A 61,701-nucleotide genomic window follows, 5' to 3' on the forward strand; every position below is an offset into this window, starting at 1 on the left:
AGGGCTACCTGAAAAAAAGGTCAGAGTGATAGTCACCACAAAGTGGACCGTCAAGGACAGCGGATGCGCGAGCATGGTGGAATGTTACAGTCCTAAGTGGGGGCCTGCCTAGATATGTGACTAGGTGGAACCCAGCCTGGTATGGGACAGGTTTAAAGGGCTTAGCCTAAAGCCTGGTATGGGACAGGTTTAAAGGGCTTAGCCTAATGTGTTCCATCAGTTCTGGGTCTTTTGGCAAATTGGTTAGGTACCTAACAGGATGCTAGAGGCCATCAACAAAATAGACTCATTGCTGGTTGTCAAGTTGCCAATTTTCTAATCGAACTATCAAGTCCCAAATCACAAAACCTATATGTTGGAGGTTTCAGCTCAAGAAATTCCTGAATGCATAATACTGCTTCTCAGTTCAGATTGGTACTATATTTATTGGACTGCAGATCCAAAGCCTCAACTCTATCCGTGAGATCTCATTTAATTTTTTAGTTAGTTATAGACTTTGTTATATAAATTACTAATTGAAGGTTCTTCACGGATACTTGGCCAGGGGTTAATCAATTTGTGAAAAACTACACCATGCATTGTTGGGAAGTGCATGCACACACCACGAAGCTAACACCCACCTAATGCTTGTACCACCAACACTATCATGAAGCAATAATTCAACATTGTTGACATTCTAAAGCTATAAGACTGGTCAACCAGACCAACAGTTTCATGACTTCATGTTTCCTCAAAGAGCTTCAAATTAAAATAACCAAACATGTTAATTCTAATTATAACAAAACTCATCGTGTTGACACTAGCAAGACAAAGTGAATAAACTCTAAATCTTTAGAGTCCGTAATATTCTTTCATTTGGAAGCACTATAAATTCCGAAAACAAAAACAATAATCATCAAAGATCATTGACGAACCTTGATGAAGTATCCAGTGCCAATGTTCACGAAGACTTTAGGCATCGTCGAGAGTGCAAGAAACGTAGATAAATAGACACCGTTGGAGGCACCAGCATTTCTACCCTAAGAATACAAATAGAGAAATCAAATGTGAAACCCTATAAAATCCAAAGAATCAAGTAAACGGAGTAAGAAAAAGCAATTAGAAGAATAAAAAAAAGACCTCGATGTCGGAAGGAGTGATCGTCCAGTGCATATGGAGAGATCTGGAGATAGATAGTGACGGCTTTAATCTTGTTTAAGCTGTCCTGGAGAAGATTCACGCTCGCTAAGCTGTCTCGGAGCATATTCTCCCCTTGTAAGTGATAGTGGGTATGAGGTTGCAACTTAAGGGGAGCATAATCAAGTTTGTGTATAAGACCTATCTCTAGTTGCCTTGCATTCTAGGATTATTTTTTGGATAAATTATATCCCCGAAGTCACTTTATTTCCAACAAAAAAAAAAAAAAAAAACAAGAGTAACCGCAATTCCACCTTTTGGTTGGTATTATAATTTATATTACCTTTTAAAGATATTATTGTGCAAAGGCCATTAAAAAAATCACCATTGAAAGATAGGTTGCTTTGGATAAGTTCTATCCATATGATTTTTATCTCTGGAAAACATCCATCAAAAAGCAAAGAGCAATTCCACCTTTTGGTAGGAATTATACTTATCCTCAATTTTTAAAATAAAGTGCTTCCTTGAGATATATCTAATAGATGGTTGTCAGACAACAATAGATAATTATCATCTTGAATATATCTAATCCAGGACAATCTATCCTACAATCAAACAGCCTCACTTTTCAGGGACAGATCTTATCCCAGACATTTGAGCATCAAACAAAAGATAAATGTAAATAAATCTGATATAGGACAATCTATCCTGCAATCAAACAAAAAGTTTGCCAGCAATTAAGGTCACTTACAAAAAATAACTCCTTCCCTGAAAAAGAAATCCACAGAGTTCATTCATTTATCAAAGATAATTCTCAGCCACCATATTGAAGAATATTTATCATTTAATGAAAAACAGAAACATGTTCTCACGATTGAATAAAAATCCAGCAGCAAAACCTGCCTGCTGGAGAATTACAATAAACACACCTCCCAGTACCTTGATAAATTTTGGATATATACTCTCATATATTGACGGATACAAAACAAGCTATCATGAGGGGAAAGAAAGAAGATACCTTCACGAAATGAGATGCACGAATGGTGATCTAGTCTTCTGATTTAGTAAGATTTTGCAAATATTGCAATTTCATTTGCTGGATTGCCTGTCATTAAACAAGTTTTCTGCCCAGGTGGTTGTTCGAAAGGGAAACACCTAATAGTTGCACCAGTCTCTTCCTTCACCTTTAACTCCTCTGCATCACTAAGTCAAAAAGACAGTGCACCACATAATACTTGATAAATAATCAAAATGATGTAAAATGCATAGGAACATGGATGAAATTAATACCTTGCTGACCATGGACCTCTTGCCCATTTGCCTTGAATGATTGCTGCCTTGAGCTCATCATATGAGTTCACATCCAAGATGTTACTGTACGGATAATTTCTTTATTTCAACATAAAAAGAAGACCGTATTGTCTATGCAAACACGTATGAAGATATGAAACAATTCAAGATTTGAAACTTCATAAGGTTGACCTATCACACCAGGAGTGTATTAATATGCCGGGCACTACATAAAACAGCATTGAAATGAAGTGAAGACTGTGTTCAATATATTTGGTGACTGTTAACTCCAAGGTTCTACTAGCTTCTTGTTTAGTGCATTGGGAAGTTCAGCCCATTTATGCACAAGACATCTTAATCTTCATTGGCAATAATGGATGAATGGTTTCTGGATCTTGCCACACATGGGATTGTAGAACCTGCAGGGATAGAGAGGTTGACTGTTTTCTGAGAATAGGGACCAGTAACTCTTGCTATTGGTTATCTGGACCAGTCAGCAAGGTTGATGATTTGCACCTTTGAGTGATGGAAGGGAATTGGGAGGCTGGTTTTGGGTTGTTTGTGGTTAGTTGTGTATATGAGGTCAAGGTTTTAAATTTCAGTTTCAGTTTCCGTCGGTACAGAAACAGAAACATTTCGGTTTCGAAGGAAATCTAGTAAAATCACGGGAATGTATGGAAACATATGTAAATGATGAAATTCAAGATGAAACTTTGGAAAATGCTAGAATAAGCACAAATACATATTTAGAAATTATTACATAATCAAGAAAATCATCCATAATGGCTTAATCACATCGAACACCAAGTGACTTGCGTTGTCGCACATGTCTTGAATAGTAAAGTCAATAAAGAAGTCCAATGTAATGAAGTATAATTACAATGACCAGTCTCCCCTCTACGGACCCCAACTCTATGTCAATACCACATAAAGTTACAAGGTATTATTGGTCTCGTGCCGATCTAACATCCCAAGCATAAGATACCGTTACTTTGCTATGTAGTTCAATGATGTTGCCTACCAAATATCATTCTCTTCATTAATGAAATGATATGAAATACAAGTCATAACATCTTTCCATTTTTTTGTCGCTCCATTCATTTCAGTCGAATTTCAGGAATTTCGGTTGAATTTTTGAGAATTTCGATCGAATTTAGGGAATTTTGGTCGAAATTTCGAAGAAATAATGACGTGGCAAGAATTCATGTAGATTTCATTTCAGTGGGGATGGAAATGGAACATTTCAATCGTTTCGGGGAAATTAAAAAACATGTGCAGGGGTTTAGCGGCCGTATACGGTTTGGGTGACACCGTGTCCCGATACATGTATTATGCTTGGTAACTCATTAATAAAATATCTTACCATCAAGAAAAAAAAATGCCCAGCCTGAGAAAATATTAGTATGATGTCTTATTACTTTTACAAAAATATCACTCAATTTTTTATTTGCAAAGCGTATACCTTTCAGCTAAGAAAGTTTTTGAAAATCAAGAGATAACATCTATGGTTTTAAAATTCCACTGAAAATCATTTCAAAAAAAAAAAAAAAAATTCACCGACACCAGCACAAAACGAGTGAAATGTTTCCATTTCCATTCCCCACCAAAATGATACTGAAATCGAAACCAAAATCGTTATTGCATTAGTGGTACACTATATCGGTATGTAATATATAATTATATTTATGTGAATTGAATATTAAATGTGGTGTCCATATTATCTATAAGTATTTATATGAATAACATGTGAAATGTGGTATGTACTGAATTATGAAACATGTGTGACATCGCATGTCATAGGTATTCAATGTTATCAAACTACTATGGATGGCTATCGTGCTTATGTGATGGGTTCTAAGTGTGTATTTGTGCTTGTTCTGGTATTTCCTAAAGTTTCATCTTAAAATTCTATCATTTGTATGTGTTATTATACGTTTCTGAGATTTTACAAAATTTCCAACCAAAATTGAAATATTTCTATTTCTGCGGCAACCAAAACATCTTTTGCTTAAGTGTAGAAATGACGATAACGTTGAGAAGTATAAATTGGCTAGAAAAGAAGCTAAGAAGGTAGTACGGAAAGCTAGAGGCAAGGCCTATGAGGATTTGTACCATAGGTTAGGGACGAAAGAAGGTCAAAAAGATGTTTACAAGCTTGCTAAGATGAGAGAAAAGAAGAGCAGGGACTTGAATCATATGAAGTGCATCAAAGACGAGAATCAAAGATTGTTAGTAAAAGAAAACGAGGTTAAAGAGAGGTAGAGAAGTTACTTCGATAAGTTGTTTAATGGAGAACCCGTAGCGAATTTGATAACACTTTTGATGATACAAAACGGAGGTTTGTTCGTAGAATCCGAACATCAGAGGTAAGAGTAGCTATGAAAAATATGAAATTAGGTAAAGCTATGGGGCCTGACGTATTCCAATTGAGACTTGGAGATGCTTGGGTGATGTGGGTTTGGTTTGGTTAATTAGATTATTTAACAATATTTTGAAGACTAAGAAGATGCCTGATGAGTGGAGGAAGAGTACATTAGTACCTATTTATAAGAATAAAGGCGCTATTTAGAGTTGCACCAATTACCGGGGAATTAAGCTAATGAGTCACACCATGAAGCTTTGGGAGAGCGTAATTGAGCATAGGCTACGAAAAGAGACTAAGGTGTAAGAGAATCAGTTTGGCTTCATGCCCGGACGATCGACTATGGAAGCTATCTTCTTGATTAGGCAGTTAATGGAGAGATTTAGAGAAAATAAAAAGGACCTTCATATGGTTTTCATTGATTTGGATAAAGCATATGATAGGATTCCCAAGAGTGTTATGTGGTGGGTCCTTGAAAGTAAAAAAAGTACATACTAAATATGTTGATGTGATTAAATATATGTACGATGCAGCAATAACTAGTGTCAGAACTACGGATAGCACGTCTAGTGAGTTTATAATTACAAAAGGATTGCACCAAGGATCAGCTCTAAGCCCTTATCTTCTTACGCTAGTTATGGATGAACTTACGGAGGGTATCTAGGATGAGGTGTCGTGGTGTATGTTGTTTGCAGATGACATGGTTAATTGACAAAACCAAAGCAGGAGTTAATGATAAGTTAGAGTTATGGAGAACTACTTTGGAATCCAAAGGTTTTAGAATGAGTAGGACTAAGACATAGTATATGAAGTACAACTTTAGAAATGTGAGGAGGCGGGACCAAGGAGAGATTGAGGAGGATGTAAACCACAGAATAAGAGCAGGTTAGTTGAAGTGGAAGTATGCTTCAGTAGTTCTGTGCAACCGTAAAATACCTACCAAGTTGAAGGGAAAGTTTTATAAGACAGTTGTGAAGCCAGCCATGTTCTACGACTCAAAACGTTGGGCCACCAAGAAACAACATGTGCATAAGGTGAGTGTAGCGGAGATGCGAATGCTTAGATGGATGTGCAGACACACAAGGTTAGATAGAATTAAAAATGAAGACATCAGTAAAAAGGTGGGAATGGCACCAATTGAGGAGAAGATGAGAGAGCACCACTTAAGATGGTTTGGGCATATCCAACGTAGGCCTTTGGATGTTTCAGTGAGAAGAAGTAACTCATGCCAAGTTGTTGGAGTAAAAAAAGGGGCACACCGAAAACAACTTGGGTAGAAACAGTGATGAAAGACTTGATAGCTAGGAACATAACAGAGACCATGACCTTGGATAGGAAGGAATGCAAGAAATTGATCCATGTAGACGAATCCAACTAGTGTCGGGTTTAGACTTAGTCAATTTGAGCCAGGTAGATTCTTTCACCTTCTTCATAAAAATTTTCTTAAGGATTCATTAGCCGAACCCAACTAGTTTGGGACAAAGGCTTAGTTGAGTTGAGTTGAGTTGAGTTGCGGCGACCAAAATCGAAACTGCAATCGAAATTTAAAACCTTGCCCAAAAATGTAATGAAATAAAGAGAATAACATGAATGAAAGAACTTGATGGAGCATAGTTTTAAAACTCCCCTGCTTCATGGTGGACTCCCCCGAATCGACTCCTTTTTCATTGACTGTGTTCAGCGTTTTGCCCCACCGCGTTCCATGTTTTGCCCTACAGAGTCGATAAAAACTTCTGACTCTCCCAAGTTATGACGGCGTCAACTGAGTACTCAACTGCATTCTTGGCCGTGTCCGCGCTAAGTCGACAATTATTTTTCTTGGCTGCATTTTGACCTGCATCCGCGTTTTTAAACACTATGATGGAGGATCGAAGTCAATGAAAGTTTGTAGCCGCAAACCTAAACCTGCTGGGTTAAAACCTGATAGCTAGTGAAGCCACAATTCATTTAAAATAAGAGTTGTTTTTCTTAACCCAGGCCACACGGGACCAACAGTCAGCATAATACCACTACAGCGTCTTTCTTTTAGTGTGGAAAGGTTTATTGTCAGTAGGACTTCTTATTAGATAGGAAGTTTATTTTTAGTTGGAGTCTAATTAGAAAGGGAACTACCTTTCAAAAAAAATAAAGGGAACTGAAGTTCCTTTAGAAAGGCATATTAGTTACTTTTTTAAAAAAAAACGAGAGCAATTGGAATGAAAAAAGCTCTGTTGAAAAATAAAATTTCTCTTTGAAAAGTTTGACTCCTTTCTTCTTTGGTGGTAAGGGTGTCAGTTTGGGCTCGGGCTCAGAAGCTCGCTTGAGCTCAGCTCGGTAAGGGCTCGGCTCAAATCCTTAATGAGCCGGGTCGTTAAGCTTAATGAGCCGAGCCCGAGCTAAATCGGGCTCGGCTCGGCTCGTTAAGAATTTAATATATTTAAATATATATATTATATATTAATAAATACACTAAAAGGGTCGTCCAGGGAGTGAAAGGGGGAGGCAAAATATGTCACTTCTTTTTTGGAACCCTATTTGTTGCTTCGACCACCCCCCATGGTGTAAAGAGAGTAGTCAAATTACACTAGATAGGGCTGTCCAGGGAAGATGAGGGGGTGTGAATATATCATTGCCCTTTATATAACCCGAGCTTGGTAAGGCTCGCGAGCCACTCGCAAGCCGAGCCAAGCCCGAGCCGAGCTCTTGAGCTTAACGAGCCGAGCCGATCTGGACCAAGCTCGGCTCGTTTACACCCCTATTTGATGGTGAGTCTACTCCAAGAACACCTTCTAGAACTAGGAGATGCTTTTCTAGTTGGACTTTTACGTGGTGAGACTCTTATGTTTAACTCTGTTTGCTTCTTATTCCATCTCATTATGTTGAATCTAGATATAATTTATATGCTATTCTAGTAGATTCTTATGTTGTGTTGGCCATCATGCGTCAATTTAGAATCAAAGATTAGGTTAACCATAATGTCTACACTAAGTGGAAAATCTTACACTCTGAAGATGTCGGAAAGCCAAAGTAATGAGTTGATGTTGGATCAAGTGAATGCTAGGGAGAGAAATGACACAAAAAGATGTTGAACAATGATTCTCATGAACTGGATGATAGAATGAAAGGGTTATCTAAAGAAAACCATGAAGAAGAATGTGTTGTAGAAGGAATTAGTAATCTGGAGCCGCCAAAATAGATGGGATCCATTTTGAGGGGACCGTGCCTGATAATCCTACTTATGGGCAAAACTTGCAGAAGGCTGAAGCGTTTTGTTAAGAAGATTGTGGGGATTGTGTGCCCATACTCAACTTGTAAAGACATCGTCCTCGAGTTCAAATCTTTCGAAAACCTTAACAGGTTTGATGTATGGTTTAGATCGGGAAATGAAACCGATGAGAGGAAGATCCAGAACTAGATGTAGCATTTTTATTTTTATTTTAATGGTAGAACTAGATGTAGCATGAATGGTACGAGAAACATCGTTGGGGAAAAGGTCGATGGATCTCACAAAGGGAGAGGAGGTTGTGTAGCGGAGTATGACTGGAAGGAACTGTGCCTAGGACTAGAAGTGTGGTTGACACCAAAGTTCTAAATTTCAGTTTCGTTTTCAATCGTCACGGAAACGGAAATTGTTAGAAGTGTATATGTGCCTAAGGGCAGTTTAGTCTTTGTACTCATTTCTCTCTTTATATAAATAGAGAAGTGAGGGGAGCAATACCCAACTCTCACACCATTTCTCATTCCTTCTCCAACCTGCTTTTCAAGAGACATGGCCATGAGAAGTTAGAAGGTTTTTGTGATGTAGGCTGGGCAGGGTCACCAGGCAAGGGTCACCAGCAGATAGAAGATCCACTATGGTATATTGTACATTCGTTGGGGGTAACTTAGTGTCATGACGAAGTAAGAAGCAAGATGTAGTAGCCAAATCAAGTGCAGAAGCCGAATACCGAGCCATGTCACATACTAGTGGAGAGCTTATCTAGTTGCGTACTCTTCTATCTTGGCTTCTCCTCCTCATCCCCAGCTCACTTGTATTGCGACAATAAGGCTGCTATTCACATTTCCACCAATCTTTTCTTTCAAGAGTGAACCAAGCACATAAAGGTGGACAATCATTTCATTCGCCAGAGAAAAAGGGGGGAGATATCCACTACTTTCACTCGATCAGCAGATCAGCTAGTTGATGTTTTTACCTAGTCTTTGAGTAAAGCTAAGCTACATGATATTTGTAACAGCTAGAAATGCATGATATATACATTCCAGCTTGAGGGGGAGTGTTAGAAGTGTATATGTTCCTAAGGGCAGTTTAGTCTTTATACTCATTTCTCTCTTTATATAAATACACAAGTGAGGGGGAGCAATACCCAACTCTCACACACTTTGTCATTCTCTTCTCTTACCTCTTCTCATCTCTCAACAGAAATGTTTCGGTTTGAGCTGGAAATTTCGAAATCCTCTAAAATCATGGAAACTTATGGAAACATATGCAAATGATAGAATTTTAAGATTAACTTCAGGAAATACCAAAACGAGCTCAAATAAATACTTAGAAATTATCACATAAGCAAGTAAATCATCCATAATGGTTTAATAACATCAAACTCCTAGTGACATAAGATGGCGCATGTCTGATAATTCAGTGCATATTACATTTCACATGTACCACATTTCACATTAAATCATATAAATATTTATATATAATGCATACACCACATTTCACATGCAATTCATAAACACATAATTATATTTCTTTTTTTGAAATGGAAAACATATAATTAAATAATACATGATACTGTAGCATACCACTAATGCACTTACGATTTTGGTTTCTTTTTCAGTATCGCTCTGGTGACGATGAAATGGAAACATTTAGGTCATTTCGTGTCAGTTTACATGGAAATTTAAAACCATGGTTGAGGGAAGCAGTCTTGACTAGATACCATAATTGAGAAAGTGGTGAAGAGGAAAAGAGGGCACTGGGGGGGATTGGATTCGCAATATGTGCAAATTTTCAAATTTCATGCGTCGAGTCACCTGATGGGAGTGCAGCAAATATTGGAATGATCTGTACGGAGATGGTTTTCCGTCAGAATGTGGTGATGGAGGGTGAGGGCCGGACTTGGGAGCATCTAATTCAATGGAGTGGGGTCCAGGAGGGTTCCCGTTGTCGATAGGTATGACTGATGACAATTTCAGGCTAAAGACACCCCCGGTGGGGTGGGGTCTTCACTTCATGTGGTGAAGTGAAAAAGTGGTTCAACAGTCGAGGATTTGGTTTGGTGGCTAACGGGTGTCCTAGGTGTGTGCAGCATAGTGAAGGTAGAGATGGTTAGCCAGTCCTAGACTTTGATCTCTGCACAGGGGATTGTGGAAACGGAGGAGCATGCTCTTAATACAGGACAGATACTATATTATGTATACTCTAATACTAATTGATGTAAATCTGATTCTGGTATGGATGTTTTAATACCAAATAATGCAAGAGGGATCTTATTATGGATGTTACAATGTCTATTGATATAAATTTTATCCAAGTATGGATGCTCTGATACAAAATGATGTGAAACAATCTGATACTAATCGATGTTAAACAATCAAATCCAAAACCCTGAAGATCGAGAAGATTTTAGACCGTGTTGAGGGGCATTCGTGGTGTTTCAACATGTTTGGCGCCCTGCTATTAATGAGGCAGATCACTAGACCTGCTGAGGAGTGGAGAATCTGGAGACTTTTGATATCGTACCTCCTTGAGGTTTTTCCTTTCTGTTGTTTCCTTTTTTTATTTGGCTTGTTATTGACCATCTTGGTCCCCAAACCCCAGACTTTGCCCTTTTCTTTTTAATAACATTGTTGTCATTCAAAAATAAAAATCCTATTACCATTCCAAAAATAAATAAATAAATAAATCCTAGTGATGGGAAGCAAACATATCCTCGTATGGCATATAACCAAATGGACACTTTTTAGAGGAATATTGATCATGGAAGAAAATACTATGTAGGCCCAGTTCATGACATTACCAACTGAATAACGAATATGAATTGAAGTGACAGAATTTCATGGGAAGATAGATCCACATGCTCCATTCAAAGAAAAAAGGACAGATCCACATGCTTTCCCAGATTGGGTGACATCTTTAGACAATTATTCGATCAGTAGAACATGTCGAAAGATTGAACGGTCCATTATTTTAAACTGGAGTTGCAAAGGACAACCCCGAATTCCGGGGTGTAGAAGAGCAATCATCCCGGAACGGTCCATTATTTTAAACTGGAGTTGCAAAGGACAACCCCGAATTCGGGGGAGTGTGGAAGAGCAATCATCCCAGATTAGCTTACCTCAAACCATGAGTTGGGAAAAGCTGTTTTTACTTCAACAAGGAACAATGTCAGTGGAAGAATATGTGGAGAGATTTAATGATCTTAGTATTTGAAGATGAATCACTAAATATGGGACATCAATGGTCTCTTGTAACAAAATAGGTTTGAGCACCGAAATTTGAAGGGATTTGTTGGCGGTTAAATTATGTGGACTTGATGAGGCTCATCAATTAGCTCTTAATATTGAATACTTGGAGTTTTGACGGCTTGTTTCCCAAGCTAGGGAGTCTACTAACTGAAAGTGTTACCAATATCATGCGTACTACACGGAATAATCCAGTAAGTGTGACGATTTATCTAGGTAATAAGTAACCAGAACGCAGTTTCTCCAAACTCTAATTCAAAGGGGAAGGTTGTTACAAACTCATCTTGGTTTGATGGGAAAGATCAAGAATGTTTTAGATGTGGTGGTCGAGGACACTTTGCAGTCGTTTTCCCATCGAGGAATATTAGTTTTCGTGAAAGAGAATGGGCGGAAGAGGAGGAGCTAGATGAAAGGCAGACAAAAGAGTAGGAAGAAACCCAAGAAGATATTGGTTGTGAACCAACATCTTCCATACAACATGAACGTGGCATCTTAGGAGAAGTTGACAAACTAAAGCCGAATAGTTGCCGAACAAATAGCCACCCATTAGGGATATCCAACACACAATTGACTTAGTGTCGGGGATCAGTTTCGTCCTTTAAGCATGGCCATGTCTTTTGAATGAAATTGTTTCTTCCACACGTAAACCTTCCTCTCTCGCCATTTTTCTTTTACCTGTTCGATCAAATCTTCTTTCTCCAGCAGAGGAACTGGAATTCACGTCCATGTTAAAGGACTCTAAGAGATCAAGGAGGGTAAAGACGAGTTTCCTTTTTTTTTTAATTCGTGTCTGTCAAAACCCTTACCCTCCCTCCTTTTATATAAGAGAGGACCGACTCTTTGAGTGCCTTGAGAAATTATTTTTCTCGTTTCCATAACTACGATGCATTAGGATGCGGGATTAGTACGAAATCCTTTCGTATACCTCTCTGCGTATTTTCCTCGATTTCTAGGATCAGGACGCGAAGTGACGAATATGAATCTGTGGCTACCTTTTCGAAGATCCAAATGAGGGTGAAATGACATCCTTCTCCTGCCTCGGGACTCGGCGAAATTTTAAACCTTGTTTAGTCTCTCCTCTTTTTTGGCTCTCCATTCTCTCCACGCCACGAGTAGGGTCATTTAATGCCCTACTCTTAGTCTTAGTCATTTCCAGGGGCCGACCTTCTTCTGCCGCTTGGTGCCGTGTTCTCAGCATCCCGGCCAGTGAGGATTCAACCTCATTAGAGCCTAATTTAAATTTGAATCTAGGGTGCAACAGTCCTTTGTCCTTGCCCTTGGGGAGATAATTTTTATCTGTTGACCTCGGCAAAAGTAGCCCTCTCCTCTAGTGCCGGAGTACCGGTGATTGGCACCACGCTTTCAACTGGATTCTGATCCTCCCCCTGATAACGTTCATCGTTTTCATGCACATGACGTCCATTAATGACTTCTACGAAAGGCATGGTGATGGGGACATCAACAATGGGCGTGAATTCAAGGTTTACAAGTGTAGACGTGGACGAGACTGATGGTGGAGACTCTAGCATGGGCCACAGACATTGGCGTCTTTTTTTATTATTTAACTTCTATTTTCGTTATTTTATTTGTAGCCTACTCTTTAGGCATCAAATCTCATCCGTTTGGTGTTTTTTGGTATTATTAGAAAGGTTTGCCAATTACCTATCTAATGAGCCCAAGATCATAAGGTTTGGATGTGATTTGAGCAATTTATGGCGTTTTTAGGAAGTGGTATAGGTCTATTACGGGATTACTATTTTAGGTAAGTTTTTAACTTTTATTTAGTTTGCTTTGGATTAGATGAATGGTTGAGATTAGTTTCTTAGGTCTTAAGTTATCTTCTAGGGGTTCTTTTCTTATAAATATAACTTATGAAAGCAATGTAAGGGACTTTTGAATATTGAATAAAATTGATGATTTTTTTTTTTGTGAGCCATTGAAGTTTGGAACTTTTCTTCTCTCTCCTTGGTGGCTTGGAGCCATTCTTCTCTAAGAAGCACGGGTACGGGTGCGGGGTACGGGTACGACACGACACGGGTACGCGGGTACGTGATTTTCCAAAAAACCCGGGTGCGGGTACGTTCAGGTACGTTAAATATAATAATATTTTTTATTATTTTATTATATATTTATAAAAATTTAAAACAATTAAAGAACAATCAAATTACAATTAACATCACCAAAATAGCAAAATCTAATATTACTCCATATTTCATAAGTTCCAACTTTAAGTACAAGATGTTACGATCGCATCATTCATTAGATACAATGTCAGTCGCCTCATCTCCAATATCATCATCTACATCATCGGTAAAAACAACGGCTTCCAAATCCGGCTCATCGAGTGAAAGGCTAGCAACTTCAAGCACCCCAACATCCTCAAAAGAGTCAAATGAATCTCCACCTATGTCCCACATCCTCGTCTCTCCCTGTGCATACTATGGAGATCGTCTTGATAGAAGACGAAGATTACTATGAACAAAAACCAAGTCCTGAGCCCGTTGTGGAGTTATCTTGTTCCTTCTCAAATAATGCACAAAGGAGTAAGTGCTCCAATTCCTCTCGGCACAAGATGAAGACGAAGGCTGCATAAGAAGCTTCAAAGCTTAGCTTTGAAGCATAGGAGCACACGTACCGTGGACAGCCCACCAATCATGAGGCTCTAAAGTAGCTCGGTCAATGATGGAATCAACGTCATTGAATAATCCAGACTTCATAGAGAAGTGGGCAAACTCCACATTAGCCTTCGTGCGATCTGCTGAATTGGGAAAGTACCTTTTGAGGCACTTTACCCTCTCTGCATAAATCTCTGTATCCTTATGTGGAGGAACACGATTTGAACCGGCACTAAGCCATTCTTCGCTGTAATACCTTCAAGAATAGAAAAAATAATTTAGTTTCATGTTAAAAGTAGGAAATAAAGTTCACAATGAACATAACTATTAATCTAAATAAAATTTGAAGTCACCTAACCTTGGATTCAATGAATGAGCCAAGCAATGAAGCGAAGTGTTGCTCTTGTTCCAACGATCAAAAAGAATTTCTTGCACCACTTCATAAAAGCTAGACTCTTCTTCTTTTCTCTTTGCTTCCTTCCTATAGATTGCTGTCTTCACTTTCTCAATCATCGTGTCCTACATATCATAAACCAAATGAAGACAAGGCTTATCCGTGTCACACTCTCTTAGCATGTCATACATAGGAGATGTAAAAGAGAGTATGTAATCGATAGAATCCCACCAAATGTCATCCAACACCTTCTCTTTCACAAACTTTGCTTTTCCTACATCATCATCTCGATAGCAATTCCATTTGTCACTAATCACCATCGATTGTAGACCTTGCTTTAAGAGTTTAAATCGCTTAAGCATCACAATAACACTAGCAAAGCGAGTCTCGGCAACGGAAAGCAACTTCAAACTATTGAAGTCGTTGAATATGGCCAATCTCATCGAATGATTCATGATGAAATTCTTCACTAGCATGACATCTCCCGCAATATCCGAGATCCAACTACATTCTCCATAGACAATTTGATTTACTTCGACATTCTTTGCCGCACAAATGTTCTTCAAAGCAAGATTGAGTGTGTGCACCACACACGGGGTCCAAAATATGGAAGGAAATTGAGCTTCAACAAGTTGTCCGGCCGCCTTGCAATTTGGAGCATTATCGGTAACTACCTGGACAACCTTATTATGTCCAACCTCATTAATGACTTCCTTCAATAAATTAGCAATGAAATGCTTGTCTTTTGTCTCCCCCGAACAATCTATCGCCTTAAGAAACATAGCTCTACCTTCCGATACCGCCATGAAGTTAATGAGAGGCCTCCTTTGTGAGTCGCTCCATCCATCACTAACAATGCTCATGCCTTTCTCCCTCCACGTGTCTCTAATAGGTTGCAACAACCTATCAATATTAGCCCTCTCTCTTTGAAGTAGAGTTGTCCTAAGCAAGTTGTACCCCGGAGGCAAATACCCCGAAAGTGCATTGTTGGCGGCAAAAGTGTAGGAACTAGCATAGTATGGGTTTCTTGCTAGGTGAAAGGGCAAGCCACCGGAGTAAAACATTCTAGCAATCTCGGCATGTAGTTGATCACGGGCCGCCATGTTGAAAGCTTTTTCAAGTGCACTCACATTTCCACTTGTCTTTCTCTTCTTCAAATCATAACTTGGAGCCACAAACATACTTGTGCAACCCAATGATCCAGTACTCGACGATGGCAGCAATGGCACTTTCTTGGGAGCATTTTGCTTCATAATCTCTTTGCATTCTTCCTCAAACCTTTGCATTGCAAGTAGATCACTTGCTTTCACTTTAGGACATGGTCCGATTCCTTGTCCCGCTATCTTCAACAAGTGCGCCCTAACCCTTGTGTAGGAGCTACTGAAACTCTTACTGCAAAAATTGCATTGTCACCTCACATTCCCTCCACCCTTAGGATCTTTATCAAATCTAGAGACATGCTTCCATAAAGGCTTCGACAAATCTTCATCAGTAAAAGACGTATGTGTGGTTTGGGCGGCGCTACTAGCACCGGATGAAGACATTCTAAAATCTATTAAACAACAAAAACAATTTTAGTACGCAACGTTGCAACCCAACAAAACAAGGGACTCTAATTCTCAATTACACAAATTGAAACAAACAAGGTTACAAGGCAACACCAATTGTAAATTTGTATACACAACCAAACATACCCATGTAAATTAAACAATTGTATACACAACCAAACATACCCATGTAAATTCAAAAGGCAAGTGGCAAATGGCAAATGGCAAATGGCAAATGGCAAATGGCAAATGGCAATCCAATGCAATGCAATTATAAATTTATAATGAAGCAATTTTAGACTCTCAAGTCTCAAGTCTCAACAGGTATTGGCGTATTGCATCCAAAAATCAGTTTTGGACTCTCAACAGAGTAACAGACAACAAGTATTTGCACCCAAAAATAAGTTTTGAACTCTCAACAGCCAACAGGTATTGCACCCAAAAATCTGTTTTGGACTCTCAACAGCCAACAGGTATTGCACCCAAAAATCAGTTTTGGACTCCCAACAGCCAATAGGTATTGCACCCAAAAATCAGTTTTGGACTCTCAACAGCCAACAGGTATTGCACCCAAAACTCAATTTTGGACTCTCAACAGCCAACATGTATTGCACCCAAAAATCAGATGAGAACAGATTGCGAGTCCGAAGCTGATTCTTGGACTCAAAATTAGATTCAACAGATTGTGAGTCCAAAAATCTGCTTTGGACTCACAATCTGTCCTCAAAATCCAAAAGAAAGAGGGCCCAATAATCTGTTTTTGGACTCAAAATCGATTCACAAAATCCCCAAAAAAACAGATTCACAAAATCCCCAAAAAAAGAGAGAGACAGAGATACACAGATTTAAGGCCCTGTTCGTTTCAGATTTTGACAACCGATTGTGCTCCCAAAAGGGAAAAAGCCCAAAACCTATTTGGAGATTATGACAACTGATTGTCAGCCCTAAATAGGTTTGATTAAAATTTAAAAACAATCAGTTGCCAAAATCTCAAACGAAAAGGGCCTAAGTTTGGAGATTATGACAACTGATTGTCAGCCCTAAACCTATTAATCTGAGGAAATAGGTTTGGGGAACACAATCAGTTGCCATAATCTGAGGAAGGAAAAAGAAAAAAAAAATGGGAGGAATAGACAGAGAGAGAGAGCAGTAGAGAGGGAGAGAGAGAGAGAGAGAGAGCGAAATACCGGAGGTTCCGTCAGAGGGAGAGCCGGAGGGAGACGGAGCCGGAGGGAGAGCCGGAGGGAGAGAGAGCCGGAGGGAGAGGGAGCCGGAGGGAGAGGGAGAGAGAGAGAGAGATATATGTTAGGGTTTTAAAAAAACCCAAATCGTGTATTTATACTTTTATTAAAGTTTTAAACCCCCCCCCCCTTTTACTCCACACACACCCCTTAACTTAAGGTTTTTTTTTTAAACGTGTCAGGTGTGTCGGGTGCGCACCCCCAACGCACCCGACACGCACCCGAATCACAAAAGTTTCTTTTTTAAAAAAAAATTTCTGGGGTGCGTACCCGGGACGTACCCGAGCGTACCCGCACCCCATACGTGTGGGGTACGGGTACGGGACCCCCGAGAGAGTACCCGTGCTTCGTAGATTCTTCTCAATCCCCTCTCTTCTTCTCACTTCTATTCTCCTCTCAACTCAGCCATAAACTAGTCATTAGTTCTTCAATTTTTTTTGTGTTTTTGAACTTTAAAATCCAAAAACCCAAAATCCAAATATCTCCTACATCATTTAAGATCTCACCTTGAAATGTTGAAGGAGTTTATTTGGGACTAAACCTCAGCCAAAGCATCCAAGACCCATAGCTTTAAACCCCTTTTGCAGCCAATTGAAAATTTGCCCCTTGTCAACCCGAGAACACATTTTCTTGGAAATTGATGGTGCAACGGCCATCAAAACTGAACCCTAGGCCTGGAATTGGTTTTCTTTTCATCTTCTAGATCATACCCTATGAACCACCAGCCCTAAATCCCGAAATTACAGATCTGTCCAAATTACCAACACGCCCTTTTGGCCTAAATTGAGCCGATTTGATCCCATTTTGCTGCTGCAGAAATTTAATATTGTTTTTTATTGGATTACTACTGATTTTTCATCCTAAATAAGGTTTAATTCATAGGTTTTGGTACTGTTTTAATTATTCTACTTGGTCGCATGTTTAAAACCCCGTTTTGGGCTAATTTTACCGTTAACTAGTTACCCGAAGGACCCCTTAACTGTCGACTAATTTATTTAAGGTGTATTTCATGCTAATTGTGTTCTTTCTCATTATTTAATGCAAATTTAAGCCTCGATATTGCTGTTGTTCGCCAATTAATTCTGCCTTAAATCAACCCTAGTTAACCCGTAGGTGTCTTTAGTCTCTTAAGAGTTGGCCCTAAACTTTCCTAGAACCCATTATCCCATTAGGAGTGTAGGATTTTCCCTCGTTTAGGTATTGTCCTGCATCACATGGTTCTTACTCGAATTAAATAGCTTTGTCTTCCACTTTCATCTTAATAAATGGTGACACGTACTTCCAATGTGAGGTAAGAACCTTAACAGAAGCAAACTCTAAACAATTATCATGATTCCCCGATAGTTGGACTTGGAGAACCTACCTGTAGATATTCCCAACTACTTCTACCGTAGATATCCCACGTAGATATCCCACTCATGGACAGAGATGTCATAGAATCTCAAGCAAATCGCTTTTGCTCCATTTTGAAGGGCCGGGTTCTGGGTTTGTAAGCTTTCTATGTAAGCTCCCATCGCATCACCACCTTGCCTATGGACCCAAATGGCTTGTTTTTTCTAATCGAAACAAAAAACGGTTCACCGATGAGTTAATAACGTATGGTTTGGTAAGATGGGGAAGATCCCATGTTCTTCTCGCCCAATGCCCACGAAGCTCCTTTCATTCGATCCACTAAGCATTTTTTAAGGATCTTCTTCCGTTCTTCCACATCTTTCCCAGGAACAGTAATTTCTGGGTGTCTCCCAACAGGCTCCGGATCTGGATTACCCCTTTCCACATCCTTCCCCCTCCTTCCACGATTAGGTTTTCTACCTGTTGTTCCGTCCTCTTTAGGTAGCAAGCATTTTCTACAGCAGCTTCGACTACCAAAATTATAGTATTCGCATTCTGTACACGTCCAATCGCCATCCAAAAGATTATTTGAGCTTGGACTTACTCTCTCAATCCATCCTCCTGACTTTCTTCGGTGTTCAGATAGTTTCCTCCTATCAGGGATAGAGTATTCCCCATCATTGCTCAATTCGAAAACAGAGTCGTGGAAACTCCTTGGTGACAATCGGGGTGAAGAGTTTAGACTCTTTCCATTATTTAGGGGAATAAGGTTTTTTCTACAACAGTCTCTATGGATCTCCAGCGATTGGAGAGCTTCAGATACGGAGTAGCCAGCCGCGATGATGTCTAGGTAGACATCTTTTAAAGTCTCTATTCTATATCCGCAGCTACACAGTCCTTTGGCTATGGTACTACCCAGTAGGAGTACCCCCGGAGAGTTCTCCCGTCAGCGGCCAAAGAACTCCCACACCCCCATCTACATCCTGAGTGTTATCAAAAAATGACAATCTTTACATAGATATTAATCATCTATCTAAAAAAAGGGCAGCCCGGTGCACGAGGCTCCCGCCATTGCGGGGTCTGAGGAGGGCTAGATATACACAGTCTTACCCCTACTTTGGAGAGAGGCTGTTTCCGTGACTCGAACCCGTGACCACTAGGTCACAATGGAGCAACCATACTGTTGCGCCAAGGCTCGCCCTCTATTAATCATCTATCTAACCAACAAAAATTTAGAATCTTGGAAGTTAGAGATTTGGTACGCAAAATCTGCCCTAAAATTGAACACAAAAGAAGACCGGCTAATGAAGTGGCAGATTGTCTAGCCAAGGATGGCGTCCTCTTGGAATCTATCTCGATTACTATTCCTTCAAATGAGGAACAGATGGGGTAGTCTGCTTCCGTTTGCCATACATTACTTTTTGTAATCTTTTTTCATTTTTGATGTAAACCGAGTGGTTTGTCTTTTAGGCTTATTTGGGGAAATCTTGTCCCTTGGTTTGTATTCATCTTTTAGTAATATAAGTCATCTTTAAGATATACTTAAAGGTTCAATGAATTGGCAAGGTACACATTCCACTCTAGACCTTACCATTGGAACAAAATGGGTATTTAAAATAAAGAGGGGAGATATGATCATTATGATATCATCTCTTACATGAGTAAGATTTCAAGCAAGCAATGTGTAACATAGAATGAAAAGCTTCAAAGAAGATGGAGGCATACCTATCTCGGAATGATGTAGCCCTTTCTAAGAGAGATGACTGGATATCATCCAACATTTCCTTCACTCGGGAAGCCAAAATCGAAGGTTCCATAGATACCCCAAAAACCTTCCCTCGCTTTCCAGGAACATCTCTCCTAGATATGACCAAAGTCCCATTTGCAACATCACGCGGCCCAATTTCAATCCTTAAAGGAACACCCTGAAGAATAATAGTAGTGAGTGTTAGAGTAGCAACATATGACAAACCAACAATCAGAAAATATTTAGGTTTCGGTTTGGACCGAAACCGAAAGTACATTGAATCGATTTTTTACAGGATTCCAGCAGAATTTAAGGCCGAAATCCGAAATTTACAAGATTTCCACCGAAATTGCCAAAATTTCGGCCAAAATTTTCACCGAAATTTTTTCACCAAATTTTACATGATTTCGGCTGAAACCGACATTTAAAACCTTGATTAATATTTGGTACAAAGGACAGCATGAGTTGATTCATTTACAACATCAAACACCGATGTGAGACTGTGAGAGCAGGCGGAAACTCAACAATAGAATCAATTCACTAACAGTTCAAATTTAACAGTGAATACATTACTTTCATCTCCCAGAAATTGAATTTCCATCCTGGGGTCCTCTGTTCTGAGTCGTCCACTTTAACTTTGAACCCTCCTGTTTTCAGTACTTCCTCTACGGATGATGCAGCATTTAGAACTCCTGTTTTCTCATTAGCTGTCTTCCAGATTGGCACTATTACCACCTGATAATATGTAATTAGACACATAAGGCATCACCTCAAACCAAATGCAATGTTTATCTATTTTGCCAATAAGCCAGCTTTACTGAAAAAGTCCAAGCTTACTCAAAAAGAAAAGAAAAAAAAAAAACTGTACTGAAAAGCAATATATAGAAATATTAAGACCTGCCTGTATTGGCGCTATCCTTGGTGGGAGCATTAGTCCAGCGTCATCTCCATGAGACATGATGATGCCACCGACAAAGCGGGTGCTAACAGCCCATGATGTCTGCCATATATGTTGTCTTTGTCCATTTTCATCAGTGAACTGCCCAGTCATAAATATTTTGGGTGAGAATAATGCTAATTGAGGGTAAATATATTAATAAACCCTGCCAGATCAAGACACTATTGGATCATTGAAAAACACGTCAGCAATACTCTTGGAAAAACAATTTGCATACAATCCAGAGAGCACTATATAACAGACACACCAACCAAGGACTTCTGTCAATAGTATTGGGCCCTGTTCGTTTGGGATTAGGACAACCGATTGCCACCCCCAATCCGATTATTGGACCCAAAATTATATTAATTTTGGGTCCAATAATCAGATTGTGGTGTGGGGGGGGGGGGGGGGGGGGGGGTGTGAGACAATCGGTCGCCACAACCTCAAATAAACAGGGCCTTAGCCATAGGCCCATAATCCAGATTTTGCCTAGGACCTCCATAAATGGGCAGTGGTCCGACTGTTGGTAATCCACGAAAAGTGACAAAATGAAACCATAACATCTGTTTAATATGTCTATTATACAATTAAAATCATATAGTTTTGAAGATTTACGGGATGTCATCTAATCCTGTTGTGTCTCAGAGGTATATGAAGTTATGAACAGGCAACCCAATTTAATGTCACTGACCTCATTGGCAATTATTAGAACCAAAATACAAGCATGTATAAGAAGTTCAGTGAGTTTAAAGTTTAAAGGTGCTGGTAAGTGTAAGTTTCAGATCAATGAGGGATAGAAAATCAGAATTTGTAAGTTTACAATTGCTTCATTCAGGTGATGACTTTGTATTTTTATACAGTTTAAGCATTCTTTAAGCATAAGATACTTAAAGAAAGTCACCATTCAAAAAAAAGATACTTAAAGAAAGTAAAGACACATATTCCACCCAAATAAATTCTCGAACTGCAACTAGGGTTAGAAGCTTCAAAGTTGCTACTTCTAATTTCAAATCAGTATGAAATAAGGAAATCAAAATTGTATGACCTGTGTCCCAAAGGCACGAGAGAAATTTTGCCCTAGGTTGTGACTAGTTCCGGCTTGCAAAGCCTTTCGATCACCCATCATGGCTTCAATTGTATAGGTTGTAGAAGCGCCAGCAAATGTCTCAGCCCTTGATTTTCGACCTGCAATAACAGGTATTGCAGCTTGCTCATAAGCAAATTTTTTATAGACATCAATCATCTGCAATGCCTGCAGTACAGTAAAACCAAAAAGTTAGACAACAAAATATTATATATATATATATATATGGTGCAAGGCCTTACAACAATACAGTAGGGTTACCGCCCTTGATATTTGATCCAACAGCAGCTCACTTTTTGAGGAGCTGCTGTTGGATCAAATGTCAAGAGTGGTACTTCCACCGTACAAAGGCCTTATTGTTGTAAGGCCTTACACCATATAATTTCTCATATATATATATATATATATATATATATATATATATATATATATGAGAAATTATATGGTGTAAGGCCTTACAACAATAAGGCCTTTGTACGGTGGAAGTACCACTCTTGACATTTGATCCCACAACAAAATATTATATATATATATATATATGGTGCAAGGCCTTACAACAATACAGTAGGGTTACCGCCCTTGATATTTGATCCAACAGCAGCTCACTTTTTGAGGAGCTGCTGTTGGATCAAATGTCAAGAGTGGTACTTCCACCGTACAAAGGCCTTATTGTTGTAAGGCCTTACACCATATAATTTCTCATATATATATATATATATATATATATATATATATATATATATATATATATATATATATATACGAAAAAGTGTTTCCGGTCGACTGACCATATAACTTATCTGGTCCGTCAACCAGAAACACAGTGAGACCCATGTTATTTGGGTATTCCAAACTATTCATTTGATGGGCCCTGACATAGATTGGGTGTGCCCAAAAAAATCATCTCCATAGGATCATCCTAACCCATGATATGTGTACAAGTACAAACCTCTTTTTCTGCCTCTTCTGCAGTTGCATGAGCTGTATGACCCTCCTGCCACAAAAACTCAAGAGTCCTCACAAATGGCTTTGTACGCATCTCCCATCTTGTAACGTTTGCCCACTAAAAATGCAAATTACACAGAAAAAAAAATAAGTATTTATGTTCCATATAAGAAGGGAGAAAAAGTAAGAAAATGACGCAATAAAGCTGCACCTGATTAACTAAGAGAGGAAGATCACGATAACTATGAATCCACTGAGTAAACATATGATTCACGATCGTTTCACTGGTTGGTCGAACCTGTCAGGCACTCAAAAGTACAAGCCAAAGGAATCAAAGCCTGACTCAGGCCAATGCTTTTTCATGGCCTCACTAAGCAACTACTTCAGTTCAACTTGATGGTTATAAGCAAGGTTTAAAATTTCGGGTTCGGTTTTGAAGATATCCGAAACCGAAATTTCGGCCAAATACCGAAATTTCAGCCGAAATTCGGTTAAAAAAAACAGCAAATTTCATTATTGTGCATAAATTTCGCCGAAATTTTGGATTCTGGCAGAAATTTAGGATTTAGCTGGTTTCGGTGTCGGTACCAACCGAAATTCAAAATTTTGGTATTTCAGCTGAAATTTAAAACCATGATTATAAGAAATAAACTTGACTAAAAATATAGTCAGAAATCCATTCAATATATATATATATATATAGTCAGAAAAACTTTTAAAAAATGTTACTTGATGCCCAAAGGAAGAATACCACGAGTTTCTCTTCAAGTTCCTTTCCTCCTCCAATAGTCACAAGTGCAAGTTCTGGACTGAAACCTGCAACATGGCTAGCTTCTTTCTCTATGAAGGAATATGGTATAAACTGCAGTCAATATTGACATGTGGAATCAGACTAACAAAATGCAACCAAAACAGCATTCTTGAAATTATTGGCTTTCTTTGTATCATAGCTGCACTAATTATATATTTTTATATAAATGGGGCTGATATCTGCACTACGTGGTTTGATAATGGCACTACTCATTTTATTTTGCAGTTCACTGATTGGATGTTGTATTGTAGCAACTGTGAAAAGCTAATTAAAAAGTGTAAAACAAAGTGAGTAGTGCCATTATCAAAATAAGGTATTACAGATATCAGTAATAAATATATATTAATATATTTATTTCTTTATACTGTGATAAAATTGCAGATCATTCCTACAGTAGTAAGGGCCCTTGACAGAGAGCAAAACGGGCAATGACCTTCGATTCATACTGTGCAAAGACATGAACTTTGCATTTGCATATATATATATATATATATATATATGAAAAATAAATACAATGGAAAGAGAATACAGGTGTTAAGAGAAGAACCATTGAAACTTACAAGCAAACCAGTGCAAAAGTAGCATTAAAAGGTTGGAAAATGCAACCAAAACTAACCGATAAAAATAATATGAAATTGCATTTCTTGATAGTCGATCATGCTTTCTCCAGAATGAGACTTGGCTTAAAACATTGCGGTTAAGAAGTGTACTTTTTTTCAGGAACAGACTGACTAGAAAATATTTAATGACAATGGGGTACGCATGAGAATCATTCAAAGAAAGGAGTCAAGGTTAAGTAGAATAATCATACTCTGGGAAACATTCCACACTGTAATGTTAAGGAAACTGATGAAATAATTGAGTGGTATGTATGACATGAATAGGAATTAAAAACGGAAGGAACAAGCGGAAGAACATTACAATGATTTAAAAACATGTAAAAAGGCATGGTAAAACTTGTTTTCTTTCCAAATTAGCTTCACACAGAAGCTACTCTTCAAGATTAGAGAAAAAGATTAAGCTCATCAGTTTTCCTCCGCAGTTCATGCGTTCATGATGGTTGCAGAGAAGTAAATGGAAGGAGCAAATAGCTGAGTGGACAAAGACAGTATGTGTCAACTGTGTACTGAGTAATTAGTGACACAAGCTAATGGAGGTAGCTTTATTACAGTATTGCAATCATCTTAGAGCATACTGGAAGGGTGGGGATCTAGCATTTTTCCTCATGGACGAGAAAGGATTGTCTGGCACTGACCACCACACCCACTCATAGTCATTGCAAGGGTATGAGAACTGTCATGAAGGCTGTCATTGAAAGGGTTTGAGTTGCCGAAGGCTATTGTCCAACTCAAATTTTGTAATATATCATCATCGAACAATTGTACATTATTGCATCTCAGTTCTCCTTTGTTCACTCGCATACTATCAGGTTTTAGACTTTAGTAATGTAAGGAGGGAGGATATAGTAAATATTATTTTTTTTTAAGATAACGAAAGTTTTATTGCCAATAGAAAGCCAACCATATAGTAAATATGACTGAACAGGAGGTTAACCACATAAGGAAGGATATCTTTCACTATCTTCGTTCAATCCTACATAAGGAAGGAGAGATTGAAGAGGATGTTAACCACAAAATAAGAGCAGGTTGGTTGAAGTGGAAGCATGCTTCAAAAGTTCTGTGTGACCGTAAAATACATATCAAGTTGAAGGGAAAGTTTTATAAGACAGTTGTGAGGGCAGCCATGTTGTACGGCTCAGAATGTTTGGCCACCAAGAAGCAGCATGTGCATAAGATGAGTGTAGTGAAGATGCGAATGCTTAGATGGATGTGTGTCCACACAAGGTTAGATAGAATTAAAAATGAAGACATCCGTAAAAAGGTGGGGGTGGCACCAATTGAGGAGAAGATGAGAGAGCACTGCTTAAGATGGTTTGGGCATATCCAACGTAGGCCTTTGGATGCTCCAATGAGAAGAAGTGACTCGTGCCAAGTTGATGGAGTAAAAAGAAGTAGGGGCAGACCGAAAACAACTTGGGTGGAAATAGTGAGGAAAGACTTGATGGCTAGGAACATAGCAGAGAACATGATCTTGGATAGGAGAGAATGGAAGAAAATGATCCATGTAAACGAACCCAACTAGTGTCGGGATTAGACTTAGTCAATTTGAGCTGGATAGATTCTTTCACCTTCTTCATGAAAATTTTCTAAAGGATTCATTAGCCGACCCCAACTAGTTTGGGGCAAAGGCTTAGTTGAGTTGAGTTGAGTTGAGTTAAGTATACTATTAGCATGAGGTCTTTCTTTCCATTGGACAAGGTACCGACAAAAGGTCTTACGCACAAGATCGTGTAATCTTCTTGCCAAGAATATGAATGTTTCTCTTCTGAATTCTTTGTAAGAAGGAAGATGTACTTCCATATTGCCCGTGATATCATCACTTTGAAATCTAAGATATCGGAAAAATTTAACATAGGCAAGATGTCATATCCTTCTGATAGCTCAACCCTACAGGAATTGACATTGATTCACTGGAGAATCTTACAAGGACCAATCTTCCTTTGCTTGAGCTTGTTAAATGTTCTTACCAGAAATCTTTCCCCTTGAAGATATACCATAAAGAAATCTCCTTCGTTGAAAACTTGTGTTCTTGGATGTTGATTAGCAACCTGTTGATATTTGTTGCATGCCTTTTATCACAAACCTAGTGACTATCAAACTCGACATGACCCATTTCATTCTCTAGGAGCTCCAAATTCCTCTGGTTCCCCTACTATAAGGGCAAAAACCGCTTGGTTTTCTTGATGGAATTACTGCTGCTCCAGAAAAGTGGATAGAGTACTCCACATCTTCTTAGGTTAGTATGCTAAAAAGCATAGTCATCGCGCCACTATCCCCTTGTAAGACCATAATAATAAGGGCTAATAGGGCATGGCTTACTAATAGGGGAACTTGACTTAACTAATAGGGGCTTGAAAAGAAGGCATATAAGCTTGAGCCCACTTACGTGACAGGAGGTCTTTTGAAGCACTTGGATATGGATTTCATGGAGGTGCTCAGCAAGAGCATTGGCATCCTCACTATGAGTGGCTTGCAATGGTTGAGACTAGGTCCAAAACTTGGTTTGGGGTTTTTCCATTAACAACCTCAAATGCAAACTGTGATATATTCGTAGTCCGATTTACCAAAGCACTATACCTGTCTTTTTTTTCTTTTTTTTTGGGGGGGGTTTCACAACCATTGTTTGAAAATTAGTTTGTTTGTGGATGTTAGGCACTCAAATATTGGATATGATTTGGCCGACACTTTGAATTTCTTGTTGACACGTGTCGTGTCGTGTCCGACACGACACCCGTGTCCACACGTGTCGACACTCCTTTAGACACTTTTAAATATACTGCTTAAGTGTTAGTAACTTTACATGCAAGTACATGTATGAGTGTGCCACTATTTCTAGATTTTTAAGGGTTTCCATGTCAGATACCTCTTATCCATGTCTAAACTCAGGCACACGAATCAGTATCCACAAATCATGATTATATGTACTTTCTATTTTAGCCGTGTCTCCGTTTCTAAATTTTGGGAGTTTGCCGTGTCCGTGTCAACACGCGACACTCGTGTCCGTGTCCACAAATCATAGATATATTGGAGCTCGGTTCCCATCTTCCATAGAGTCCCCCAAAAATGACTCATAAACTTCACATCACAATTTGAAGTGATAGTTTTTGAAAGCCCATGAAGGAGTACAGCGTCTTTGAAGAAGAGTTGAGCAATGTGTGAAGCATCTTGATTATTCGGCACAGTAGAAAATGTGTCATTTTGAAAATCGATCTAAATAGCAAATACAAAATACATACCCCCATTTAGTTTGCATCAAACCCAACACAAAGTCCATGCTTAGATCTTTTCATGGAACACATGAACATAGTAATGGAGTGTCTAAAACAATATTCTAGGGGTGGCCTTAAAACTTGGAAAATATGGCAACAGTCCATGTTCCATGCAACATCTCTACGCATAAGTGGACAATAATGCTTCTCTTTGAATAGTGCTAATCTTATCGTGGTCAAAATATCCTCCCAAACCTCCATCATGAAGCTCGGCAATGATCATTCTTAATGAATAGTCAGGAACATAAAGTTGAGGGCCTTAAAAGTTGAAAGAGAAATCCATCCTGGAGTACAAACTTTCCCTTAGGATAATTTCCCTCGAAGCAACATTGTAGTATGACTCCAAACGTGGGGTCATCTTTGTATAGGTCTTTGGTGAAGTCAGACCCCACAACTTCCATTGATACAGTACCCAACAGAGTTACCCATTGCGATCATTTCCCTCGAAGCAATATTGTAGTATGACTCCAAACATGGGGTCATCTCTGTAGAGGTCTTTGGTGAAGTCAGACCCCACAACTTCCATTGATAGTGTACCCAACAAAGTTACCCATCGCATCAATGCATCAGCAACACGATTTTGGCTCCCAGGTTGATGCCAGAGCAAAACTTTGTAGTCCTATAGGAAGGCAACCCACTTCGCCTGACACGAGTTGAGTTTCTTCAAAGAATTAAGGCACTTGAGGGACTTATTGTCTAAGTATAGAATGAAATCATGATGGATGTAATAGTGCCTCCAATACCTTAAGGCTTGAACAACGGTGAAAAGTTCAACTTCATAAGTCGAATATCGACAGCATACGCCATTCACCTTCTCGGTAAAGTACGCAATTGGGCGTCCCATCCAACTTAGCACTGCTCGGAAGCCCACATATGAGGCATCGCATTCAACCTGGAACACCTTGTTGAAATATGGTAAAACGAGAACAGGCTAAAAATCAAATTTTCATTAGTTAAATCGTATTATTCATTCCAATTTCCTTAACATTTGGAAATCTATGACGTCTCCTCGGGTGATTGCATTCTTATGGTATTTAATGCATGGTAAAATAATTACAGTTAACTAACTTCACAAAAGAAAATTTGTGACATGTTGGATTGTTGTTTGTCTCTTTTTCTTTTCTTTTTTCTGAATGGCAAGGAATTTTATTTATGGAAAAAGGAAGCAAAACAACAGAGGTGGTCAATACAGAAAAGAGAGAGAAAATAATAGGAAGTAAATGAAAGAAAAACTATCAAGGAGGGGCAAAGAAAAACAAAAGAAATCTTATCAGAGGAAGATACTCAAAAGTGAATCAATATTTAAAAAAAAAAATAATCCAGACCTGTGGAAAATACATGTTACTATGACCAGTTTCCTTGAACTTGACATTCAAATAGTCCTACAAAAACAAGGACAAGTATAAATAACAAAAGTGAAAAAAAAAAAAAATTGAATTGTATTGATTGAGGAATCAAATGGAAAGTAAGTACCTGGATGGCTTCCCAAATGGCGTAGCCATAAGGGCGGATTACCATAGTGCCCCGGACGGGGCCATAATCGGCGAGCTCGGCTGCAGCTATGATGTCAAGATACCAGGCACTGAAGTCCTGAGAGCGAGGGGTAATGAATCCTTCCTTGTTGTTATTGTTATCCTGCTGATTCTGCTGGTGATTATGATTCTGATTATCTTTCTTGGAAAGGTTTTGGGTTGAGAAATCGCTTGCCACGGATGAGGAGGAGGCTGAGAACTTGCGAGGGAAATGGAGTGGAGAACGGAAAAATAGTGATGATGAAGAAGAAGAATAAAAAGAAATGGTGGTAAAAGAAGACAGAAGAGAACGCGTAGAAGAAGAAGAGAGGAAGGGGGTGAGAGAGGGGCGTCCAAGAGCCCCCATAAGGTGTGAATGAGCAAGTGGCATCTTCTTCCACTCTCCTCCTACTCTAAAAAATACGGATTTTTTGGTAGGGGGATGAGGAATGGTTGGGCCGGGAAGATCAGGAATGATACAGCAGGGTGTTTAAAGGCGTTTGGTTTTATGTAAAAAATATTCCAATTCTATGTAAAATATTGGGTTTCCAGCGTTTGATGAACTTATTTTACGGGAAAATGTTTTTTGAAATTGAAATTTTTTTTCTGTTTTCAATTGCAAACCTACTTAGACCCCAGATACATATATTTTTTTCCATGGAATGTGATTTTTTATGGAATGATACAGCAGGGTGTTTGGAAGGCTAGGAGTAGTGGCGTAGGACCTGAAGTGGCGTTTGGATGTATGTAAAAATATTCCAATTCTATTTAAAATATTGGGTTTCCAGCGTTTGGTATTTGATCCAATAGGTACCCACTTTTTAAGAGGCTGCTGTTGGATCAAATATCAAGACTGGTACTTTTGAAGTACCACCATCACGTGACTTGACGGTCGGGCGTCATATAATTTCTCAGTAAAACAACCTTGAGTCTTCTTGATTTCTCATCTTCTAGGAAATTGCATGAACGTTCTTCGACTTGGAATAGTCTTCTATATTGCACTTGTACTTGTGGTTTCTTTCATTCTTCAATGAACTTCAAGGATCATAGGAAGACCACCAATAATTGACTGTCTCCAAGTTGTGCCCTTCTTCTTCTTGCTTCAAGTGTGGTTTTGATGAATCCTTTCTAAATCACAACATAGAGAAGTCATTATCAATCTACCATAAATTTGGGTTTGTTAATTATCAAAACATCAATGGGTTCTACCCTTGGGCTTACACCTCCTTTCTTGTTTTCATAAGTTATATAAGGGCGATGTTTAGTTAAGCACGGTACAAATCTATCAAAGAGAAAAAACGGGGGTTTCTGAAAAACCAACAAGTCTCCAGCAATACGTTTTAGAAATCCCATCTTTTTCGATTTCTTGTAGACAATGTTATCCTAGGGTTTTGAGCTATCTTGGATTTCTTGTAGAGAAGTCATAATTTCTTGGATTTCTAGGGTTTGGTTTTTCTCTAATTTGAGTTTTGTGTTATTGGGGTGAGAGAGAGAGAGAGAGGTGTTCCGGAATCAAGAATACCACCATTTGGGTGGGTTTCGAAGTCCGCTCGAATTTCCAAGTATAATTCCACATGAGCCCATATTTCTGACTCAACTAAACGACGCTTAGTAATAGTTTATAGAATGAAAAAGGTGCGAAGAAGGGGGAAACGAAGAGAGAAGGAACTGGTAGAAAGAAGAGGAAGGAAGAATTTAGATTCACGATTTTCTACGCCTCTTCAAAGGTTTGTTTCCTCCTTTCTTGTTTCCTTAATTTCTATAAGGGCGAGGTTTAGTTAAACACGGTATCATACCTATCAAAGAGAAAAAAACGGGGGTTTCTGCAAATCCAACGAGTCTCTAACAATGCGTTTTAGGAATCCCATCTTTTTTATTTCTTGTAGACAATATTATCCTAGGGTTTTGAGCTATCTTGGATTTCTTGTAGAGAAGTCATAATTTCTTGGATTTATAGAGTTTGGTTTTCCTCTTATTTGAGTTATGTGTTATTGGGATGAGAGAGAGAGAGAGAGAGAGAGAGAGAGAGGCGTTCCGGAATCAAGAATACCACCATTTTGGTGGGTTTCGAACTTCGGTCGAATTTTCGGGCATAATTCCACATGAGCCCAAAGTTCCGACTCAACTAAACGGCGCTTAGTAATAGTTTATCAAATGGAAAAGGCGCGAAGAAGGGGGAAACGGGAAGAGAAGGAACTGCTAGAAAAAAGAGGAAGGAAGAAATTAGATTCACGATTTTCTACGCCTTTTCAAAGGTTTGTTTCCTCCTTTCTTGTTTCCCTAATTTCTACAAGGGCGATGTTTAGTTAAGCATGGTACCATACATATCAAAGAGAAAAAACGGGGGTTTCTGCAAATCCAGTGAGTCTCGAGCAATGCATTTTATAAATCCCATCTTTTCGATTTCTTGTAGAGAAGTCGTAATTTCTTGGATTTCTAGGGTTCGGTTTTTCTCTTATTCGAGTTATGTGTTATTGGGATGAGAGAGAGAGAGAGAGAGAGAGAGAGAGAGAGAGAGAGAGAGAGAGAGAGAGAGAGATGTTTCAGAATGAAGAATACTACCATTTTGGTGGGTTTCGAACTCCATGTGGAATTACTGGGCATAATTCCACATGGGCCCACAGTTCCGACTCAGCTAAATGACTCTTAAGAATAGTTTATAGTGATAATAACTAATAAATAATAATACTTGTACCAGTTAGTAGTAGTGCTAGTTTAGACACTTAATTGCATTGGAATGTATTAGTAGCTGATGAAGTACCAGTAATAGGTTTGTTGTTACTCTCAATTATTTGATTTCAAATGATAGTAATGGTAAAGGATGTAGTAGTAAGTTGTTGTTACTCTCAATTATTTGACTTCATAGCTGTGTAGTAGTGGCGGCGGGGTATCGAAGGCACTGCCCAGACAAAAGGGGGTAGAAATATCATTTCCCTTGTAATTAAGGTTGGGCTTTGTGGGATTGGGTTAATCTCATTGTAATCTTATTTTGTTTCTCTGATAGTCGAAAGATTGCAATCTTATTTTGTTTCTCTCATTTTTGGCCCATCCAAATTTCTACGGACCATAAAAAAGTGGAAACACGCCTAGGACTTTTGCAATTTGCACATAGTGTAATTCCTTGTTGGCTTCATTTAGCGTAGCTTCCTTTGGAAGTGAACCATGAAAATCCACATGATTTCTCTTTATTTTTGCCTCATCTTGGCATCATAGATAAGTTGTATGATTGTTTGGATAATACTATGTAACTGGATTTTTGTAATTAGTGATTTACCATCCAAGATTTGGATATATCGTATGATTGTTTGGATAATACTATCTAACTGGGGTTTTTGTAGTTAAGTGATTTATGATCTTAGGGTTTTGTTTTTTTTTCCATCTTAGGGTTTTGTTTTTTTTTCTCCATATTTTGGCTCCACATTTTATTTGTTCCCATCTTAGGGTTTTGTTTTTTTCTCCATATCTAACTCCCGTATTTGCTCAAGTTATTCTTCCTCGTGATAGATTGGTTGATTTGTTCACAATTGTTTTTTTAAATGGCATTCTTTTTTATTTGTTCACAATTATATTCTAGCAATTTTAAAACTCATGACATGTTAGAAAGTTCTGCAGCACTAATGGACATCCAAATTCAAGAAAAATGCCTTGAAAGTAAAATACTTCCACCACCAATTAGACACTTTCAAAGTCGAGAAGAGCTTCTTGAACATGTTAGTAGCTTTCCAAGGTCCCAAGGATACATAATAACTATTAAGAATTCAGAAAGAGATAGGAAAGTTATCCTTAAGTGTGATAGGGGAGTTGTTTACAAGGATACTCGTAAGGCCACCACCAATCACGGTAAGAAGAAAACATGATCACGTCTTATAAATTGTCCATTTAGAATTGATGGTAAAAGGAAATGTAGTGGTTCATGGATATTGAAGACAAAAAATCTGGAACAAAATCACAAATCTTCGAAAGACATATCCAATCATCCCTCTAGTCGTCGTCTTTCAAAGGAAGAGGTCTTGCGATTTAAAGAAATGGCTGTTTCTGGTATACAACCGCATCAAGTGCTTACTTCTCTTAAGCAAAGCGACTCACAAATTTTAGCCATATCAAGAGATGTCTACAATTACATAGGAAAGATTTGTAGAGAGATCCTTGCATATCGCACCCCAATAAAGGCTTTATTAAATGAACTTGTTGATGGGGGATTCTATTTTAATGTTAAAGATGATGGAGAAGACCATTTGACACATCTATTCTTTGCTCACCCTAAGTCAATAGCATTAAGCACTAGCGTCAGTAATTAGCCTCACGAGGAGAAATTGCACAGGCTTATCTAAAGCACCAGTGGAAGAAACTCGTACAGGAAGAAAATGGTAAGGAAGCGGAGATTGAAGCACTTACAAGCAAGAAAACAATGGAAGAGATCTGTATTCCTCTCCATGAGCTTCCCCATTTCAAAAAAGTGTTAGCGGAAGAGAAGAAAGCCTTGGAAGAGGAAACAAATTTGGAGGAGGATTGGAAGGATGTAGTCAGTAAGGGGCCTTCTCAAGAGACTGCTCAATCTAGAGACTCCATGGATGCAGATCTAAGTGGAAAGATTAAAGGTTGTCTAGAAAGGGCTGAACAGGATTCGGTGGAAGAAAATGTGGAGATGTTGGACAAGGAGAGCAGGCATTCCCAAAAGAATTTGACAAGATGTCAAATATGGGTAAGACGCTGGGCATTGGTTTTGAGGAAAATGTGGAGAAAAAGAAGGAGATGCTTCTGAATATAGAGAAGTGAGATGCAGTGGAGAAGGGGAAGATGAAGGAGCAGCAGGGAGCTTAAGGCTCTAAAAAAGTGAGGGGTTTTTTATTTTCTACCGGTGTAAATATTTTTTTTGGTGGATTTCTGTGGGTTGTCTTGGAGCTTTTTGTTTTGGAAAGGTTAAGAAGGTTGTGTTTGGTTTGGATGTTGGTGAAAGATGGAAGGGGGAAAGATGCTAATGGTCTGGTTACGGAACCCTTTACCCTAATTGAGGAAGGGGATGGTAAATGAGATTACTTGAGTGTGCTTGAGAGACTTTGGTCGCTGCTAGAGGAATTATCCTCTGTTAATCTGAAATCCTAGTTGGGCAACCAAGAGGGGGGTGAATTGGTTGGCTATTTAAAAAATTATCCTTTTAAGAACTTTTAATCTTTTTATTAAAAATACTTGGTGGATGATTGAAGATCACAAACAAAATGCAAGTCCCACAACAAGAAAAAAGAATAAGATGAATAGTTTTTTTTAGGCCTTTTATCAAACACTTGGTGGAACCCTAGTTGATTTACTCTCTTTAGTTATTTTGACAAACACTTTATAGATGATTCATGCAAGTAAAAAATAAAGAACAAACACCACAGCAAGATAAAGTAGAGAGAGAGCACATACGCATAAGAATTTTAAGTGGTTCGGTCTTAAAACCCCAAGACCTACTCCACTCTTCTCAAGTTTGTGTCCTTGAGGAAACCCACTATAAGTATGATTCTTGATACAACAAAGAAGACTCTGCGTCTTCAACACTCGCCCACGAAGATGGCTCCGCCTGTCCGAGCACTCGCCAATTCCAAGGGATTTAATATTGGTGCCCTTTCAACTTTTACAATGTTGTTCAAATTAATTAGAATGTGTGAATGCCTTCTCTTAAAGCTAAAACACCACTTCAATACAAGGAATCTTCTCCAAATAGGTTTGTAAATAAGCTTGGGGAGAACTTCTCCAATGATGAGATTGCAGGTGAGCTTGGGAGATCTTGAAGAGTGTGATGGCAAGTGAGCTTGAGTGATTCTTCTTCAAATAGATTGCAAGTAGGCTTAATGAGATCTTCTTAAAAGTAGGTTGCACGATTCAAAGCAAAGAAGATGAACTTTTATAAAAAAATGCTTTAAAAATCTTAAATCACAAGTATGGTTCTTTTTTAAGCTTGCAAAAGTTGATTAAATGATGTTTTTAAACTCATATATATAGCCCCTTAGAAGATATAACTGTTGGAGGGTGAAATGAGTGTTTTCGGGTCTTAAAACTCAAAATAAAAACAATCCGCAGGTCCCAACGGTAATATTTTCCCGATATCAGATGTCTGGTTGCTTCCAGAAGCCAGCCAGATGACTGACCAATCTTCTGCAGCAAGGTCTGGTTTGCCGAAACCTATCTTCCCAAATGAGTTTCTTTACCAACTTTTTTATGATCATTAAGATATATTATTAGAAGAAGTTTGTACCAATTTTAGCTCATTTGGACATTGTTTGATTGTCCAACCAATGAAATAAATGAATAAGTCAGCAATCTGTTCCAAGATCTATATGGGCAAAACATCGACTTTCCGGATGAGTTTTCTTGACATTTCAGATTTATATAGTAGCTTTTGGTGGTGAAATTGACATTTGAGATTTATTTATGATGTTTCCAACTACCACAATCGTGTTAATATTGAAAGGTAAGAATACACTATCATGAACTTTTAATGAGTTCTTTATTTTCTATTCTTCACAAGACATTGATTTGTTTCTCTTGAATTATTTTGGAGGAACCTCATTATTTTTTGGTATTAGTTAATGATACTTAATTTGAGCTTCTTGGAAGTCTTTTTTATGGAATAGCAAGCAAGTACTTCAACATTCCTGCTAGAAAATTTGAAGCATCATGGGAATGGATGGTAAGGATGGTGCATTAGGCTTCGATTTTGGGTTTCTTGTCCATTTATACTTGAACAAAGCATCAATAGAATTGTAATGGTTCTTTTTGTTTGAAATATGGATGTTGCTTGTGCAATTGAAATTTCTTTCCTTTTAGAGGCCATGATATGATTATCTCAGATACATTTGCTAAAAGTTATCACAAACAAACAAGCTCAAGTAGAGAGTTGTTTCCAATTCTATAGAAAATGTTTTGCTCTATTTTTGCTTGTGCTTCAAGGAATGAATTACTGGACATGAGTAAGTAGGCTAAAGAATACAAGGCAATCCCAAGGTTTAAAATAGCCAATGCCAATCCATAAAGCCAAGTCCTTTAGAACAAGGATTAGTAGTAGTCAAATACTATTTGAATGCAGCTTGCCTTATCATCTCTACTTTATATGTCTTGAATTAATCACAGATAAAGCTTGTGATTGTCACATTTCTTTAAAAATTCTGTCAATCCAACATAAATGAAATGAGGTATCCAAGTTGTAAGGAGTTGCAATATTATTTATTAATGACTAGCTATTTTAGGTGAAATTTCCTTGGAAATGCTTTGTAACTATTTGGCAGGTCATGCTTTGTAGAGCCTGATTGTGAAAAAGTTTGGAGATATGGGTGGAATGATTCTTCAGTGTCTCATCTTCCTCCTCGGCTTGTTCCTCTATTCAGATGAGAGGTTTTTAAAATGGGGTTCTAGTTTTATTTGTTACCATCACAGTTCAACTTTTATTCCTTGTGGAAATTGAGAAATAGGGTGCTGTAAATTTTGGGTTTTTGTAACTGTTTGACATATCAATATGTTTTTCTCTTTCATTGTTATTTGTTGCTATTGTATATAGTAAATGCACATTTAAAGCTTAAAAAAATTGTATGATTGGAACATGCACTCAACGGATCACTTCACAGAATAACCTGTGGATAAGGATTTGGATAAGGTTATTCTGTCAAACTGGATCTTTGGATATGTCCTTAGACATGAGGGGTCGTTTTGATCTGACGGCAAGTCATATGACTTTGGTTTAACTATCTGTAGTCCAAATAGGATTACCAGAGGGTAGTACTAGGTCATCGTGCAAACGTATGGGATCAATAGTGATGCCTAACAAGGAATTCTCCATCTCCCTTGTAGAGGAAATTCATTTACAGTTTCGATCTTAATTAGGCCCTTTAAAGAATCTCTGGCTAGATAGATTTGATAAATTGTTAATCAAAGGGTTTCGAAAAACATTGTTTGCTTCAAAAGGGATTTACAAATGCATTTGCAGGCCCAGGCCTGATAGAGCGAAAGGTACACTATTGAGTGGGCCTAGGGAGTATTTTATGTCAACCTCCTATAGGACTCAACTCAGTAAATGTAGAATTGGCGGAAGGATATGCACATTGGATGTGTTTGGGATAATTTAGATCTAATGGTCTTCTTCATGATAATGTTCTGGTGGGAGCCACTTGACGAATGGGATTACATTGCGTGAGAACGCAGTGGGGCCCATGGTGGGCCCTGTAGGAATGACCATTGGATCCCTACGATGATCCCACTCACAACTCACTAGAGCCTTATGGATTGTTGGACAATCAGAGCTTCAGATTTGATCATATACGTGAATGGATTGGAGCCACTGTATGTAATATAGGGAGGAGGTGCACCATACATAAGGTGCATACACATGTTATTAAAGAGAAGATACATCATACTATGGTGGGGCACCTATTTTAATTAATGCTTAAATCCTATTGGTTGGGACTTAAGTGAATTAATTGTGCATGTGCTTAATTAATACTCAAATCCTATTGGATGAGAGTTATGTGAAAGCCTATTGGCTATTACAAGCTCAATTCCTATTGGTTGGAATTGTCTAATTTCCTATTGGTGGGAATTAAAGAAGGAAAGAGAGTTATGGAGAGAGTTTCTACTTGTGAGAAGAAGAAATTTGGAAAGCATACTTGTTCAAAACAATTTTTGGGCGTGTGTCCATCTTGTTTTAGAAATAAAGTAATAGAGGTTTTTTAATAAAGCAAGAAATTCCAAATTGTAGAGGCTTCCTAGAGGGAAACGAGTATTTGGTGGGAGGTTTATATAAAGGGATGGGGGTGGACGAACTTTAGTGGTTGCACTCTTTGGAAAACCCTTTTGTAAAATTAGTCCGCTTCTTCCTATAGAATTCAGTTTCTCCTTCTTCTACTTTCTTACTCTTCTAATTATTACTTCTAGTTCTTGAAAGAACATGGAAGCCATGTGAATTTCAGTTTTGTGTTGGGATTCGATCCTAGCAATAATCATCTCTTCTTCCTCCTTCAACTACGCGACGAGAGGAGCTACTGCTTTGACTTCCGGAGCTGCACGGATTTGAGAAACACCAAGCACCTAGTGGGGAGTAGATCAAGCAGTGCATGGCCGTAATGGTCAATCAAATTGGTATGTTTATATTGCTTTGTATTTCAATTCATCACCATGAGTTAATCTAGTAACTACGATCTTGGTTAGGTTGGTGGAAACATAAATTTTTTGTTCTTAGCGCAATTAAGCATCCGCCATGCATATCGATTTCTAGCACCGACTTTCAATGACGTTGTAGTGGGGCCTGTCTGGTTCTGTAGGATCGGCCATCGGATCCCTTCATCGATCCTACTCATATTTCTCCAACTCATATTTCTCTTAACCTGTTATGGTCCTTAGAGGATAAGGGCCCTGAATTTATAGATTGCACAGACGGATAAGATCCGTTGTAATAGATATAGGAAGGATTTACACCGTATATATGGTGTATGCATTTTAGTGCATATACGGTGTGTATTAGCTGAATAATTAATTAATGAGATTAATTAAGTAATTGAGAAAGGTTGGTGTTACCAATTATGGAAATTTAAAGTGATGGAGATTGATGAGAGAGAGATTCTAAATTTGAAATTTGTTTTAGAAATAAATTATATGAGATAATTGTTAATTAAAAGTAAAAGAGGAGTTTTGGGAAAGGTGGGACGTCCAAGTCTCCTTGGATGTCTACCCACCTTCTCCTTATAAATAGGTGAGAAGAGAAAGGTGGTCTAGCTCTTCTGGACATTTTTGCTAACTTTTTCCCTTCTTCCCAATTTTCTAAAAGTCTTCTTTCTCCAGCTTCTTCCACTTCTAGTTCTCACGTATTCCTCTTTTGGTTTGGAACCAATAGAATACGTGTTCTTATTTAATCCTCCATTGTCTGACCAATCTAAGTGAGCCACTACTTCGACTTTTAGGGCATCGTTTCTCCAGAAAATTCTAAGTCGACCGGGGAGTGGATCAAGCAGAGGTTGCTAGTCGGGTAACCAAATCGGTATTGTTTTCTTGATCTCTCATATTTCATTTGATCATCAATGATATCTAGTAATCTAGGAATTCTGGATTAAGAACGAGGGAACATTTTTGTTTTTCATGTCTCCAAGGCCTCTTCCGCTGCACATGGATCTAGGGGTCTTCATTCGGTTTAAACTGAACCAAAATACCAAAAAAAATCGAACCAAAATTTTTCGGTTATGTGAAACACTAACCGAAACTGAATACTTTATATCCATAATCAACCGAAACCGAAATTCTATTTCGACTATTCGGTTATAACCGAAAATGGGAAAGCATATCTTGTGCCAGCTGTTGGCTGTTGCAACTTGCAAGAAAACATATGGTGGGCCAGCTGTTGTCTATTTCCTTTTTTTTTAATCTGTAGAAGATAAAAGTGATGTCGGTGGCTCCTCGAGACACAAACCCATTTTTTTATTGGCAAATGCTCTCCTTTTTATGCTTGCAAGATTGAAATAGAATTATTGTGGTTTGTTTCTTTGTTTGACCTTTTTGAAAAAGGTTACCTTAGTAATGAGGCCACCCATTTTTTTATTGGTTGTAGACACCCCATTTTGCCCGGGCCCTAACCCTCCTCGTGTAAATAAGAAACCTTACCAAATCAGTGAATTAGGACCCCAAATTTCACCCTAAGCTAAGTTAGGGTCCTACCAAGGTCCCTGCAAAATTTCGTTGAAATCCGAGTTGATTTGCCTAGCAAACAAGCCAAGTTCTAATCACAGTGTAAATGCAGAAGGGGGGTGATTTATCCTGAAGAGGTCGTGGCAGGGTCCGAATGGGACACGATTGGGTTGTGCGCCCATCAATATTTTCCGCCCTTTGGTAGGGGTGTAAACGAGCCGAGCCGAGCCGAGCTTGGCCAGGCTCGGCTCGGCTCGTTAAGTTCAAAAGCTTGGCTCGGGCTCGGCTCGGGCTCGAACCAGGCTCGGGCTCGACTCGGCTCGGTCAGGCTCGGCTAGGCTCGCGAGCCGCTCGTGAGCTTTAACGAGCCGGTTATAAAGTTTCGCCTCTGTCACTAGCAAAAGCAAATTTCAAAAAAAAGTAATGATTACGAATAAAAAGTAAAATAAGCTGATTTTATAAAGTTTCGCACTTCGATTTTTCACAGCCGTTCATTTTTGCGTTGACATTACATACGTACCATCGTATATCATTACGTATTTCAGTATTTATTTCTTCACACGAGCCTTAACGAGCCGAGCCGAGCCGAGCCTGGCCTAGCTCGGGCTCGGCTCGTTAAGCTTAACGAGCCGGCTCGGCTCGGCTCATTAAGGATTCGAGCCGAGCTCGAGCCGAGCTTTTTTCGAGCCGAGCTCGAGCGAGCTTCCGAGCCCGAGCCAAAATTGACACCCCTACCCTTTGGTGCTCCCATTAACTGTTTATGCCAATATCAACCACCCAGTTTGCTTATAAATACCAACTCAAGTCATTATTTTTGGAAATTAGGGTTTTGCTAACCTAATTAGGAAAGAGAGAGAGAGAGAGAGAGAGAGAGAGATAACAAAACCCTAACTTCTTTGTCTTCTCCGATCATCCCTCCAGTGAGATCACCGGAGCACCGGTCGGATTTTCACTTCAATCATCGTGTTCTCTACTTTTGCTAATCTCAGTGGCTGTTATTTTCCCCTTTCTTTCATCATCTCAGCTATAAAACTTAGCTTTTACCTCAAACCTTAACCCTAGCTCCGTATCCTCTTCTCCAACGAGAATCTGGCTGGATTTCGGCTATTTTTCGGGTGCCAGAGCTCTGTTTTAGTGGATTGTTGCTCATTGATCTCTTCACAGGTCGAAGTTTTGAAGGAGAACTTACTTTCAGTTCAGATTTAGTTGCTTTCTTTGATTTTTGTAAGGCTTGTTCTTAGATTTCATAGTAATAAGGAGAACAAGGAGTACGAACAGGTAAATCAATCACTTCTCTTTCTATAATGCTGTTTCTTTTTTCTTCTCTGTGATGCGATTTATTGATGATCATATGTTTGCGAAATTTCATTGATGCTCTGTAATTTTTGATTGACTGATGTTCAAATTCTAGTGATGTTTATTCTGTTTGTGATTCGGTTTTTATTTTGATGTGGATCGTTTGTTTAGTCACCATAGTTAATAAATTCCGTTAACAAATCATGACAATCATATAATCATTTTGTTGGTATCTATTGATTGAAAGGCTGATGTTATTATGGTTATTACATAGAACAATATAGCCGAGATTATCGATTCAGTACATAGAGTTATGTATGTGGATTTTGGTTGATTTTGGTGTTTTATAGTATGTGGTTCAACTTTAGCAATTTTTTTTTATGTCTGATGCTTGCATAAATTCATTTAGCCTTCCAATGTTTTGTATTGATATAGCATTCAAGGGAAAAGTAGTCATTTACACAGGTAGGTCTGTTAGGTTCATAGGAAATTACTTCCGTAGCAAGGTCATTTTGTGATAGATGGGGAAGGGTTATGCTTGTATTATTCCAGCTTGGAAGGTAGATGTCTAGCCTAAAGAATCGTTTTTTTTTGGTAATATATTTGGATATTCTGAAATGTTTTAAATAAGCTTCATTCAGTTTTTGGATATTGCTGATTCATATTTCTTCTAAAAATGTGAAACATTAGTAAATGCTCATGTAAATGAGTATTGTTGGGAGAGAAGGTCTTTTGTCTTGCTTTGAAAACCTGTTCAGATCCATGCTCTGTTTGTTGGATCTCCATTTCTATAAATCTGCTCGGCTAGCTCATTTAGTTCATGTCTAGATTACAAGAGTTTATTTATAGCTGCTATAATGATAAAGAAAGGAAAGTAAGAGCAAGCAAAAAGATATGGTAGTGTCTAGGGTTGCAACTCGGGTCAGGCGGGTCGGGTTTTCAAGAACCCTACCCTACCCGAGGAACTATCCCGGGTCGGGTCGGGTCGGGTTTTTTTTTGGAAAACTCATGATTCTTAAACCCGGCCCTACCCGATATAGTTTTTCGGGTCGGGTCGGGCCGGGTCGGGTTTTTTTACATTATCGCCTTTACCATGCTTGTAAATGTCATTTTCTCCATGAATGGGAATGAGAAGGCCACCAACCGTGGATTTATACAAATGGGAGCGGAAAGCACCTCAAACACTCAATCATCAACTTCAAAAATTGCTTTAGTAAAAGAAATGCTAAAATGTGAATTGAGACATGTGCGATGGTGCTTATGTACTCAAACATTAAAATTTAAAAAACATGTCGAAGAAAAATAAAATGACCAATTTCAGAGAAAAGAAAAGAAAAGAAAGAGTTTTTGATCCTCTTCTCTAACCCTCGTAGCTTTTTTTATCCTCTTAATCAATGTTTACACTTCATGTATGTGGAAGGGATGTGACTTGTGAGGAGATGGTGCTTCATGAAGGGAAGTTGGGTTCTGGAACAATGCACTACCTTAGAAGGACGAATTTTAAGCCGACAAACATAATTTGGGGGAAAAGGTAGACAACGAGGAGAGCAACAGGTAGCAAGTTCTTTGGGAAAAAGGTGAAGTATGAGAGCGACAGCTAGCACTGTTGAGAGCTGACAGCTAGTATGATTTTTTTGACAGATATGTACGGGTAGGAAATGCAAGGAAATGGCGAAAGTAACCCAATCAAGTTGAAGAGGTGGGAAGAACAATGAAAACATTAACATGACGTGGGTGGAATTTGAGGACAAGATTGGAAAGAAATGTTTATTAACTTTAAAAAACGAAAAAGCGGGCAAGGAATGCGGGTCGGGTTTTTTCGCTTTGAACCCGGCCCTACCCGAGAATCATACGGGCTTTCAAAACTTAAACCCGGCCCTACCCGAGGCCCGACCATTTTGAACCCGACCCATGCCTTTTTCGGGCCGGGTAGATGCGGGCCGGGTAAAACCCGACCCAAGTTGCAACCCTAATAGTGTCCCTGCTTCAAGGCTAAAAAGAAAAGTCTTCTTTAGCTTTTTATGAGATTATTATCAGGGTTAAATTAGTATTTTTTCTTGGAAATAGAATTTGTATCGGATTCTTTCATGATTGACTCAATGATTTTAGCGAGCTTTGTTGTCATTTTTTGGACCAATGTATTCACTTGTTTGCATCAGTTATACCCTGCACATGCTCTTCTTTATTCTTGAATTCATATACCTAAGAGATGTTGATATGGAATAGTTCAGGGAAGTTTAAATGCTAAGATTTTGTTCATTGGATCATATTAAAATTCAAAACTGTCATGAAAAACTGTTTTTACATGCTGTAAATTACGGATTTTTCAATTTGCCGAGCTGTTATGGTTGGAATCAGCAAAAATGTTCAACATCAAAGCTGTAGAGTAAGTCAAGTACATCAATTTTGGTATAAAATTCATAAATTTGGTGAAGAAATGATCAAGTTACATTGATTTTAAGATTTCAGTTTAAAAAATGACTTAAATGAAGATTTTCATAATTTCTGCTCATTTCGAATGCAAATTAGCTGAAAGCCTCAACATAAAGGTTGTTAAGAATGATGTTTATAACAAGTTCTATGTTCATGAGATTTTTTGATTTGAAGTGTGTGAAGACTTATAATAGAAATACTATTTTAGTTTATGCATTCTGTTTTTCTGGAAATCAGATCGGAAATGTCAATTTTTCCGCCTTTTCCGGCCCGATTTGGCCGGAGTGGTGAATTAGAAAAGTGTTCTCCGATCTGTTCTATAAAACGTTGATGTTGAGCACTTTTCTTGAAGTTGAGATTTGATTGGTTAAAATTGCAATTCAAATTTTCAGCCTTCTTAAAAACTGAGATTCTAAGAGCAGCACAAAGATGTCCATTCCGATCATCTCTGGCAAGATTTGGCCGGGGAGATGAACTAGAGACATGTTATTTCATGAGTGCTCTAAAACTTTGGTGTTTTCAGTTTTTGATGAAAATGAGGTTTAGTGTGTGAAAATTCAATACAAAATCTCAATTTCTGCTGCATTGTGCTTTTAATGGCAATCAGCCCAGAGATGGACATTTACAGGACACTTCCATCCAGAAGCAGCCGAAGATGTAAACTAGGGAAATGTCATTCAAGTCTAGATCTACAACTTTGATGTTTATGGTTCTTGATGAATTCGATGTTTGAGTGGTCAAATTATCCATTAAAAATCACATTTTTCACATCAAATGTCATTATTATGTCTTTTCATGCAAGTCATGGATAATTTGAGCTTTAGGCAATACAAATGATTATTTTTTGGATGTTGTGAACTTAGTAACATGTCATAAATCATATATTAGACAATTTTCATGATTTACTTTGTAAGTTTGGGCATATTTTGTGAAAATCCCATGTTGTTTGAAATTTTAGCCTTGCTACTCTTCTCGAATTATTTAACCTGTTGCATGAGTAGATTTGTAAGACTAGCCCAGTCTTTTAAGTACATATAGACATTTGAACCCCTATTCATTGCAAGAGCGATGAAGGCGTTAACCCAAGCCCATCCTTTAGGGGACTTGCTCGGTCCAAGTAGCACTCCCTTCTTATTTAGTAGACTAGCGTAGTCTTTAAACACCTTTTTGACATTAGAACCCTTCTCTCATTGCAAGGGCAATGAAAGAGTCATCTAGAGCCCAATCTTCTAGGAGACAAGCCATGTCTCAATAGACAAGTTGTACCCTTTGGAGACAAGCTTTGTGTCATTAATGAGTCAACCCGTAGGAGACTATCCAAGTCTCAAGTTGTACACCTTCTAAGTTAAAGACTAACTTAGTCTTTTTAGTTGCCCTATTCCTACTTATCATTTTTTTTTTGAATGGTATTCCTACTTATCATTGCAGGGGCAATGATAAGGAACCCTCCATAGGAGACATTCAGTGTCTCATTAGAGTTAGTTGTTCCCCCATAGGAGACAGGCTTTGTCTCATTTGCCCCCGTTATCCTCTTGTTTTAGGAGACAAGCCTTGTCTCATTAGCACCCCTCTTAGAGTCACCAGTTTAGGAGTCAGTCATTTAGTATATGAGTCTGTCCTTAGCGAGAGAGTCAATTTTTAACATAGGAGTCGATCTTTCAGGAGTCTGTCCTACCGTCACAGGGAGCTAAGATTCTGTCCAATCTTTCATAAGTCATGTGATTCTATCCAATCCTTGCAAGGCATAGGATTCTGTCCAACCCTTGCAGAGTCGGGATTCCTTCTCCCCCATAAAGTATAGGATTCTGTCCAACCTTTGCGGGATATTAGAAGTTTGTCCTACCCTTATGATGGTAGGAGTCTGTCCTCTTGAGTCAAAAACAACAAAAACACTTAAAAACATTTCAAAACAACAAAAACACTTGGAAACTTGAAAATTCAAAAACAACAAAAACAGAAATCAAAAGCATTCTCAAAAGTTATGAGTCATTAGGAGTGTAGTTAGGAGAGTCTGTTTCCGAACTACGTTGGCTTGATCCCCTCCCACGGGGTACGTAGGCAGCTTGGGATCATTATCCCAAGTCCAGTCAAACCTTCAAAAACAAATCATTTAAATCTTTTCAAAATACAAAAATTCTTCGAACAAATCTTTTACACCCGGTTTTCGAAAAGATCTTCCCCTAAAGTTAGGAGTTTGTCCTAGATGTTTGGGGTATCTTAGAGTTAAGATTCTGTCCTGGATATGTTGATGCTTTGTGTGTTTCGTGTGAGTGTCCCTAGAGTTGGAGGCCTCGAGTCGTGGTCGGTTAGACATTTAGTCGAGCCGATGGCAAGATTAGGATGCACTTAGTTAGCCCATTATTTTCCTTAGGACATACAGCTTAGTTACACACAGGATGTAGGGCCCACCTGCATTAGACTAGGTCGATTTGCATTAGTATAGGGCCATATAGGTGTGTCTAAAATACTTAAACAACTTAAACATGAGTCGTGTCGTGTCGAGTTTAGTGTGGTCTAGGCACATTTAGGCATCGTAGCTTAGAATAGGCCACCGAACTACGTTGATTCTGATTCTTCCCGAAGCCGGGATATGTAGAGCAGCCAAGATGGCCACCCTGGTCCGAGTCAAATATAACATTAGAGTCTTAGGGTTTATTGCTAGTGATCACTATTTCTTGCATAGATCCATGATTGTGTGTTTTCTTTTGGACTATGATTGTTTCTTTACTCACCTGCTTAGCCGTAGCTCTTGTATGCTTAGCTGTAGCTTTCACATGCTTAGCTGTAGCTCTCACATGTTTAGTTGTAGCTCTCACATGCTTAGCAGTAGTTCTTTATTATTACTGATTATTACTTTTGCTATCATCTACTGACGTTTGTTCACTGTGCAGGTTATCTCTTTAGATATAGATGTGCATGTGTATGTTTACCATTTTCTTAGATGTGTTGCGTTAGGATTAGATATGATTGATAGAGACTGGTAACAGGGTTATCTGTTATCGGATCGATACTAGTCTTCTACGCCTCTTTATGAGACGACGGATTCTAATATTCATTCTAATGACAGATGGTACTGGTACTAACTCTCTTTAGCCATGGATGCTAGATATGATGTATGGAGACCGATATCAGGGTTATCTTATATTGGATAAATATTAGTCTTTTACGCCTCTCTAAGTGACGTTGGATTCTAATGTTCATTCCAATGACAGATGACACTGATATCAACTCTTCTTAGGACTGAGATGTTTATTTTTCTTTTGCCTATCCCTGAGACATGCATGCTTAGGTAGACATCTTCTTGGGGATATTCATTCCCATTTCATTTGATTTTCGTCCAAAATTCTTGAAAGTTAATATAAAATGCTATAAGAGACCGGGTGTTTACACTCGGGCGAATTGGGGGCGCCTAACACCTTCCCCATTCGTCATCAGGCACGAACTTTTGTATCTCTGGTTATCCGTTGCGACAGAGTATAGTATGGGATCCAAGACCTACTTCCTTGGATGACGACTCTAAGTTATTTTAGGTACGTCTCGATTCCGGGCTAGTCCCCGAATCAGGAGGTATCTCATTTTACATTGCCACTCATGCAGTGAGAGGCACTCTTTCGAGAGTTCCTTGGTAGAGCTTTCCTTCACGTGTGAAGATCTCAGATGATCGACGGGGATCTCGTATCCACGCCACCTTCCTCGGGATCGGGGTCCGCATTGGTAAATGCTCTATTCACCGCCAGAGGCTTCAGAAAGGGGGGCTGCAAAGGTCAGCTAAAGGCATTTCGGGAAAGGTGTCTTTTTCCTTTTTACAGTCTTCCCCACTTGGATATCTGGCAATGGCACACCCACACGTATGTGATACCTTGCAAGAAAGTCTCAGGAGAAATCACCAAAGTTCAGTTTTCAGGTAAATCGTAACTTTTGTTGGAGCTAACCGTAACCGAAAACCAAAATTTCTTTCGACCAAAAACTGAAACCGAACCGAATAAAAAACGACTAAACCGAAAATAACAATTCCGGTTCGATCGGTTCTGTTATTCGGTTTTACCTGAATAATGCACACCCCTACATGGATCCCTTGTTTGTCTAACATGTGGACCCGCAAAGGGAGATTGGCAAAGTTATGCCTGAATCTAAAACTTGTTGGGGCCACAAGGAGTGTGCCCACTGAAAACTCTTCTCAAGTAGACCCCTTGCAGAAAGCCTCCTCTATTGGTATTTTCACTTGTGGGACCTTCCTATGAGGGCTCTTTCTATTGGGGAACTTCTTAAAAGTCCTCCATTTTTGGGAGGATTAAACACATATAAAGGCTCATAGAATGAAGTGATCTTATGGTCTAGTCCATGTGGGACTATTCACTTTTGCCAGTTTCCGAACAAAGTAATCATGACGAACCCTCGACCTTCATGTGTCTCCTGAGAAAGCCATGCATAGGTGAGTCTATGGGTTTGAGCCAATCTGTCTCGAGCTTCATATGCTCGAATTCGTCAGAGTGGGGGATGTCGGTCGAGCTGCCATTGTAAATCAAGACCCTTCGGACCTAAAAGTTCGTCATGATCACCACAACTACTACTGCACCATCATGTGGTGCTTAGATGCCCTCGAGGTCTTCTTCAGAGTATGAAATGATCTGGTTAGTTTTCACCCTCTTGCTTGAGTCATGCGTGGAATTGACCTGTATGTCGAGGAATCCTAGTCCGCCTTTGTCTCATTGGCGGTTTGAACATTCCATGTATCTGTCAAGGAAGCCTCGTTGGATCAGCCCTTTGATCTCTTCCTTTAGATGTTCGAAATTGATGGTGTCGTGACCGTGTTCGCGGTGAAATCGACCGTATTTGCTCTTCTCCCGCTTACTGTCACCGGTTTTCAGTCTTACGGGCCACCAAACATACTCTTCATTGCCGATCTCCATCTAGAAATTGGTCCTTGAAGTGTTGGGAGGAGTGTATCACTCGAACTTCCGAGGTGGGCTTTGTTTATGTCTTCAATCCCTATCTTCTCATCGGGGTTGCTTGCTCGGACCAGGTCCGGATTTGGGCTCCTCTCAATTCCTTTGGTTGTTGTTACCGAGTTAGCCTTCGTCTATCCCCCACCTAGCTGACATCGCTTCCTCGGCATTGATGTACTTTTTAGCCAGGGTGAGTAGCTTGGACAGTGTTTGTTGTGCCCTCTTGGAGATGGAGAAACTGAATCAGGAGGACTTCACGCCGTTCATCAACGCCACCATTGCTACTGACTGATCTAAGTTTTGCTCGTCCAACACCTCATTGTTGAAGATAGTGATGTACTCTCTCAGAGACTAGACCTTCCTCTGCTTAATTGACATTGGGGTAGCCGACGTCTTCTTGTGACATCGGTTGCTAGTGAAGTGACTAATGAACTATCGGCTGAGCTCGTTGAAGGAACTGATGGAGTGTGGGTTGAGTTTGGAGTACCACTCTTGTGGTTGTGTTCAGTTTGTCTAGAAAGGCTCTGCATATAGCCACATCTTATACCACGTGCAATGGTATCACCACCCTGAACGTCTCCTGGAGGTTCTCAGGATTAGAGCTTTCATCGTACTAGTCGATATTCTAGGTTTCCTCTAGGTTTCATCTTGAATCTTAGAGGAATGTGAGCCATGATGATCTCCCTGGTGAAGGGTTGTTCACTCACGAACAACAATTCGTCCTCATTCTTCTTCTCCCTCATAATCTAGTCAAGCTTCAGGTTCATCTCCTCGATCTTCTTCTGCATGTCAGTGCTCTTCGAGGACATGTCTGCAGTGCGGGCAAGCATGTCAGATTATCCAAGACTGGAGGCAGAGTCTGACCTGCTGTATGAACTCCTCTTGAGGGGCGGCTGTTGGTCCCAATCACATTCAGAGTCTTCCTGGCTCAGAGGATGGTGTTTCTCGGCCAGCTTTTTGACTAAGTCATATAGACTTACTATCTATCGAGCTAGTGCGCCAAATTGCTCCACGTTGGTACGACCACCTGAAGCTGAGTTGCAAGTCGGGCATCAGCGGACTGGGAACGGTCTGGGTAACTGTGTCTGGAAGCAAATCTGACCTCGTAGTCAGAGTGCAAGTCCTGGTGAGTGTTGTGAGCACTCTTCCTTGGTGTCATGATGCTCATATCTTTTCTCTCTTCGCTCCCACAGATGGTGCTAATCTGTTGAGGCTAAAATTTGGACTAAAGCTATCGAAGGCGATCCCGGGTTGAACTAAGTTGTTTCTGACGACCTGTGATCTGCGTGCATAGAGAAAGCATAAAAAAGGACCAGAGTTTGCACTCCACGGAGGGGGGGGGGGATGGACCTATGATGCCTAAGTTAGGCAAGGCAATAGGTAGGAACTTAACAAAGTAGGAATATCAACAGAAGTGAAATGTAGATGTAAAGAATGAGGTGTGTACCTTAGATTTTGGTCCCACTTTTATAGACTTAAGGGTGGTCTGGGAAACTTTCTGTTCTTGGAGTCTCTTGTGATTGGCCAATCTTCCTAAGAAGTCGGTTTCCAAAGTTATCTCACCGCCAGTAAGATTTTCCTTTAGGGTCAGGTTTTTAGGGTTTCTAGAAGAGTTGTGAAGAATTCTAAGTTTATGAGGAACTGAAACATTATACCTCATGCCAATGATTCTTTATTCTCTGTCATGATGTTCCTATGATGCTACCCAAGGAATTCAATTATAACGAAAAAACCAATAAATCATAACAGTGATGCTAAATATAAAAACCTTAAATTTTGAGAAGTGATCTTATACCAAGTTTGAAACCAACATTTGGCTTTTAAAGGCATATTATGCTAGTAATCTCCTACTTGCACTCAAAACCAATCAAACATGTATCTAATCTTCATTTTATCTGGATGTTTCTCAATTACCTTTTGGGTCAACGCTCTAGTTAGTGGGACAGCTATGTTATATTTGAACATAAGTTTGGAAATGGAAATGTCTCCTCTATAAGGTAACACATCTAGTTCCATAATGAATTTGCATAACCAAACAGCCTCCTTCGCAACCTTAGAAGCGGTCATGTACTTTGCATATGTTGTGGAATATGCAATACTGTCATGCCTGCAGCTTCTCCAACTTATTGATCCCTTCCCCTAAACATAGATAGAACTGCATGTTGGTCACCTATCATCATTATGAGATGTGAAGTAACTTTGTGTCCAGTTCGGCTTAAGGACGAACGGAGCAGGCCGAACTGAAGTTGGACAAACTGAACGGGCCGCATTGAAGTTTGGATGAACTGCTTCACTATAGCAGTTTTTTGTCCTATTGCGCGAACTTCACATCCAGTTCGGCTTAAGAACGAACTGAGTAGGCCGAATTGAAGTTGGACGAACTGAGTAGGCCAAATTGAAGTTTGGACGAACTGCTTCATTGTAGCATTTTTTTGTCTTCTTGCGCAAACTTTGCGCCCAGTTCGGCTTAAGGATGAACTGAGTAGGCCGAACTGAAGTTGAACGAATAGAATGTGCCGCACCGAAGTTTGGACGAACTGCTTCACTGTAGCAGTTTTTTGTCCTTTTGCGCAAACTTTGTGTCAAGTTCGGCTTAAGGACGAATTGAGTAGGCCGAATTGAAGTTGGACGAACTAAATGGGCTGCACTGAAGTTTGGACGAACTGCTTCACTATAGTAGTTTTTGTCCTGTTGCGCAAACTTCGCGCCCAGTTCGGCTTAAGGACAAACTGAGTAGGCCGAACTGAAGTTGGACGAACTAAGTAGGCCGAACTGAACTTTGGACCAACTACTTTATTGTAGCAGTTTTTTGTCTTCTTGCGCAAACTTGGCGCTCAGTTCGGCTTAAGGACGAACTGAGTAGGCTGAACTGAAGTTGGACAGACTGCTTCACTGTAGCAGTTTTTTGTCCTTTTAAGCAAACTTTACGTCCAGTTCGGCTTAAGGACGAACTGAGTAGGCCGAACTGAAGTTGGACGTACTGAATGGGCTGCACTGAAGTTTGGACGAACTGCTTCACTCTAGCAGTTTTTTGTCCTGTTGCGCAAACTTCGCGTCTACTTCGGCTTAAGGACGAACTAAGTAGGCCGAACTGAAGTTGGACAAACTGAATGGGCCGCACTGAAGTTTAGACGAACTGGTTCACTCTAGCAGTTTTTTGTCCTATTGCGCAAACTTTGCGTCCACTTCGGCTTAAGGACAAACTAAGTAGGCCGAACTGAAGTTGGACAAACTGAATGGGCCGCACTGAAGTTTGGACGAACTGCTTCATTGTAGCAATTTTTTGTCCTTTCGCGCAAACTTCGCGTCCAGTTTGGCTTAAGGATGAACTGAGTAGGCCGAACTGAAGTTGGACGAACTGAATGGGCCGCACTGAAGTTTGGACGAACTGCTTTACTGTAGCAGTTTTTTGTCCTTTTGTGCAACCTTTGTGTCCAGTTCGGCTTAAGGACGAACTGAGTAGGCCGAATTGAAATTAGACGAACTGAATGGGCCGCACTGAAGTTTGGTCGAACTGCTTCAATGTAGCAGTTTTTTGTCTTCACTCGCAAACTTGGTGCCCAGTTCGGCTTAAGGACGAACTGAGTAGGCCGAACTGAAGTTGGACTGACTGAGTAGGCTGAACTAAAGTTGGACGGACTGAGTAGGCCGCATTGAAGTTGGACGGACTGAGTAGCTGCACTGAAATTGGACGGACTGCTTCACTGTAGCAGTTGTTCGTCCTTTTGCGCAAACTTTGCGTCCGGTTCGGCTTAACGACGAACTGAGTAGGCCGAACTGAAGTTGGACGAACTGAATGGGCCGCACTGAAGTTTGGACAAACTGCTTCACTCTAGCAATTTTTTGTCATGTTGCGCAAACTTTGTGTCCAATTTGGCTTAAGGACGAACTGAAGTTGGACGAACTAAATGGGCCGCACTGAAGTTTGGACGAACTGCTTCACTGTAGAAGTTTTTTGTCCTTTTGAGCAGACTTTGCGTCGAGTTCGGCTTAAGGACGAACTGAGTAGGCCGAACTAAAGTTGGACAAACTGAATGGGCCGCACTGAAGTTTTGACGAACTGCTTCACTGTAGTAGTTTTTTTGTCCTTTTATGCAAACTTTGCATCCAGTTCGGCTTAAGGACGAACTGAGTAGGCCGAACTGAAGTTGGACTAACTGAATGGGCCACACTGAAGTTTGGATGAACTGCTTCACTGTAGCAGCTTTTTGTCCTTTGTACGCAAACTTGGCGCCCAGTTCGGCTTTAGGACGAACTGTTTTTTTGTCTTTTGGCGGATTGCGCCATATCCTGGTCGGGTTGTGACGAACTGATTTTTGTCTTTTAGTGGATTGCGCCATTTCCTGGTCGGTTTGAGATAATCTGATTTTTGTCTTTTAGCGAATTACGCCATATCCTGGTCAGCTTGGGATGATCTGATTTTTGTCTTTAGCGGATTGCGCCATATCCTGGTCGGCTTGAGATGATCTGATTTTTATCTTTTAGCTGATTGCGATATATCCTGTTCAGCTTGAGATGAACTGATTTTTGTCTTTTAGCAGATTGCGCCATATCCTGGTCGGCTTGAGATGAACTGATTTTTGTCTTTAGTGGATTGCTCCATATCCTGGTCGGCTTGAGATGATCTGATTTTTGTCATATTGTGGATTGCGTCATATCCAGATCGGCTTGGGAAACAGATGAATTGGAAACTGATTCAGGTGAGCCGATTCAGGTCGTCCGCCTCAGGTCGGCAGAAAAATGGATGAGCTACAACTTATCCTTCTTCAGGTTAAGTTTTACCCATGCATTATATCCAGTTCGTCCGAATTGAGATTGTATTGGATTCTGGAAGAGCTACTAATCATCCTCTGCGGGACAAGTGTAGAAGCTGCGTTATATCCAGGTCAGCAAAATTCTAGATGACCTGGATTTTAGAATATGGATATCGGATGAGCTTCCACTTGCTCTCTGTGGGCAAGTGTGAAAGGCTGTGTTGTATCCGAATCGGCCGAATTTTGGATGAGCTGGATTTCGGACGAGCTGCCACATGCTCTCTGTGGGCAAGTTTGGAAGGCTGCGTTGTATCCAGGTCGGCCAAATTCTGGTCTAATTGGTCATCACAGCGAGCTTCAGCTAATCCTTTTTTGGATAGGTTTAATCGTTGCATTAGTAACGACTCGATCTTCGACCTAGCTCGAGGCATGCTTTTGGTCCGGAGCGAGCACGTTCAAATCGAGTTAGGAATTAGTATTTTAAAGTTTCAACCGAAGAGGTCGGTTTCAGGCCCAACCTGAAGTGGGCCTTGGGTTTTAGGCCAACATGTCCAACTCAAGCTGGGACTCATATTTTTGGAATTATGGTTATTCTAACCGAACGGGTCGGTTTTAGGCCCAACCGAGGTGGACCTCAAGCTTTAGGCTTGTCCAACCCGAGCTGGGACTTAGGTTTTTGGACTTATGTTTACTCTAACAGGACGGGTCGGTTTCAGGCCCAACCCGAGGTGGACCTCAGGCTTTAGGCATGTCCAACCCGAGCCGGGACTCAGGTTTTTGGACTTATGCTTATTCTAACCGAACATGTTGGTTTCAGGCCCAACCCGAGGTGGACCTCAGGCTTTAGGCATGTCCAACCAGACCTGAGACTCTGATTTTTGGACTTGTGTTCATTCTAGCTGAGCAGGTCTGTCTTAGGCCGAACCTGAGGTGGACCTCAGGCTTTAGGCATGTCCAACCTAAGCCGGGACTCAGGTTTTTGAAAATGTGTTTATTCTAACCGGGGAGCTCGGTCTTTGACCACAAGGAAATTCACCATAGCAGAGGCTTGGTAAAGTTGGGGATCCTACCAGCACCAATAACTCTATGGACCCTTATACTCAAACGGCATTTCTAGGGAACCTTTACAGGTCTGAATTGACCGGTTGGAGGTGACTTTCCGGCAAGAGCTTTTGTTTGAAGGCGTGGTAGTACAGAATGCCGGTGGAGCTTTCGTTGTCCACCAATATCTTGTGTACTTCAAAATTGATGATAAGCATGGTGATTATCATGGCATCGGCATGGGCGAGAAGCACTCCCTCCAAGCCCTTGTCGGAGGAAGTGATGAATTGATTTGTTTTCTGCTATTTATCAGAGAGGTGCACCGAGCTGACCTGCCTTGCCTAAGTTTCCTGCGCAGAGGAAGGGGTTCCTCCCGCCGTTAGGTCGCCAATTATGGTTTTAATAACCCCAGCAAGTTGTTGATGGTGTTCTTCTCTTCTTGGGCTACTCTGTTCCTGTGGTCTTCGGGGACTTCTTGGGCTTGAAGATCGGTTTGGAATTCTGTGTTCTAGTGTTCTATGAGGATGGGCTCCCCTTTCTACAAAGTCTCTGAGGTGCCATCTTCTAATCAAATTCTCTATCTCCTCTTTCAAGTGTCGGCACTCGTCAGTGTCATGCCCATGATCTATATGGTCTCGACAATATTTCAACTAATCTCTTTTACTCCCTTTTATCAGCAACTTCGGTGGCCATTTGAGGTAGTGCTTGTCTCGGATAGTCATGAGTATCTGACTTCTAGAAGCATTGAGAGGAGTGTAGTCTCTTCTCTTATTTGTGGGCTCCTATCCGGATCGGCTTCTTCCAGTTCATTCTTGTTCAGATGAATTTCTTCTTGTCTTTGCCCCCGAGTGGAGTTGTATTCTCCCCACCTGGTGGTTGAATCGTTCCTTCTTGGCTTTGCTCCGCAGGTGTAGTTATAATCTCTGCACCTAGAGGTTGAATCGTTCATTCTTGGCTTTGCCCCCGGGTGTAGTTGTAATCTCTCCCCCCGAAGGTTGAATTGTCTCATCTGCTTTTGAGGTGGCATTTTGTGCGGGTAAGGTACATTTAGCAACGAAGTCTGCCAGTACTTAGGCCTTTATTGGTGGCCTTGGCAAGTACCTGACATCAAACTCACTGAGTTCCACTGCCCACCTTATGGTATCCAGTTTCCACTGCCCACCTTATGGTATCCAGTTTCCACTGCCCACCTCACGTTCATCCTTATCTCGGTGCCTGTGCACTGAGCGAGATCAGGATCGGTGACGATGATGAGGCTCTGTTTGTGCATGTCTCGTTCTGGAGTGATGGACCCTCCTCAAAAAGGAGTGGTGGGTTTGATCACGGCGGAGAGGTGCATGCTCTTCCCTAGGGGGGCTCAACCTTTCTTGTGATGGTCGGGAGACTTCTGGAGGATGTTGCTCAGGCACTTCTTTGGATCAGGTTCTTGTACTGATCGATGAGTGTTGTCATCTGCTGAAAGAGGGCTTGAATTTGCTCGGGTGTAGGAGCTGAAGTGGGAGTAGGATGCTCTGCGTGAGTTGGGTTTGCTTTGCTGGCGTTGAGGGGACAACCACTTGCGACGCAATTTGTCCACTTTGAGGGGCGTAATGCGATGCTGGTTGTACTGCTCGACCAGAGGGTACTAGAGCACTCTTCCGTCCTGCCATTTTTCTTGAGACCTATAACGACCTTGAGTTCAGAGTCCCTTACCTTTGAGCCTTATGAGGCCTTGTATAGTGGAATGTTGGTATTGGATTACCCTTTTGCCCTTGGGGACAGGTGTCAGCCTATTAGTGGATCAAACTTTACCCTTTCCTTCATGCCCTTGGACTGGTGTGAGATTGTGGTTGGGCAAGGTTTACACTTGATCTTTCCCTTTTTAGGCTGTGATGACCCTACTACCCCTTGTTGGGTGAGGAGCATGTGGGCTTGCCTTGGTGCCACGTGTTGATCTATGAATGGGGGATCTTTTTGACCCCGTCAGCATCCAATATATCTACTAACTACACTCAGATAGTGATTGATATCAGGACATTGCATATGTAATCTTCCTTCAATCAAAGCATAAGTCATTGTTCTATGCTCTCATTTTCATCGAGTGTCTTGGGAGACACTGTCTTGGAGAAATGGTGTCCATGCCAAAAATCTATTAAGCCTTTTTTTCTGTAGAATCATGCATGTTTAACCGGCCAATATCTTATCAATGTAAGTCACCTATGATAGTCTTAGCATCATATTCTTCCTACTTCGATGAAGCTTGAGACTAAGAAAACATGATGTTTCTACCATCCCTTATAGCAAAGTTATTTTACAATCAGATCTTGACATGTGATAGTATACCTGCATTATTTTCAATCAGCACTATGTCATCAACGTACAAGGTCAAGAATGTAACATACTCTTACTAATCTGCTTGTATATAGCATTCATCCAATTTTTGTAAGAAGTTGGACATCTTGATTACCTCATCAAAATAGATGTTCCGACCGCGAGAAGCTTGTTTTAGGCCTGAGATAATTCTAGGTCCCACATGCCTAAAGATTGAAAGAAATATAAACTTCTGGCTCTATCGTGATATTACAACCATGGTTCTTCTCCAGTTCTCCCTTTGTTTGGGTTCTGTGAACAAAGGTTCACTTATCAAGTTGGATAAGTAGGATTCCTATTGATGTCCTGATTTCATGTCAAACTTATCATATAGTTTACACCAATGGTTACGAAAGACTAAAATGGTCATAGGACCTTATGTCTACATCAAATCCCGGTGTACTTGAGGAACAAAGTCAAGCATAAGACATTGGGAGCCTTTCCCGTAGCAGAGAAGTTCTGATGTATGAAAAAGGAGAACAATTTTAAAATGGGATTTTGTTACATGCTTATACTAGCTTTGGGTGGGTCCCACTTGGAGATGTTATGTGCATGATTTTTTGGGTCGAAAGTTAGTTGGGATAGGCCAATAAGATGAGATAAACTTCATTAGTTAATTATTGGATTCGGTCATGTGATTGGAGTCTGTTGGAGTTTCCCCTTTTATTTAGGATTTCTCCATGTGTCCATGGAGATTATTCCTTTTCCCTTTTATTTAGGACTTTATGAGATTGAGTTTGTTAGGAAATCTCTAGGTGTCATTTGAGATAAGTGTTTTTAGCTATTTCTGTGGGTTGCACGGCTGACAACTATATGCAATCAGAAAAATTGTTGAAATGTAATGCAAAAATTTATTCCCAAAAGTGTCTTGCGCACGAAGGAGGACCGACCTGAAATCCAAGTGTGGCAACCCAAGTAGGGCGGGGGGGGGTGAATTGGTCAATTAAAAACTTTGGCTTAATTAGGTGGATTATTAAAAATTAATTTATTAATTAAGCACTAATTAATCTAACCCTTGTTTAAATAAGTAAGACAATCAATTTAGGGTTGGATATTACTATCATGTATTTACTAACCCTTGTTCAATTAAACACAAACACACAAGAGGGTTAGGATTTGCCAAAATACAATGGACAGAGAGATAAAGTGAGAACGCCTTCTCCACCTCCGAGGGGACAAACCCTCTTTGCTCCGGATTCTCCTTTCTCAATGGGCCAAATTGGAGACCATTTACAATCAAACTTCTCCTTAAGGCCGAAGCGAAAATCCCTCTCCACAATCAAGCTTCTTCTTCTATAGGGTTGAAGCGTAGAACCCTCTTTACAATCAAGCTTCTTCTTCTATAGGGTTAAAGCGTAGAACCCTCTTTACAATCAAGCTTCTTCTTCTATAGGGTTGAAGTGTAGAACCCTCTTTATAATAAAGAACTAAAATGAAGAACTCTCAAGCCTCTTGATAGGCAGATTACAATAATAGAAGCTCATAATCTCTCCAAAAGATAATGCAAATAAAAGCCCTATGGAGATCCTCTTGTTGAATGTAGATTCACAAATCAAAGCATGAAGAGGAAAACTAAAAATCTTAGATTTTCAAGTGTAAGCTAAAAGGGATTTGAAAATGATCTTCCAAAATGTTGATTAGTTAGTCATGGATAGGGTATATATAGCCCATATAAAGATATGACCGTTTGGGGGCAAAATTGTAAAAAACAGTGTTGAAAAAGTCAACCTACGTAGGCCCCAATGGCTAGTTTGCCCGACTGTCGCGGTCGACCTAGCCACCGCGGTCGCTCGCCCCTATCGGGCACCCTTTTTAATTTTTAAATTCCTTACCGCCGCGGTCGACCGAGCATGTCGCGGTCGTCGGGCGAGGGCTTCTTGGACTTTATATTTTTTGGCCAGATTTCTATCCACGGTCGACTAGACCTATGACAGTCGACCGGCCCGATCATGATGGAGTGTTTCTGGATTTCCAGAAACACTTCCGCGGTCGCCCGGTATGCCCCGGTCGACCGGCCCGTTATGTTTCGACAAGTGCTAGATTTCTAGCCACCTTGTCGCGGTCGCCCAGGGAACCCTGGTCGGCCGGCCCTGTTTAAAATTCCATTTTAAAGTTAAAATCTTAGAGACTTTGGGCCATGGTCTTTGGGCTTTTGTCCAAGGTTTTCTAACATATTTTGGGGAGTGTTGATGGTTTTCAAAAATGTTAAATTTAATTATGAAAACCATTTGAAAACCTTTGAAAGTGCAGGTACATAAAACAAGAGGACTCCAAATACAATCTAAAAAAGGTATAACCTTGAGTTCTCTTGGATTGCTTGGCTTCTCCGCACTTTCTTGGACATCTTCGACCTGCGAGTGAACTCTTCAACTTTCTTCGGATCAAGTGGCTTCCTCCATCAATGCTAGTGTGTGTACAAGCTCTTTGGTCCTTGTGTGCATGTTGATCCTCCAGCCATGTGTTGTGTTGAGCTGTGTAATGGCGATATGACATGTCAAGTTCCTGTCTTGGACACAACACTCAAAGACAACACATTAGGTGTGTCTTGTGCACGAAGGAGGAGCGACCCTTCACTCGAAGTGGGTCAAGCGGCTTATCTTCCCTCTAAGATGATCAAATTTGTTGCGGTCGGGCCGGAACGGGTTCGTAATAGATTCCATTTAGAAAATAAAAGAGAAGAATGAAAATGAGTGGAGATTTGGTCATTTTCAGTGGTTTTTTTTTTTTAATCATCTCTTAGGATTCGAGCTCTCCTCATTGCCTTTCCCTTGCGCAGTAGCCAGGATTCTTTATTTTGAATTGATTTAAATAAAGGCCATTAGAGCCGGAGTGTGGTGGTGCTACCTGATAATAAAGCCCGAAGGGAGAAATTTTTGTCCCACATCTTTCGTGAGGTAGATACTTAAATTCTCTTTATTTATTGCGCTACAAATTATGAAACAATTATGAATAAATTTCCATATAAATATTAATCAAACAACAAATTTTAAGATTTTGAACGTACCTTATTTGTCAACAAAACAAAAGGAACTCTTTTTCAGAGTACCACTTTCGGAGAAAATATATTTCAAAAATAAATTTTCCACAAGAATCTTTAACCTACATCCGAACGACCCCTCTCTACTTTTTGCTTTTCCTACCATGATTTTCTTTTCATGACAAATCGGTAGATTCCAAGGGTTAAGTTGCTAAAAATCGGGAAAGGAAATCCAGGAATGGATGTCTCTCACAATGGGATGGGGGCTAAAATTCAGGAAACAAAAATCTCTGCTCAACCTTTTCCCCATTTTAACCGCATCTCATCACGGCAGACGCCCTATTTCTGGATTTCCTTTCATGACTTAGCATCTTCACCCTCATTTTCTCTACGAGACTGCCGATTTATCATGAAAACAAATTCCTAGTGGCCTGACATCGCATATGTGTAATATCTAGCGTTTTTTGGGTATTATTTGTAATAAGAGGAATGCTATTGAGAAACTCATTTTAAAAATGCCTGGTAAAAAAGACCTCAAAGAGCAAATGTGCTTCAATTGTTCATTTAAATAGGCATCATTATTGCCTTAGATTGGCGCTCGTAGGAATTTTACCTTTTTTTTTTGAAAGATGACATTTATTACCAAAATCTGAGGGTACATACAAGGGACAAGATGTCCCCTAATCATACATGTGGGGCCATCTTGTAGGAATTTTACTTTATCCCAAACTTATGGTGAGCTTAAGCGCCCCAATCACATGGAGGCCCACTTTGTTAGGTGATCCAAAGCATTCATTTTAAAGTCCCTTACATGGATAGGGGGTGTACCAAAAATCAGCTCCATAGGATCATCCTAACCCCTTCATTTGTGGAGGACAAAAATGGACAGACACAAATCTGCCCATTTTTGTCCTCCCCAAATGAAGGGGTTAGGATGATCCTATGGAGCTGATTTTTGGTACACCCCCTATCTATCATAAGGCCTTTAAAATGAATGCTTTAGATCACCTAACAAAGTGGCCCCCCATGTGATTGGGGAGCTTAAGCGCACCATAGGTTTGGTGCGCTTAAGCTCACCAATAGTTTTCTCTTTTAAAAATGCCTAGTAAAAAAAACCTCAAAGAGCAAATGTGCTTCAATTGTTCATTTAAATAGGCATCATTATTGCCTTAGATCGGCGCTTGTAGGAATTTTACGTTTTTTTTTTTTTTTTTTGAAAGATGACATTTATTACCAAAATCTGAGCGTACATACAAGGGACAAGATGTCCCCTAATCATACATGTGGGGACATCTTGTAGGAATTTTCCTATATCCCAAAGAGAGAAAAGTATATTGGATAGCTCCCAAAGGGTTTGTCAAATGGAATAAAATTCCTCCATTGATTTGTGCCAGAAAATGTGGGTTAAATGAAAGGATTTCTGATTTGGTAAATTCAGACCATGTTCTTCAACAATTCTGATTCACTGATCGTTGGAGGGGACAAGGCTGGCAGAACAAAATTGCTTTAGACCAACTCTGCTTAGCTCCGAATTTTTTTTGAATCAAATCTAAACAATATGCACTCGAGATTCTAAAATTTGAGAAATGGGTGGAATGGGTCTGATTTGCCAAACCCCATCAGTTGTAAGGGGTTATTATATTCACAGTATAGGTGCTAATCTGCAGGTTGTTAGCTTGTTACTTGGTGCTGAGAAGTTTAGGGGCCACAAATTTGTCTTCACAGTTCAAAGTTGGTCCAAACCTAAGTTTAGACAAGGAATAGCTCCTGTGGAATTTATTGTGGAGATTTCGGTCTGTAGACTTTAAGCAGGGGAAGACATGTATTGTGTAAATTACATTGGTGGGATAACTCGTATGCAAGGATGTAATTCTAGTTTCATTTGTTTAATAAAATCTCAGTTATTTTTTTTTAAATAAAAAATTTCTTCTTTCTATTTTCTTGGCATTTTATATTTGCCATTTGGGCAATAACCCAGTTTGTATATATTCCT

At 39.7% G+C, this 61,701-nt stretch overlaps 1 protein-coding gene across 8 annotated transcripts; it reads right to left on the reverse strand.

The window, feature by feature from the left end:
• Positions 1–725: 725 nt before the first annotated feature.
• Positions 726–29,756, reverse strand: OVA6 (Class II aaRS and biotin synthetases superfamily protein). 8 transcript variants are annotated; one of them, XR_013253659.1, is made up of 13 exons: positions 29,231–29,756; positions 29,083–29,139; positions 23,809–23,919; positions 23,269–23,355; positions 23,062–23,175; positions 22,074–22,280; positions 20,990–21,127; positions 20,662–20,823; positions 20,067–20,266; positions 2,407–2,490; positions 2,135–2,319; positions 1,120–1,204; positions 726–1,014 (listed from the first exon to the last, which is right to left on the reverse strand). XR_013253659.1 is itself a non-coding variant. In XM_077389822.1 (11 exons), exons 1-11 carry the CDS (start codon positions 29,657–29,659, stop codon positions 2,178–2,180), a joined length of 1,731 nt encoding a protein of 576 aa, XP_077245937.1. In that variant the 5' UTR covers positions 29,660–29,756; the 3' UTR covers positions 1,886–2,177. The 8 variants fall into 8 exon arrangements, 1 of the variants encoding a protein (XP_077245937.1); XR_013253653.1 differs by having other exon boundaries at positions 726–1,019; XR_013253656.1 differs by having other exon boundaries at positions 1,120–1,224.
• Between the last annotated feature and the right edge of the window lie 31,945 nt (positions 29,757–61,701).

Source organism: Tasmannia lanceolata, unplaced genomic scaffold, assembly GCF_043159265.1.
Source record: "Tasmannia lanceolata isolate RefF3 unplaced genomic scaffold, GAP_Taslan_0.1 ptg000002l, whole genome shotgun sequence".
NCBI lineage: Eukaryota > Viridiplantae > Streptophyta > Magnoliopsida > Canellales > Winteraceae > Tasmannia > Tasmannia lanceolata.

What these genes read in the sequence shown, in the direction of transcription:
- OVA6 (XM_077389822.1), bottom strand. Translation starts at nt 29,659, where the DNA reads ATGCCACTTGCTCATTCACACCTTATGGGGGCTCTTGGACGCCCCTCT. An exon ending in CAAGGATAGCGCCAATACAG is followed by an intron (nt 20,824 to 20,989) that starts GCAGGTCTTAAT and finishes ACATATTATCAG; the next exon opens with GTGGTAATAGTGCCAATCTG. An exon ending in GCTACATCATTCCGAGATAG is followed by an intron (nt 2,491 to 20,066) that starts GTATGCCTCCAT and finishes TTATCCGTACAG; the next exon opens with TAACATCTTGGATGTGAACT.